At 41.9% G+C, this 57,267-nt stretch overlaps 1 protein-coding gene across 1 annotated transcript; it reads right to left on the bottom strand.

Annotated features, from left to right (window-relative positions):
• Positions 1-11,545: 11,545 nt before the first annotated feature.
• Positions 11,546-35,579, bottom strand: LOC308127776 (potassium voltage-gated channel subfamily B member 2-like; the record flags this gene model as incomplete). The annotated part of the gene is made up of 2 exons (XM_080493087.1): positions 34,595-35,579; positions 11,546-13,525 (listed from the first exon to the last, which is right to left on the bottom strand). The coding sequence occupies exons 1-2, from the start codon at positions 35,174-35,176 to the stop codon at positions 11,546-11,548; spliced, it is 2,562 nt and encodes an 853-aa protein (XP_080349213.1). The 5' UTR covers positions 35,177-35,579.
• Between the last annotated feature and the right edge of the window lie 21,688 nt (positions 35,580-57,267).

A 57,267-nucleotide genomic window follows, 5' to 3' on the forward strand; every position in this document is an offset into this window, starting at 1 on the left:
CACATTGATGTTGGACTTTCACATTGTGGATACCAGTGCCCCACCTGTTCTGGCGATGAAGTCTTGCCGTGACCTAAACCTAGTAAAGATCGTGATGGCTGTGACTGAGGAAATGGACAAAACGGACACTGACTCTCATAGCATTTTAGACGAATACGCTGATGTGTTCCAGGGCATAGGAGAATTTCAAGGTGAATGTAACTTCCATGTCAACCCAGACATAGCACCTACAGTCTGCCCACCACGCAGAATCCCTATTGCTCTACGAGACCGACTCAAAGATGAGCTCGACGACATGGAGAAAAACAATATCATCCGTAAGGTCACAGAACCCACGGATTGGGTGAATGCGCTTGTCATTGTAGAGAAGCCAAAGACAGGCAAGCTGAGAGTGTGTCTAGACCCCAGGCCCCTTAACAAGGCTATACAGAGGCCTCACTACCCCCTGCCCACTTTAGAGGATGTCACCACAAAGCTTGCTGGAGCAAGATACTTTAGCGTCCTAGACGCTAGGTCAGGCTATTGGGCCATTAAGCTGAGCCATGAGTCATCAATGCTAACAACATTTAATACAATGTTTGGCAGGTACCGCTTCCTCAGGCTGCCATTCGGCATAATCTCCGCACAAGACGAGTTCCAGCGACGTGTGGATGAGACCTATGAAGGCCTCAGTGGCGTGGCAGCCATCGTTGATGACATACTGGTTTTTGGAAGGACCAAACAGGACCACGACCGAAACCTGAGAGCCATGCTACAACGCAGCAGAGAGAGGGGCGTGAGGCTAAACCCTGACAAATGCACAATCTGTGTAACAGAGGTCAGTTATTTTGGTCACATACTGTCGCATGAAGGTTTGAAACCGGACCCAAACAAAGTGCAGGCAGTCCAAGAGATGCAGCCACCACAGAACAAGGCCGAGTTAGAAACCGTGCTAGGCATGATCAATTATTTGGCAAGGTTTGCTCCCCACCTGTCAGAGATCAATGCGCCACTGCGACAATTGCTGAAACAGGACAGTGAGTTTGTGTGGGATGCCAACCATGACAGATCCTACCAACAAATGAAAGAGCTGTTAACCCGGCAGCCAGGCCCAGTTCTCTCTTACTTTGACCCCCAGAAAGAGCTGCGGCTCCAAGTGGATGCTTCAAAAAGTGGCCTAGGTGCAGTCATGTTGCAAGACGGCAGGCCAGTTGCTTATGCGTCTAAGTCACTCACCAGCACCGAACAGAACTATGCTCAGATAGAGAATGAGCTCTATGCTGTACTCTTTGGTTGTAAGCGTTTCCATGAGTACATGTATGGGCGACAAGTAACTGTAGAATCAGACCACAAACCATTAGAAGCAATACTCAGAAAACCACTGGCGGTGGCACCACCACGATTGCAGAGGATGATATTACAGCTACAGAAGTACAATATCAACATCATCCACCGGCCAGGGAAAGACATCCCAGTGGCTGATACGCTATCACGGAAGTCCATAGAGTATTACGACAAAGCTCTGTGTGAAGGAATGGAGGCCCAGGTGCATACAGTCATCAGCAACATGCCTGTTAGCGATCAGAGACTGACAGAGATTAGGGATACAACCGCTCAGGATCTCCAACTCACAGCCCTGAGAACAGCCACACTTGATGGTTGGCCCAACACACGGTCCAAATGCCCACCCATCATCCAGGAGTTCTGGAATCATAGAGCTGAGATCTCGGATATCAGCGGCATCATGTTCAAAGGAGAGAAAATCATTGTTCCCCGCAAGCTCAGAGAGAACATGATAGAACGTATCCACTCCAGCCACATGGGTGTTGAAAAGAGTAAGAATAGAGCAAGAGACCTTCTGTTTTGGCCTGGTATGGGTAAGCAAATAGAGGCTGCAGTAGGAGCCTGCAACATATGTCAGGAGAGATGCAGCGCAAACCCTAAAGAGCCCCTGCTATCACACGCAATACCAGAAAGACCGTGGCAGGTGATAGGCACCGATCTATTCACTTGGAACTCCAGAGACTACATCATCATCGTAGATTACTACAGCAGGTTCTTTGAGCTGGAAAGACTATAGAGCTGTACTGCAGCAGCTGTGATCACCAAACTGAAGTCCATCATGGCCAGGCATGGAATTGCTGAGACGGTGATCAGCGACAACGGTCCGTGCTACAGCTCAAGTGAGTTCCAACGTTTTGCAGAGACATGGGGTTTCACCCACACCACAACTAGCCCCCATTACCCGCAGAGCAACGGCCTTGCAGAGAAGACTGTCCAGACAGCCAAGAGCATACTGGACAAAGCTAAAGCTGAACATAAAGACCCCTACCTAAGTCTACTAGAATATCGAAACACTCCTGTAGACAACCTGAAATCCCCCGCACAGCTGCTCATGAGCCGGAGGCTTCGTTCCATCCTCCCTGCAACAGCCAAACACCTGCAGCCACAAATTGCTTGCCAACAGACAGTGCGCGAGAGGAGAGAAGCCTGCCAGCAACGCCAGCAAACCTATTTCAACAGGACCGCCAGACCTCTACCTCAGCTACCCCCAGGTAGACCTATCCGGTTCCGCCAGCAGGATGGTTCCTGGAAACCAGCAAGTGTGACACGCCCTGCAAACGCTTACAGGAGCTACCTCATCACCACCAGCACAGGTCAGAGCTACCGACGCAACCGCCGACATCTCAGAGAGGACAGAGGTGATGTTGCAACAGAAGAGATCATCCAGTCACCGGAGCCCACCTTCATCAACATTCCAGTTTCCCAGCCTCAACCTGCGAAACCTCCAGACCTGAACATTAATCCATCTGGTTACATAACTCGATCAGGTCGTGTTGTCAAGCCAAGACAGCTCCTTGACCTGTAACCTTTGTAAGCTGCTGTTGTGATTTGACAGTGATTTGTTTCCCCCATTTACGTTGTTGAAAGGTGCACATACCTGTTCGAATTACCTGTGATCTATATTTTGACTATTTACATTGGTAGTAATATACTTACCTGTGCATGCTATTTTGGTTTTGGACCTGCCATCCCAGCTATTTGCTCAAGTTAGATTGTTTGTATACGCCATATTGTGTCATCTGGTGTGTTATTTGTGTTTCAGGGACACCCTGGGTCAGGTTTACATGTTTCTTTTGTGTAGAACAATCGTTTTTCTTTTAAGAAGGGAGATGTAACATATTGTGTTAAGTTCATTCTGCCCACTAGATGGTGCACTATGTACACGTTGTACTGTTGTTAAAATCCCGCGAGAGTTGATGACGAGTGCAGAGGCGTCACGGGATCCAAGATGGTGAATAAAGTAACGGAGTAAGGCAGACATCGTGGTGATTATTCTTAATTGAAATACATCTACTACAGGTAGAAAGACAAAACAATACAGCTGTGAGTCACTCTTTGTTACCATGTCCTACACATACATCTGTATACCACTCGAGGTCCCCATGTAAAGAGTTTAAGTTAATCCTGCAACAGACTTGGATTAACTTAAACCTGCAGGCTTAAGTCATTGTACCAAATTATTTACATGAAATTATTGAGTTCCACTGTTTTCTGAGAGTTGAATGGGTCAAACAAAACAAAGGTTAGAAAGGGTTAAAAAATTCTTGAAACATCTATGATCTAAACCAGGGGTGTCGAACTCCAGTCCTCGAGGGTCGGATACCTGAGACTTTTAGTTGTCTCTCTGCTCCAACACACCTGGATCAAACCAATGTGTTGTCATCAAGCTCTGCAGAAGCCTCACAATGAGCCATTCATTGGATTCAGGAGTGTTGGAGCAGGGAGACATCTAAAAGTCTGAGGAACCCGACCCTCCAGGACTGGAGTTCAACACCCCTGAAACAATAACCACAAGAAAAATCACCACCCTTAAATCTGTTTAGGTATGGTCTCATTGGAAAGCATTCGCTGATATTGCTTTTGATTAAAATTTTAAATCAGTGACATATGTAATTTCAGACTGCATTATTGGATAAACATGTGATGCACATTATATATTGGGGCAACTGGAAAAACATAGGTGCTGTGTATATGTCAATACCTGTTAATGCAGTTATTTCTATTGAAACTTACGCTGTCATTTCTTTCATCCATCAAGTCACTTGGTATCAGATCTGAACCGGAGGATCTGTCTGGCTGATCCACCTGTTCATCACTTGCAGGATTCCAGGTAGAGCATTTGGTTTTGGTCCTCAACGATCGTCTCCACTTCTTCCTGGCCTGTAAAGATATTAGCAGATCAGAAGATTATGGGCCTGTAGTGCTGCAAGAGGCAGTCAAACTATTCCAAACAAGAGTACTTGTACTTGTTTTTGAACATGCACAGTGGTCAAAAGAGAAGAATATTTACAAATTGTGTGAATTTTCAAGCCTGTGCAATTCTATCAATCACATTGATTGTTTGAAACAAAGTATGGGAATACAATCCACTTAACCATTTTCTCGAGTTATGATGTTAAAAATAATGTTTTATTAGATATGAGAGAGGAAAATTAATTACCTTCCCTGCCCTGTCCTCTGTGTGCTCGAAGTCCGAAGATGTGTCAGACACAACGATGGAGGCATCTAGAAGGGAAACCTCTTGTACTTTCTTGGAGCAGATGTAGAGGCGGAGCATTCTTAGATTAGTCTGCTGGTACAGCTGTTCCGCTGTGCTTCCAAGGGGCACTGTGTTCTGACTAAACACTCGAATATCAAAATTGTAGTCTTCTATTGCTCCTTTAGAAGAATCTCCATTTGGGAAAAAGAGACCTTGACCAATCTCCAGGAGCTCTCCAATAGTGACTGCCTTCTGGACAGGAAGATGCTGTGTTCTACCTCCACTTCTTGTTCGCACTTGATGATGATCACCTTCATCAAAGGGAAGCCATCCCATTTCAACCCGCCGGGTGTCTTTAGCTGCATATCTATTACCAACACCTTGACCTGCTGTGTCCTGGGCATCAGGACTTTTCTGTTTCCCCCGTAGTGTGTCTCTTATTTTCTGAATGAGAGCAGACTTAATGTTTTTACCTCACCCGTCCTTTCGTTTGTCACAGTTCTCTGCTGACAAAAGGCTCTGAGTGCAATCCGGTCCCCCTACCTGACAATATACTGTCCCAACTCCTCATCAGTCATGACATTTATAACGTTAATGTCAATCTGAAAAAATCTGAAAACATGTCAAAGGACGCTTGAAAAACAGCACATGGTACAATACCAATACCAGGTAGACCAAGTTACCAAAGGGGGCTAACGAAGCTCACGTTAGATCGTTGTATATTGGCTAGCATTATACCTTATGAACATGAAATTAGCTAACAGCGGTACCATGTAGGCCTACCTTATCATGAGTTAGCTGGTTTGAAGTACTTTCAGGTATATTTCGGCTTTTCAGGAAAGTACACAAATCCATCTCTGCTTCCATGCTGCTTCCCAGGTTAAGGTAAATGGTCTGTTACCAATCTGTGAGCTGGAACTGTCTGTAACAGATTCGTGTGTGCACGTGAAACTTTTGCGTGCGCACTTGAACAACATATTTTTATTTTTCCTTTAGGAGCTCTGTACTTATACTCTTATGGAATTGTTGGGTTTCTCTGTAAAAGTGCCTTGAAATGACTGTTGTATTTGGCGCTATGCAAATTGAATTGAATTGAATTGAATTGAATTGAATGGAATGGAATGGAATGGACTGCCTTTTCGTGGTGGGGGCGTTTGAGTACCCGAATGATCCTAGGAGCTACGTTGTCGGGGGGCTTCATGCCCCCCAGTAGGGTCTCCCAAAGCAAACTGGTCCTAGGTGACGAGTCAGACTAAAAGCAGTTCAACAAGCCCCCATGGAAACATCAAAGAGAAGAGTCATGTCGCCCGTTAATGCGCAGCCGGAGCCCCACCCTGGAGCCAGGCCTGAGGTTGGGGTCCACATGCTAGCGCCTGGTGGTCAGGCCTTTGCCCGCGGGGCCTGGCCGAGCACAGCCTGAAGGGACGGCGCGGGTCCCTCTTCCTCTTCCTCCTGTGAGCCCAACACCCACAGAGGCTACCGTAGGGGTCGGGTGCAAAGTGGATTGGGTGGCAGTCGATGGCAGGGGCCTCAACGACCTGATCCCCGGACACAGAATCTGGCTTTTGGGACATGGAACGTGACCTCGCTGGTGGGGAAGGAGCCTGAGCTTGTGCGGGAGGTTGAGAGATACCATCTAAATATAGTCGGGCACACCTCCACCCACAGCTTGGACTCTGGAACCCAGCTCCTCGACAGGGGCTGGACACTCCACTTTTCTGGAGTTGCCCGTGGTGAGAGGCGGCGGGCTGGCGTGGGCTTGCTTATTGCCCCACAGCTCACCCGCCATGTGTTGGATTTCACCCCAGTGAACGAGAGGGTCGCGTCCCTACGCCTTCGGGTAGGGGACAGGTTTCTGACTGTTGTCTCGGCCTACGGACCGAACAGCAGTACAGAGTACCCGACCTTCTTGGAGTCCCTGGGAGGGGTGCTGGATAGTGCTCCGACTGGAGACTCCTTTGAGGCCATGGTTCTCGACCGGAAAAAGATGGCTTGCCCCCTTCAGGTCGGTGGAGAGACCTTGTCCCAGGTGAAGGAGTTCAAGTATCTCGGAGTCTTGTTCACGAGTGGGGGGAAGATGGAGCGTGAGATCGACAGGCGGATCGGTGCAGCGTCTGCAGTTATGCGGTCGCTGTATCGGTCCGTCGTGGTGAAGAAGGAGCGAAGCCAAAAGACGAGGCTCTGGATTTACCGGTCAATCTTCGTTCCTCCCCTCACCTATGGTCATGAGCTTTGGGTCATGACCGAAAGAAGGAGATCCTGGATACAAGCGGCTGAAATGCGTTTCCCTTAGAGATAGGGTGAGGAGCTCAGTCACCAGGGAGGAGCTCGGAGTAGAGCCGCTGCTCCTCCACATCCAGAGGAGCCAGCTGAGGCTCGGGCATCTGTTTGGAATGCCCCCCGGATGCCCCCTATGTCCCTCCGGTAGGAAGCCTCGGGGGAGACCTAGGACACGCTGGAGAGACTACATCTCTCAGCTGGCCTGGGAACACCTTGGGGTCCCAACGGAAGAGCTGGAGGACGTGTCTGGGGCGAGAGAAGTGTGGACATCCCTGCTGAGACTAACTCGGCCCCGGATAAGAGGAGGACAATGGATGGATGAATTGAATTGAAATGAATTGAATTGAATTGAATTGAATTGAATTGAATGTCTCCCCAAACATACAGGTCCAAAGTTATGCCAAACATACGCTTCACAAACACCCTCACAGCAAAAGTAGGTCACATGAACACATTTATTTTTTTTTGCATTTCAATAACTGAATAAAACGTCCTTGTCATTCGCTATCATAATGTTGACTTACATAAAATGAAATCTGACTACTCATCACACAGGCTACTGTTCGACAAATAAAGTAGATGAGGATGAAGGAGTGGAACATTACAGAAACAATAAAAGAAGTCGAGCAGGCAGATAAAGAAGAAAACAGGCGTTTAGTGTCAAGTGCTTGCCTGTCATTATGTACAAAACTTACATGAATACAACAAATAGAAGTGATGTTTTGAGAAGTTGTTACGCAACTGTGACGCAGTCCATAGGAGACCAGGTCATATTTCTTGCACCAGTGAAAGACCACCTCTATAACAGCACATTTGATTTAAAAAAAAAACAAAGCAAAAAGATAACTGCAGAATTATCTTTCTCTCAGTGTGTGAAAGAAATTAACAGAAGGGCAATTAATCCTTCTCATTTGAACAGAGTACACATGGATTACCTGAAACAACCTGTACATATTCATGTTTCTGAGGTCTTTTGTTATTTGAAACTCACATTCTCTGCTATGCGCATTTTTTGTGTGCAGCATTTTCATAATTCTTGTCTGGTTTTGTCAGCCTGTGTCCATTTCCTGTGCTTGATCACATTACATTCTGCATTTTATGTTTAAAAACAAACAAAAGCACAACACACCTCTGTTTTTTGTTAAGATCAAACTACACAATATTTCCAGATTCAACCTCTGAGGTTTAAACAAATCACAAAGGAAACATTTTGAGCCCATTCTCTCAGGTTTAAGAGCTTGTGGCCATTTAGAATTGGGATATTTTAGGTCATTTTAGAGATTGGGGTTACATCAGAACAACTATTTCCCGGCCGATACCACACAGTTATGAAGTGAAAGCGCCACTGTTGAGTGCTAATGGTTTGATTATAGTCGTGGAGACTTTATTTGTGGAGTCTGCATGTTCTCCCTGTGTGCGTGGGTTTCCTCCATTTTCCTTCTATAGTCCTACAACATCCATTTCATTGTTATTGGTGTCTATAAACTTAATGTAGTGCAAATGTGACTGTGTGTTTCTATGTTAGAGGGGCAACCTGTCCAAGTGTATGATCTTCACCACAGTGATATTGCTTTATATAAATGCAAATCCTTGTTTGGCTGAAGCTTTGTAGAAAATGGATCGATTGAAATTTTAAGCATTAGTTTTAGTCATGATGACTCTATCCTTTTTTAAAAGAATATTCTGCTTCAGTACATGTGGTCTCAAGTTACCTGCATTCTATTAATTCCTCCAGATTGGTCACTTTGATTATAGTGCTGGAAACAACTATTCACTCTTCTCCCAAACAGAACTGAAGACTGCTACCATAAGTATGAATGAAAATTAAAGCTACTTATTTGTGAGATTTTAAAATTCATTGTTGAATTTATAACATCACCATAAAAACAATGATTTCTGAGAATGAGCTTGTGGGAAGGGGAACACATAGCCCCCAGTGTCCCAGGTCTGCACTAGTCATTTCTGATTAATACCAATAAGAAGTTGTTTTTTTTGTATCTCATGGTCGTGTACAAGAGAAGTCTGGTTTTTATATGCAGCTACATGATGTGAGGGTACCTTCAGGAGTTCAGTGCCATCCTGCAGCACCACAGAGACCCAAGCTAGACTCACTGCTGGAAATTCCTGACTCCACATAAACAAACAAACAAAAAATACCTGTGGCACAGTGGGGTTTGATCTTTGAGCTGAGGTTTACAAAAACTAACCTGGCAGATATTTACTAGATGGTATAATTCAAATGTCTTGAGAAATGTGTGAGGAATTGCATAGGACTGTATCTCCACTACACAAGAACAAGCAAATAATGACAATAACATGAAAAAAGAAACTACAAACAGAATCTGGCCATATTTTACAGTTCTTTTTCCACCTTCTCATAAATTGTCTATTTATGAAAAGGCACCATTTTTTTCAAGAGACAGGGACGGGGGTGTTCAAGAACAACACTTTGTGCCAAGTTCCACTGATAAAACTTCAAGAAATTAGAATGAATCAAAAACCAAAAATATAGTTCTAGAAGGAATGAGAACCTAAATATATGTACTACTATATATATATGGTCGTGATGAATATCCATCTTGTGGCCATTCTGTCTTTCTGACCAGTCCAGTGTTTCACGCACAATTAAATGTGGTTTGAGTTAGTCAGCGATTGTTCACAGCTGATCCTTAAAAAATAAAAATCAAGGGTAATGCAAAGTGCTACATGAGGCATGAAGTCATTTAAGTGCCTTAAGAATTCCTGTAGGGGGCACCATAATACCAGCAATACATGACAGTCAGTGTCCATGTAAAACATGTGACCCCTACACACTTCCTATTTGCCTGCTCATCATGTATGGACATGATCTGTTTTGTTTGTTTGTTTATTTGTTTGCTTTTTACAAACAGCCACTTGAAATCTGGAGAGTTTGATGAGCAAAACATGGTCTGGTAGACCGCTCCTCCTCCTCTACTGATTGTTCTAAAATGCTCTGTGAGTTGCAGGGATTTGGAGCATGGTGACCTTGCACTTAAAGGTTAGAACAATCAGTCACAGGATCAGATGAGAATTCAGAATGTAAGTTCATAGTTGATGAGTTTAGCTGAATCAACACAACATCCAGGCAGTTTTCTTTGTGTTCTAAATACTGCATGCTAGCAAATCAGCACATGTGGATTGTATAGATTAAGATGTCATATACAGCAAACTCTAATTGACCCTCAGCATAAAGCAGGGTTTGTACAATGATTATACACTTCAGCATTCACTGTAGAAAACAAACAGCCAACCTGTCTGAGTGTCTGATTGCTCACATGAAAGTCACCAAAGCTCCACAATCTCTGTCAACAAGTTGTTGAGTACAGTACAGATATGGCTACTGGAAATGATGGCCACAACTGGAAATAACCCTGAAGTTACAACAATCTGGAACAATCTTTTAATAAGACATTAGTCTCACAGAGACCAGAAAATGATGGTGTGCTCATCAATCACTGTAAAGGTTGGAGGGTTGCTTGAACACGTGGAAATTCATGTTCTTTATCATCCATAGACAAACTGTCTGATCATGATGCGAGTGGTGCAGCAGGAGGGGCTTCAAAACTAATATGTAATGTGTATAATGAGTGTAACCAGCAAAAGTACACGATCAGAGAACTTGTGCGTATTTCTTTCTGCAGTGCTGTCTACCTCTGATAACATCACATTTCTGTAACAGTGTAGTGTCATGTCCTAAGCTTTTGTTGTTGCAGTTTTCTTTAAAATTATGGCTTATTCTAGAAATGTGTGTAAACAGTGATCTAGCAGTTAAGTCAAAAACACGGATTTCTTCTCCCTTTTCAGATTCCAGACACTGATTTCCTCTCTGATATTCTAGAAAAAGCAGGGACAAATATTGAAAACCAGACATTAAGCAACAAGTTAAAAAAACTGAAATACCCCGAAAGTGGACAAATATTACTGAAATAAACATGAGTGCTCAGTATACAGTAGACATGTCTGTCCTTTAGGACCATGCAGTGCTATATTGTTGACTGACCGTAGACCAGAGCGATACTTTTCATCCGGTCTCGTGTGCTTGTGCTTGTCACAACAAAAATAATACTTGAACACAAATTACGAGTGAGCAAAATCCAAAATACGGAATAATTTCAAGTTAATCAAGTCTTGGAAAATATATATCTCCAAAGGTTACTTTGACAAATATAAAAAGGTTATCAAGCCCCTCTTGTTCCTTCCTCCGTTCTGTGTATTTAGTCAATCATATTAAATAGGCCTATGTAGCAACAAGAAACAGACAATTTACCCTTCTGGACAAAAAAACTGCTTCAGGCTCATCGTCAATGTTGTCATTCCACCAAGGCTTTGATTTTGCTTGAAAAAGATGAATGACTTGTTTTGCTTTGCAGCACAGCAGTGTCACTTCAAACTGAATATTATCCTCAACCAATGAGCATGTGCTTGTGAACCTCCTCCTGTCAGTCATAAAGTCACGTGACAACACTCCAACAATGTCAGAGGTAGGCCATTTGAGGTAGGCCATTCGCACTTTTCAAAAACGATGCAAGGGTCCAAACCGTAGTTGGGTATGATGACTGATGTGCTCCAGAAACATAATAACTTGTTTGTGTTTCCAGTGTCAGCATCCATAGAAGCAAAACTCACGCCAAAGAGAAGCCTGTCAAGTTTTAGTCTGGGGAGTTGGTGCCATTCGGCTCCTTGGCCTTTTCAAAGTCTTTGAGCATATCTTTACTTTTGTGCTCACATACTCGTTTCACAGGACGGTGTCAAATTTCCATCCAGATCAATGTGGTTCTCTTGTTTTTCTTGAGCCTGTTCTGCTCCCTCCCCTCCTGCTCCACCACTCACGCCTTCCAGTGTTGGCAGCTCCTGGGTGCAGTTAAGTGGGCTACTTTTGGTTGACAGTGGGTTCGCACCACTGCCTGAGGCAACAGCAGACTTCTCCATGTGATTCCTCCCCTGGAGGCTTAAGCCTGTGAGCTGTCCTTCACCTTCTAAGCCCCGAGCTGCTGAGCCTTCGCCTCCCCCCTGGGAGTTGCTGGGACTGACAGATTGCTGGACCAGGGACAGGGTTTGCAGGACTGCCAGTGGAGACTTAGCCTCATGTGTTGTAGAAAGAGGAGATGGAGTGTACTCGGAAGCCTTGTCATCAGGAAACAGATGAACAACCTTGGCCGAGCCACCCGAGGCGGGGGTTGCCACAGGTGTCATCACTGCCATGAGAACTTCATCTTGGGAACCAACATAGTCAACTTTGAGGGAACTCATATTTTTGGGGGTGTATTCTTTTAAGGAGCTACACACACTATCCACACTCATGTCATCAGTATTGCCATCAGCAGGGCTAGACACAAACTCATACAGTCCTTCTTTGATGATGGACATGGGCTTGATGGCGTCAGAGCCCCGACTCACCTCCAAGGCGCTGATCTGAGTTAGATCCAAGGGAGGGGGGATACGCTGCTGTTTAGTGCCGGTCTGACTTGCTTCAACACTGGGAAGCAGAAAATCTCTTTCCCCTCTTTCTGCTGCAACATCATCAGCAGCAGTTGATAATTTCCTGACCTTACTGACGTTTGGTGAAGTTTGCCGGGCCTGGGTAGTTTGGATTGCGTTCATCTCTATTTGCTCCTCTTTCACTTTTTGCTGTTGATCCTGGATTTCTGCTGCCTTGTTGTAAGCGTCCTCTAAGTGTTTTGCACTGAGGTGCTGAGGGGTAGTTTTGTTGGATGAGGCCTTGACTCGTTCAGGGGAACCCAGCTGAGCCACCTCTTGGTAATGTTGAGACTTCCCTGGGCTATCTGCCTCTGCATTGGAGTAGTGCTTGTGGTAGCTCCATCGACTAGGAGACAGGTGATTGTCCACTGGACATTTACTGTCCTCCTTTTTTTCCACCAGTACATCAGTGAGTTCCATACTACGGGCAAAAGCATCCTTTAGGTTAATCGAAATAATACTTCCACTTCGTTTGGCTCTTTCTAGGGCCTCCCTTCTCTTGATGGCCTTCTCTTGCCTCTTCTGCTCTCTGTAGAACTCAGAGAAGTTGTTTACAATAATTGGGATGGGTAAGGCAATGACTAACACACCTGCTATGCAGCAGAGCCCTCCCACAATTTTTCCCAGTAGAGTTTGTGGATAGATATCTCCATAACCAACAGTAGTCATAGTAATGGTGGCCCACCAGAAGGAGGCAGGAATACTGGTAAACTTGGTGGCATCCTCATCCTTCTCAGCAAAGAACACCAAGCTGGAGAAGATCATAATACCCATAGCCAAGAAGAGTATGAGCAGACCCAGCTCGTTGTAGCTCCTTCGCAAAGTGAAACCTAACGACTGGAGTCCAGTCGAGTGTCTTGCCAGCTTCAAGATCCTGAGGATCCTCATGATGCGAAAAATCTGGACGACACGCCGCACGTTCTGGAATTGCATAACGTTCTTGTTGGATTCAGTGAGACAGAGGGTCACATAGTAAGGCAATATAGCCAGCAAATCAATGATATTTAATGGTGCTTTGATGAAATTCCACTTGTTGGGGGCTGAGAGCAGGCGCAGCATGTACTCCATGGTGAACCAGGCTATACAGACTGCTTCCACGTGGGCTAGATTGGGGTTGTCATTGAATTGGCCAAATTCATCTACAACCTGCAGTTCTGGCAGGGTGTTGAGAGACAGTGAGATGGTGGAGATGACAATGAACAGGATGGAGATCATGGCCAGGACCTGGAAGACAAAAACAGGTTTAGTGCTCACTCTTCTATGCACAAATAACTCAATCAATGTTTATTGAAATAACATGATGCAGCTTTAGTTTCTCCAATTTGGTATGACATAAGTAATTTGTTCCTTTATTGATGGAAGTAATCCAAAGGCATGGCTTATTGGTGTCTACCTGGCTGAGACATAGTTTGCCTAAAAGCTTTCAAAATGAGTCCTAATGACTTGTGATTTGTTGAGTTTTACTCTAGTTAAATGTTGCAGGGACAACTAATGACATTTTCTTAACTTCTCGAATCTCTCAACTGCCAGCCATTGTGCTAAATAGTAGTTAAAGAATGCTGAAATACAAGACATACATGAAAACATCTAACCATTCCTCCTCTACCATTCTCATCATCATCATCATCATCATCATCATCATCATCATCATTGTACACTTGTAAAAAGCAGTGTGAAGTTTTTAGGCTAACAAATGAAACCAACACATTGGTAATAATTCAATTCAATTCAGTCCAACTTTATTTATAGAGCACCAAACACAACACAGTCATTTCCAGGAGCTTTTAACAGAGAAAAGAGAAAAACCCAACAAATCCACAGGAGCAGCAGATTGATTTGTGACTGTGGAAAGAAAAACTCCTCTAACAGGAAGAACCTTTGTAGAACCCAGAGTCAGAGGTGGAGGCTTTCTGAGGACTGGTTGGGGGGGGGGGGGGGGGTAGGATAGACAGAGAGATAGATTGAGGGGATAGAGGAGAGGAAAGAAGAATTGGCTTTTCTCATAGAGCGACGAACCATTACTGAGCTCAGAGTTGATTTCAGGAGGTTTACATTTTACAATACCGTATCATTTCTATTTGAAAATATTAGCCAACCACAATCTTTGTGGGAGTATCTACAAAAATTGTACTGCCTATGAACATAAGAAGGATCAGTCCTTTGTACTTTCAAGTCAGCTGAAAGTACTATTTACATGTCAAACATGTGAATGTAAGAAAATGGAACTCCATGTTTGTTTTAGTTTTAGTGACGTAGGTTGACCTGTTTAGTTTCAATTGGGGTTAAGTGATTTTACCTGAGTTCTTTAAATTTACATATTGTTTTCATTTTCTATTTCTCTTCTTGACATGGGACGAGTGTTTTTAGGTTGCCTATTCGTCAATTAATCTGAATCTGACTCAATTTAGAAAAAATAATCAGGGAGAAAAGTGGAGAAACTTAAGCTAATTCTGGCTCCTTCAAGACATTTTCTGATGCTGTATAAACATATATACAAATATACTTGTCCAATAATGAAATGAATACAATCAATAAATGATAATGCAATAGCAATGTGTGGACAACATGACTGTGGGAGTGTGTTACAGTGTTCTGATGAGGCAGCTGAAGCATATGTGGCCGGAGTTCTCTCCCCACAGCCCTTCTAGAACATTTCAGGATAATTGTAATAGGATTGTGTTGCTATCAATAGAAAGGATAGACAGAAGTTAGGAGTGGTTACTCATTCTTTCCTTCCACAGCAGGAAGAATCAAGCAGTGACTAGAATCAAGTAATGAAGCAGTATTTTAATCAAAGTAGACCAATAGAATCAACATCATCCTTCACTGTGGATCGAGGCTCCAACACACAAGCCAGTGAGTTTTCTGGAAGATCCAATCAGAGCAAACCATGCAGACACATTTCCAACCATTTACAAAGGTAATAATCCTATGGATGAAATGTTTCATCCATTTAGCTGCAATAATTCATTGATTTGGTGCTTCGCTTCCACCAATAGGTTTCATATTAGATGAAAATCATATTCATCAGAATCAGAATTACTATATACATAGAGAATTTCCCTCAAAGATAAATAGAGTCTGACTGGAAGAAATGCATTCTTTCATTCTTAATTCTATTAAATTCTTCTTCATTTAATATTCATTGACTGAGAAACATAATATTCATAGTAAAATTCAAAAAGATGTATATTGTAAATTGAATGTGTTTTATGTGGTGAGGCAACAGAATTTCACCAGTTATCTTTATACTGACAACATATAAACATACAAAGTTTCAAACATTGATTATGATAATTATGGATTTAAAAGATTTTATAACAGATATGCAAATGGTTTATTTGAAAAACCATGAAATATTGTAGGCTTATATATATATATATATATATCCTTGATTCAAAATATAATATATAATCTTTAGTTATATTTATCTTTTCCCTATGTTCAATTATGAATATGTTGTTTTGAATGTCTGAAAGTTATCAACAAATTTAAGTGTTGATCAGGAAATAATGTTCATCAATAACTTGCTTAAAAATTCATTTACAGCCAATTTTGATCTATGTAATTAGAATTATCCAGCACATGAATCAAATTGCATATTGAGCCATGTGCTAGTTGGTTAATTATGAGAAGGACACCCAGATAATGAAGCAGCGTGTGTGTTGGATGGACTGAGCTGTGTGCGGACAGCCGTGTGACTGATGAGCAGGATCAGTTATAAAGGGAAAGCTTTTATGAGCGTCATTAATCTCTCTATCTGCATCCTCTATTCTGCAGTGACAGCCATCTCTGCCATTGGAGATGGAAAGAGTTCCTGTCAAATCTCATGACGGATTGTGCCGGCCATTTCCGGTGAGGCCAACGTCTGGCCGATCGGCAGGCATTTACAGTGTAACTCAATGTCGGGTATCTGTGTAGGGATTTCACACAAAACTGAAGTGAAGGCAGGAGAGAAAGCACAAAAAAGAGAAAGAATGTGTAAAAAAGGGAATGAATGATCGTAGAAGGCTGCAGACAGGAAGTAGAGGGCAGGTGTATCACAGTGTGGCCAACCTGCTGCATCTTAATGGCTTAATGGCGGCCAAATGCTGTGACCTTGGCACCCAGGCTAGATTTTAAGCAGTACCAGGAACACACAAGCGGCTTTCGTTGCTGCACAGTGGAGGAAGAAATAAATGAGCCTCCACATTAGAGATTCAGCTGATTGGTCACACTATGTGTCTGTACCAGGGTGAGACCGTCAACCAAGAAATGAACTCAGTCCCACTGGAGCAGCAAAAGGAAGTGAACGCCATCTGGGCGCTTTGCAAATATCAACACCAGCTTTTCTTTAACTCCTCTGAAACAAGTAGTGGCTGTGCAGCACAGGTGGGCAATAATAATATAAACAATAATAATTAGTGCGGTCAAACATAATGCGTTCATTTAATTAACTGATTTGAAACGTTTAACTCGTTAACGCCATTAACAGAGTTTTGTTTACTTCCATTTTTTTGTCCTCCCTTACCGGAGCCCCATATGCAGCACTGTGACTCCAGAGCAGCACGATACCTAGTGGATTAATATTAAGGCAGAAAGTGTCAATTTCATGTTCCCTGAAGGCTGATTGAGAAGGTGAAAGTCATTATCACACTTTGTAAAGCTGAATTTAACGACCACAGAAGTAATTCTGCAGCCAAACAGCAGGTTGCCATGTTGGCTGACCAGGAGCCTCCAAACTGCTAAAGCTGGAGGAAATACTGCTAAAATATTAATTTATCCTCTTTCCCTGGCTCTCCTCTATACTGTGTGTGTGTGTGTGTGTGTGTGTGTGTGTGTGTGTGTGTGTGTGTGTGTGTGTGTGTGTGTGTGTATTATTGCCACTTAGTTCATGTAATAAGTTTACCACTTTGTTTCTAGAACCGTTAAATCCTCGTGTGTAAAGTGGTGGACCTGCATTCTAACAAAACCCAGACTTATGTTAGATGTTTATTAATTAATTACTTTATGTTTTATTATTTTGCTGATCTTAGAGAGAAACGGTTTCACCAAAGCTAAAATGAGGTTGAAAAAAGTCTTTAAATTGAAATATAGTCTCTGTGTGTTGAGTCGACATTAACTCTGGTTTTCCCTGAATAAATATCCATTACAAGCTTCAGTCTTTTGCAATTAATTACAGAAAATTGTGCAATTAATTGCGAAAAAATCTTTTTAATCGATTGACAACACGAATAATAATGCGTTTTATTTGTATTGGACTTTACATCTGTGAATCTCAAAGCGGTAAAAACAACAATTTCAGCTAAAGTTGGCTGAAGTTTGTTTTTCAGTTTAAAATGACAAAATTGGAGCAACAATTGGTGCATAGAGTTGCCACATGTCTTTGCATTATGAAAAGGAAACTGAACTGAAATGTGAAAGTAACATGACAGTCAGTCTAGGAGTACAATTATCATATCTTTAATTTCACTTAGATAATTCTGGTTTTACTGGACCAAAAGGAAATGAATGTTATTGTGATAACATTTAGAACAGTTGAAAATCAAAGTGTCTCCAGGAGGAGGAGGAAGAGGAGAAGGGGGAGGAGGAGGAGGAGGAGCAGCAGCAGCAGCAGGGGGAGGAGGAGGAGCAGCAGGAGGAGGAGGAGCAGGGGAAGGGAGAGGAGCAGGAGGAGGAGGAGCAGCAGGAGGAGGAGGAGCAGGGGAAGGGAGATGAGCAGGAGGAGGAGGAGGAGGAGGAGAAGGAGAAGGACAAGCTGCTGGAGGAGGAGGAGAAGGGGAAGGGAGAGGAGCAGGAGGAGGAGGAGCAGCAGGAGGAGGAGGACAAGCTGCTGGAGGATTTCTACTGCAGACCTTTTGGCTTTAGGAGACTGAGGCTGCTCAGATTAACTATGGAAGATTTTGATGTTGTACAAATGGAATTCGACTAAGAAAAGGTTGATCTCTGGAGTAATCTGTTCAGGAATCTAAAAGAGGGAGCGTCTAAAGCAAGCTAAAGAAAAGGTTCCTCCACCCTCCAGCTCAGCTAATTCCAGAGATAAATGTATAAAGAAAGAGTGATGTGCTGCAGAGAAACCAGACCCTGATCAATATCAGGAACCTTTATAAAGCTGCTGCTTCCACCACTCAGGACATTCCCATGCTCCTTCATTGATCTCAGTGTGCATCAGGTGCAAATTGTTTCTTCTATTAATATCTGAACAGTTTGAATTGAAGATGCTGACATGCATGAAGTCATCCCACCATCCATCACACCTCTTGTTCATCCAGACGGCATCTGGTGGGAAACAAACATTTCACCCAAACTTCTTTCTCTTGCTCCTAATTTAGCAGATCTGTGATGCGGTCATGGTTTTATTTTTGGGATACGGAAAATCCCTCAAAGTTTTTCATGGTGTTGCTCTGGGTGTTTTTCTTTCTTTGCAGTGATACATAAAATATATAACAACAACAACACAGCAGGAACAGCCCTGGTTTGATTCTGGGTTTGTTTTTTCTTCCCACAGTTTCAAGACCTCCATCCATCATCTATCCATCCTTGCATCATCTATTTAGCATCCATCCATCTATCCATCCATCTATCCATCCATCCATCCATCCATCCATCCATCCATCCATCCATCCATCCATCCATCCATCCATCCAGCCATCCATCCATCCAGCCATCCATCCATCCAGCCATCCATCTTCTATCCATCCTTTTATCATCCATTTAGCTTCAATCCAACCATCATTCATCCATCCATACATACATACATCATCTATCCATCTTTGCATCATCCATTTAGCATCCATCAATCCATCCATCCACCAATCATCCATCCATCCATCCATCCATCCATCCATCCATCCATCCATCCATCCATCCATCCATCCATCCATCCATCCATCCATCCATCCATCCATCCATCCATCCATCTAGCATTTCAATTTGATTGCAAGAACATCATCCAATCAAATTGGGGCCAACGTCATCTGTTTTATTTACCTGGTTTTGATTAGAGAGAACTGAGAAGAGAAAGAGAAAAGCTGTTCTATGATAGTTCGACCCTCTCCAAAGTGTTTTGAGTTGTTCTGCTGACATTATATTCTTATTAAGTACAGAGTTTTCTTTTCCAATTCTCTCTAAACCAGGCACCTTTGGAGTTGCACATCATTGCATTCTAATAAATTGCTTTATTGCACACCATATTCAATCTAGAATCTGATTGTTGGTTGAAACAAAGTAAAATACAGACTTTTCAGACATATTGAGACTTTTGACAACATTTTCCAAACACATTGGTCTCAAACTGATTCATGTGAATTCCATCCTTTCTTTTCCCATCAACATACACAAAAGGCCACAGAGAAAAAGAGAATTAGAGAGAATCAAGGCTGGGTGAGTCAGTGTCTGAGTATGATTGCTCACACCAAGCTGTAATGTTGTGTCACTAGGCAGTGAGATGCTCACGGCATCACCTGACACTGGACCACTGCAGAAGAGACTTTCTGGAAAGCTTGTACTTTTTTCCACACTTCAAAATGCTCTCCTGCATACAGCAATGGTTCAAAAATCATCAATACAAAAACCTACTCTTCAGATGAATGTAGACGAATCAGAAGTATCTACTGTGATACTCTAAATCTCATGGGTTAAATGTGGGTGAACCTCAGCATCAAATCATTTTGGATGACACTCAGATCTTTGTCTGTATGAGCCCAACTGAAGCTGCTGTTTCTGTCATGGTGACGAACCTGTCCTCATTCTGAGAATATCACTGCAAAAACCATCATATCACGATGTACAACGTGCACTGGAGGCACCAAATCTACTACGTCATTCCCAATAAATATGTCATCAGTTACTCCTAGACACATGCATGACATTGGTCCTCCAAGAAGAATGGGTGCTGGAAGTGTCTTTCTTCTAAACTTTTATATCATCTCGACCACACTCACAGTAAACAACTTTCACCTTCCACTTGTTTCTGTTGAGAGATGATATCTCTGAGGATGATTTCATGTAACAAATAAAATCCTGATCCCCAGAATGTTTCTGCTGATTCAGCACTCATCTGACCTCTGACCCCAGGGCAATCTGCATATTGAAAAACTACAGTAAAACATTCACCTGTGTTTTTGCAGTTTCAGACACGATTGGTGTGACTATAGAGAATAGTTTTTGTTACAAATATAATTTCTATAATCAGTCCTGAGCTCAGTCAGAAGCTCCACAAAATAATGCAAATCAACACAAATAAAGCTCCAAGCTCGAAATGTCACACATCAAGAGCATTACAACAATGTGGACATGCTTTGGAGGAAAACAAGCTGTGAAAAGTACATTAAAAAAATTACTCAGCAAAACCTGTTATTTTCCATCTACACTTCAGGATATACACCCATGTTACACCAGGATATGGCCCCTATGTAGGAGGAGGAGAGTCTGGTGTGTGTGTGTGTGTGTGTGTGTGTGTGTGTGTGTGTGTGTGTGTGTGTGTGTGTGTGTGTGTGTGTGTGTGTGTGTGTGTGTGTGTGTGTGTGTGTGTGTGTGTGTGTGTGTGCGCGCCCTCCCTGAGAGTTCACCTTTTGCGCTGTAAAAAACCGTCCATAACTCCACATTTAGTGTCAGATGGTTTCCGATCAGACAACATAAGCGGGTGTGGTTATATTTTCTTTTCATTGCTTTTTTTTCTTTCCTTTCTTTTCCCGAGCGTCATCCATCCCTCAAGGATTAAAAGGTAAAAACGAGTTTTGAACGCAGCCTCCGTGCCATGCAGCGCTGTGCACGGACACAAGACATCCGTGTCACTAAAAGTCCACATGAAGTAGCAGGAGCGAACAAAAACTGTTGAACAACCAATTAGAAATGATCTGTCAGTTTCAATGCCAAGAGAAGAAAACCAAAATTGTACATCCTTAAATTGTACTAGTATTTTGTTTAAACAAATATGGGAAATGGCAAGTCTTCTTTTACTGAAACTGTTCCATCTCCAGAAAACAGGTCACTTTATTGGCAAATTCCAGATGTGTAACATCTTTTCCCGTTCTTCTTGTACTATACACACTTACACACTGAGTTAATCTCAAACTTCTGCACTATTCTATTCTTCTTCTATTAAATTATTTTGCTTTATGAAATTGTTTTATATGTATGTGTATGGATATGTATGTATATGAGTATCTCAATCAATCAATCAATTAAAAAAACTTCTGGTCTAAAATAAGCAAAGTTCATGGCTGGGCATGTCTCTAATTTTCATTTCTATAATATTTTACAGACATGTAGGCTTCATACTCCTCTGGCTAAAATTAATAAACTCTCATTAAAATGCTCTTCTAATGCTATTTCTTAGTAAATATAAAAAAAGGACTTGACCTATGACCCGGTTAGGGTTACCTCTCCTAAAGCACTTTACAGTGATAAACACCAGCACAGCCACACATTAGTGGGAGCTGCTTAATCTACAATGGGGCACTTTGGAGTTCAGTCTTCCCCCAGAACATGAGCTAGAAAGAGAGTTCAAACTGCAGCATGACGACTGGGAGACCACCGAGCCACAGCTCGGTGGTCTCCCACTTGTTTGTGGCAAGTGTCACATTAGGTTAACTACATTAAAACACACACAATAAAAATAATAACAATAAAGTGGGATCAAGCGTGACTGATGCAGTAATAAGGCCAGGCTAATGAGGGAGTTCCACTCACGCCCACCATGTACTCGGATATTGAGACTTCGGCCGACCCGAGAGTCACGACTTTGTCATTCTACTTCAAGTTTCCAAAGTGAGGAGCTGCAAGGCACGAGTGCACACCAATCTGAAGGCACGTGGCCGCCCAACTACCAAACCTCTGAGTGGCCACTGCAGTCTGACATACATCCTGCTCAGGACGTTTCATTGTCCTGGACTTCACCCACTGGGAATATAAGGCCAAGTACTTACTAATGAATAATTCTGAAGTGATCTGAAGTCAGATTTTCTGTTTAATCTCACTGTAATAAAGCACACTAATCTCATAATTTAACCGTATTACATAAACTACTGTGGAGATCAAATGTGAACAAGCACAACATAAATGTTTGCTTAAATCAGACATTTTCATTTCCAAAAGCACAAGTCAAGAGGTGAAAGAGGAAGTAGCTTTCCAAAGTTTTAATGGACAGCCTTTTAGTTCATCACTGTAAAGTGAAAACAAAAGCTTCTGCACAATCAAATGCATCAGTAAAGCTGAGCTCAGCAGAAAGAACCTAAACACCACAATTCTGAAAGCAAAGGTCAGAATTCACTCTTCTTCACATCAACTTAAAGTGGTGCTGCTCTCCATTCTCAAACTGAGAGGAAGACCACTGCTCTCCATTCTCAAACTGAGAGGAAGACCACTGCTCTCCATTCTCAAACTGAGAGGAAGACCGCTGCTCTCCATTCTCAAACTGAGAGGAAGACTGCTGCTCTCCATTCTCAAACTGAGAGGAAGACTGCTGCTCTCCATTCTCAAACTGAGAGGATGACCGCTGCTCTCCATTCTCAAACTGAGAGGAAGAGCGCTGCTCTCCATTCTCAAACTGAGAGGGAGACCACTGCTCTCCATTCTCAAACTGAGAGGATGACCGCTGCTCTCCATTCTCAAACTGAGAGGAAGACTGCTGCTCTCCATTCTCAAACTGAGAGGAAGACCGCTGCTCTCCATTCTCAAACTGAGAGGAAGACTGCTGCTCTCCATTCTCAAACTGAGAGGAAGACTGCTGCTCTCCATTCTCAAACTGAGAGGATGACCGCTGCTCTCCATTCTCAAACTGAGAGGAAGAGCGCTGCTCTCCATTCTCAAACTGAGAGGGAGACCACTGCTCTCCATTCTCAAACTGAGAGGATGACCGCTGCTCTCCATTCTCAAACTGAGAGGAAGACTGCTGCTCTCCATTCTCAAACTGAGAGGAAGACCACTGCTCTCCATTCTCAAACTGAGAGGAAGACCGCTGCTCTCCATTCTCAAACTGAGAGGAAGACCACTGCTCTCCATTCTCAAACTGAGAGGAAGACCGCTGCTCTCCATTCTCAAACTGAGAGGAAGACCGCTGCTCTCCATTCTCAAACTGAGAGGAAGACTGCTGCTCTCCATTCTCAAACTGAGAGGAAGACCACTGCTCTCCATTCTCAAACTGAGAGGAAGACTGCTACCAAAAAACTCCAATTTATGGACCATTGTGCCACCCGTTAATACACTGGAGCTACTGGAGCTACTCAAACAAATCAGAATAGACATCAGAGCGTATCAGAGAGTATTGGAGTAGGAGAAAGTATCAGAGGGTATCATAGAGCAACAGAGAATATTAGAGATAATCAAAAAGCATCAGAAGAGACATCAGAGGGTTTTAGAGAGTATCAGAGAACGCCAGAGACTATCAGAGAGTATCAGAGAGCATCAGAGAGTATCAGAGAACGCCAGAGACTATCAGAGAGTATCAGAGAGCATCAGAGAGTATCTGAGAGCATCAGAGAGTATCAGAGAACGCCAGAGACTATCAGAGAGTATCAGAGAGCATCAGAGAGTATCTGAGAATATCAGAGTATCGGATAGTATCAGAGGAGAGATCAGAGAGTATCAGAGAGCATCATAGAGTGTCAGAGAGCATCAGAGAAGACATCGGGAAGTATCAGAGATATGTATTGACTCATTTATAAGGACAGGTGACGGTGGATAAAGGAGGCCATTGAGATCAGAAAGAGGGAGACCATAAACCGGGACGAGGGGGCCTACATCCTCCCACACATAGGGGACTCCATCCTCCAGAGACCACCAGATAGCAGGGGGCGTGGCCGGACGACAGGGGGCGTGGTCAGAATCTGACAGATCTGTCAGGCCAGTCACCTGATAAAGACCGAAACATCATCAAGCTCTGAGGAAGGCTGCAGTCGCAGCCCAAACATATCAGCAAGGTAAAAAAGGTTTCTTAAAAGAGTCTATACAGTGAAAACGATAAAATGAACAGAATTCAACTAGTATCACAGGAGACATCAGAAGAAGGCTGCAGCTTAGCCCATTAGGAGGCAAGACTTTAATCAATTCTTTTTTAGAGCTGCTTTAGTAAATCGAAGTAAAAAGCATGACTACCAGATTTATAATATTTTCAGACTATTTCAGATAATTCAAGAGAAAAGCATCTTTATATAAGACTCATTCTGCTATTTAATGCTTCTGGATCCCACAGGTCAGAATATCTTAAAAAGTGAAAAACATTAGGGAGTCCGACATTTAACGAAAAAGTATAACTACGCAGAAGGAACTTGATTCGACGAACAAATGAAAAGAGTCAAAGTGACTTTATTTGAAGAAAAATAAAAGAGCACAGTTTAAAATTCTCCCAGTTTTAGTGTTCTGCTATGAAAGCTTGTGATTAGTTCTGCTCCTCTTCCTCTCAGGATCTCTCCAGGTTTCGGTTTATCCAGTTCTATTACAAAATGTGAGCAGGAACTTTATTCAAGGTTCCTTAAAAACATTTTTCTCTTTGCTCCTGCTCCTCCTTCGGCTCCTCCTTTTGCTTCTGGTCCTCCTGGTCCTCCTGCTCCTCCTAATCCTCCTGCTCCTCTTAATGCTCCTGCTTCTCCTTCTGCTCCTCCTGCTCCTCCTACTCCTCCTTCTGCTCCTGCTCTTCCTCCTCCTCCTCCTCCTCCTGCTCCTTCTGCTCCTGCTCCTTCTGCTCCTGCTCTTCCTCCTCCTCCTCCTCCTCCTGCTCCTTCTGCTCCTGCTGCTCCTGCTCTTCCTCCTCCTCCTCCTACTCCTGCTCCTTCTGCTCCTGCTCCTTCTGCTCCTTCTCCTGCTCCTTCTGCTCCTGCTCTTCCTCCTCCTCCTCCTCCTCCTGCTCCTTCTGCTCCTGCTGCTCCTGCTCTTCCTCCTCCTCCTCCTACTCCTGCTCCTTCTGCTCCTTCTCCTGCTCCTTCTGCTCCTGCTCTTCCTCCTCCTCCTCCTAATCCTCCTGCTCCTCTTAATGCTCCTGCTCCTCTTAATGCTCCTGCTTCTCCTTCTGCTCCTCCTACTCCTCCTTCTGCTCCTGCTCTTCCTCCTCCTCCTCCTGCTCCTTCTGCTCCTGCTCCTTCTGCTCCTGCTCTTCCTCCTGCTCCTCCTCCTGCTCCTCTTAATGCTCCTGCTTCTCCTTCTGCTCCTCCTGCTCCCCCTACTCCTCCTGCTCCTGCTCCTTCTGCTCCTGCTCTTCCTCCTCCTCCTCCTCCTCCTACTCCTCCTTCTGCTCCTGCTCCTTCCCCTGTACAGGACAGTCTCTCCCACCTGCCAACATTGAGTCTATTTGCAGCAGCAGCAGTCCTGGTAAAAGCTGCAAAGGAGATTAGTTCATACTCCTAAATCATGCTCTGTCTGTGTGTGTGTGTGTGTGTGTGTGTGTGTGTGTGTGTGTGTGTGTGTGTGTGTGTGTGTGCGTGCGTGCGTGCGTGCGTGCGTGCGTGCGTGCGTGCGTGCGTGCGTGCGTGCGTGCGTGCGTGTGTGTGGACTCAGTGGTACACAAAGAGAAAGAGTGTGACGGATGAGAACAAAGCTGCAGCTTTTTTCTTCTGCTTAGAAAAGCTTGAACATCTCCAGATTAAATACTTGAGGAAGATTTGGCAGATAATTTGACGAGAATAGAGAGTGTATGAGCGTGCACACTTTGTGACTCACTACAAAAGACTCAGAGGGGTCATATCAAAAAAATATCATCAGAGCCAAAAATAAGGAGATTACACAGATTATGTTAAGTGAAGGAAACTAATCTCTATTATAGGAACATTTAATTCCTCTGTTATCCTACAACGTTGTCAGCAGTTGCTAACAGTCGTCCATCTGGATCATCAGGAAGCTTTTTTGTCCAAATGTCCAGGTAAAGCTTTCCTTTCTGTTTCCCCGGTGGTGTGGGCTGGACGAGGTGCTCCTGTACACATTGATCATGCGTTCTCATCAATGATATTTCCCCACAATGCGCGCAAAGCATTGTGGGGACTCAAGGCAAACCACACATAGAGCAGTGGCGAGGCGTCAGATTAGATTGAGTCCAGTCCAGACTGCCGAGTTACCTGTTATGTTGCTGAGTAACAGTAGAGCTGTATGGTAGAGCTGTATAAAGGTAGAACTGCATAACAGTAGAATTGTTTATTGATAGAACTGTGTAATGGTAGTGCACTGTGTAATGGTAGCGCTGTATATTGATAAAACTGTGTAATGGTAGAGCTGTATATTGATAAAACTGTGTAATGGTAGAGCTGTATATTGATAGAACTGTGTAATGGTAGAGCTGTATATTGATAAAACTGTGTAATGGTAGAGCTGTATATTGATAGAACTGTGTAATGGTAGAGCTGTATATTGATAGAACTGTGTAGTGGTAGAGCTGTATATTGATAAAACTGTGTAATGGTAGAGCTGTATATTGATAGAACTGTGTAGTGGTAGAGCTGTATATTGATAGAACTGTGTAATGGTAGAGCTGTATATTGATAGAACTGTGTAGTGGTAGAGCTGTATATTGATAAAACTGTGTAATGGTAGAGCTGTATATTGATAAAACTGTGTAATGGTAGAGCTGTATATTGATAGTCAGTGTTGGGAAAGTTCAGTTTCTATATGAACTAGTTCAAAGTTCAGTTCACAAATTTTAAAATGAACTAGTTCAGTTCATAGTTCATAATTCAACATTTTGAACTAAATTCACAGTTTCCAAAAATGAACTAGTTCATAGTTCTTTTTTTCCAATATGTTGCTGCGAGCTACTACCCTCAGAATACTGTCATTTCCTCATTGTTGCCACCCAGTCAGTCCTCACTAGTAGCAGCTGCAGCTTCACATCCTTACACTTTAAGTACGGTGATTTCAGGACTATTGAATATAAACCACCCACCAAATTTCAAAAGGAAAAAAAGAAAAAGAAATGTCGGAGTTACATGATGCACCTGAACGCATCACCCACGTATCAGCACCTCATTAACCCTTAAAAAGCCAAGTCGTCCACCGCAGTCGTTCAAAGCATGTAAAAAAAACCCAAGAAGTAGGGGCTTATCGTCCGGAAAGTACTGTAATCATACTAAGATGAAGTATTAATGGTGGAGGCAGAGTCTGAGGTAGAGCTGCTGTCTTCTGTTTGTTTTTGTCATGATGCTTCACATGTTGATGACGTAGGCGGTGGAGCCACTCTGGTGGCTGCTGTTGCCAGATTGGCTGTTTTCCCTCTGACATGTTAAGGCCCGTTGACGGTGAGCTTTAGCCGGGTTTCCACTGGAAGGATCAGAAATCTGGCAACTCTGTAAAACAACGTTGAACTGAGAGCGCCGTTCACTAACACCAGAATGAGCGCCGCTCACAGTGACGTCATCAGGCAGAAATACAGAACGTTCAGTTCACGTTCACCTAAAATATGAACGAGTTCATGAACAAACGTTCACTGAACGAGTTCAGGCACAACACTGTTGATTGATTGATAGAACTGTATAACGGGACATAACTGCAGCACACATAGAGTAGCAGCAGTAGCATTAGCATTATACTATTAACAAACCTTTGAACAAACAGTAATATTTAAACATCTGCAGAGGCCTGTACTAGGAACCTGATCAATATATCCTGAGGCCTGTACTAGGAACCTGATCAATATATCCTGAGGCCTGTACTAGGAACCTGATCAATATATCCTGAGGCCTGTACTAGGAACCTGATCAACATATCCTGAGGCCTGTACTAGGAACCTGATCAATATATCCTGAGGCCTGTACTAGAAACCTGATCAATATATCCTGAGGCCTGTACTAGGAACCTGATCAACATATCCTGAGGCCTGTACTAGGAACCTGATCAATATATCCTGAGGCCTGTACTAGGAATCTGATCAATATATCCTGAGGCCTGTACTAGGAACCTGATCAACATATCCTGAGGCCTGTACTAGGAACCTGATCAATATATCCTGAGGCCTGTACTAGGAACCTGATCAATATATCCTGAGGCCTGTACTAGGAATCTGATCAATATATCCTGAGGCCTGTACTAGGAACCTGATCAACATATCCTGAGGCCTGTACTAGGAACCTGATCAATATATCCTGAGGCCTGTACTAGGAACCTGATCAACATATCCAGAGGCCTGTACTAGGATCCTGATCAATATATCCAGAGGCCTGTACTAGGAACCTGATCAACATATCCTGAGGCCTGTACTAGGAACCTGATCAATATATCCCGAGGCCTGTACTAGGAACCTGATCAATATATCCCGAGGCCTGTACTAGGAATCTGATCAATATATCCCGAGGCCTGTACTAGGAACCTGATCAACATATCCTGAGGCCTGTACTAGGAACCTGATCAATATATCCTGAGGCCTGTACTAGGAACCTGATCAACATATCCAGAGGCCTGTACTAGGATCCTGATCAATATATCCAGAGGCCTGTACTAGGAACCTGATCAACATATCCTGAGGCCTGTACTAGGAACCTGATCAATATATCCCGAGGCCTGTACTAGGAACCTGATCAATATATCCCGAGGCCTGTACTAGGAACCTGATCAATATATCCCGAGGCCTGTACTAGGAACCTGATCAATATATCCCGAGGCCTGTACTAGGAACAAACCAAATGGCAAACAAATGGTAAACAAACCCTGTGTTGTCTGGTAAACAGACCCTGCATGGTAAACAAACCCTGTGTTGTATGGTAAACAAACCCTGTGTTGTCTGGTAAACAGACCCTGCATGGTAAACAAACCCTGTGTTGTATGGTAAACAGACCCTGCATGGTAAACAAACCCTGTGTTGTATGCTCGTACGGATCTGGTCCTTTAACTCCTCCGCCTTTATCCCCACCTGCTGCCTTTCCCTTCCTGTTCTGCTTTTCCCGCTATGAACCCACTCAGTTTTCTTCAAACCGTTCAGGGTTATTTGAACGTAGCAGTTAGCGCTGGATGACAGATAAAAGCCGGCTGGCTGACGGAGGTTTATTGACTGCATTTCCCAGAATGCTTTGCATGTTGCTGATGCGGGCCACTGTGTTGGCGACGCTCAGGCATCCCTGGAGGCTCTGCGTTGAGTGGCATTATGGCTATGGTGGAGTGACACGCTCGGCGTCGGTGCACGGCGCCTAAGCAGCTTCTGTCCTGCTGACACTACGAATCCACGGTCACGTGGCCTTAGTGACGGCCAGTGGGCCGGAGTTCTGGAGCCCAGAACCTGCTGTCCACTGGAACCAAACACTAACATTCAATATGAACAGTGGATCTTCTACAAATCAGCTGCTATCGACATTTCATTTCATTTAGTTCCAGACAGATCATTTACCACCATGGGTCTGTTTTCATTGCTGTTGGTTTGTTTGTCTGTTGATGGGATAACTCAAAACGTGTTGATAGATCTGGATCTAATTTGGCAGATTAATAGATAATAGCCTTCAATGTGGTTGAAATCTGGATCATAATCTGGATTCAGGCTCCAGAAGAAACTTTCTGTTTCAATATAATATGACAATGATGCAAGAATTTCTTTTCGAGTTTAATGGGCTGATGTGCTGCAGTAGAAGGACTCGGGATAAGAAAGTATTGATATATATATAATTATATCCAGATCTAAAAGTATACAGATGTATATTGATGAGGCAGCAGCAGTAGTGGAAACATCCTGCCAGCTGAAGCTATGAGCTCTCGAAGTGCCTCCTCCTTTAATGTATTGATATCTTATTGAATCAGTGTAAACACACACACACACACACACACACACACACACACACACACACACACACACACACACACACACACACACACACACACAGTACAATCCCACTATTTATACTGTATATCCCACTATATTTATGTTATAATACTGTTGGATAAAGCAGCTTATACTTCAGCTTGTTAAATCAACCTTTAGCTAAAAGAATAAAGAAAGAGGCAGTGTCACAACCTGGATCAACTTTATGAAAAACAACTCCAATGAACTCAATCTAAAGCTCTTATTTTTGAAGGACTTTTATTTTTTAAACAGTCTTAGCTTCCCAGCAGTATTGATGGAACTGGAGCACTCCTAAATTTAATTTGTCACTGCAGTATTGATAATCGTTATCGTCAGCTGCTTTGATTCTTTCAGTGTAAAAGCTTCAACCAAGTGCAGAGTTATAATTAACTAAACCAACATTGTTTTGATCATGTCTGACACATATCAACTTCTTGAAGGGTGGAGGAGCGCACACTTTACCGTCAAATGTTTATTTCACATAATAATTGAAATTGAATGTTTATCTATTTGTCACCACCTCTACTGATAAAACAAACAGGGTATTTGGACTGTTAGTTACTGTTAATTACTGTTAGTTACTCAGGTATTTTGACAGAAGCTGAGGAGGATGGAAATAGCTGGAAACTGCCACTCACACTGACATACTGATAAAAAGTCATTTTGAATTATGTAGAAGAGTCGTCGACTTTTCCTATCATGATTATTTTAAAATAAATCATGAGAATTAAACTTTGGGTTAAAATAACCCAAAGTTTATCAATACACATTTTGAGAGCTGAATTAGTTGTGAGTTTGTCAGTCGAGTTAAAATTGTTAAAACCTCATTATGACAGTTTCAGACTACATATAAAACTTACCAAATACTTCTGATGATAAGGATATTTTCACTCAATGTGAACTCCTCCAGCTGGTAACATTTTTGTCTTGCTGTGTGAACAAACACTAAAGTCTAACATTTCACTAAAAATGATTACTTGTACGGCAAATACTTGTACATGGTATAAGTAAAATAGTACCCATGTTGGAATCTTACCCGTGATGGTTTGATGTGGATTTGCTTGTTTGGCCTGAATTATAATTTTATTTCTGTAGCATCAAATACAGTCTGGAGGTATTTCAACATCATCAGGTAGAGGAGACTGTTTTAACGGGATGTAAACTGCAGAACCAGACTCACAGGAAGAGAAACCTGCAGAACCAGGCTCGAAGGAGGAGAAACCTGCAGAACCAGACCCAGAAAGGGAGAAACCTGCAGAACCAGACCCAGAAAAGGAGACACCTGTAGAACCAGACCCAGAGGAGGGGAAACCTGCAGAACCAGGCTTAGAGGAGGAGGAACCTGTAGAACCTCTTAGTCTGGTTCTGCAGGTTTCTTCTCTGAGTCTGGTTCTTCAGGTTTCACCTCCTCTGGGTCTGGTCCTGCAGGTTCCTCCTCCTTCGAGCCTGGTTCTGCAGGTTTCTCCTCTGAGTCTGGTCTGCAGATTTCTCCAAAACTATTTTCTCTCTTCAGTTGATCAGTGAACTTGTCTGAAATCTTCTATCTCTAGCTCTATATCCTAGATTCTTCACCTCAGCTGGTTCTGGTCACCAGAAGCTCCAGAGCCTCGTCATCCTGAACTGAATAAAATGGTCAAAAGATGGATGAATGTCATTTTGAAGAACTAACGCCTTCAAGTTCCAGCTATTGTTAAAACCTTGAAGTAGCATACAGTCAAGTGTAAATATCATGAGTGGAATGTTTATAGGGCCAATCACAAACCTAATGTGGACAGTGAACAGGACCTTGTGATCCTTACTGACCCAGTGTTCCAGTCTTCATGTTTCCAGGTTATTGGGGAGGATCAGGAATTCATCATGCATTGTTTTACAGTCAGTGTAGCACATTGCATGACTGTGGGAATGAGTAGCAGGGTGGAGGAGCAGTGCAGCAGACTGAAGTGATGAGCTTTGTGTTTGAGCAGAGAACCAGAGTGTGAACAGACGGGCAGGTATTATCCCTCCTGACAGGATTAAGGTCCTGCTGGTTCCTGATGGACCTGAGCCTCATCACTCCATACCATGACTCTCTATGTGCAGTCACAAATGCCTTAAAGAGCATTGAATCACAGCCCAAGCTCAAGTGTAGTTTCCCACTGATTCAGTGAAACAAATGAAGCCATGTTTTGTCATTTTAACTTAAAGATTATGCAATGAAAAAAAACATTTTCTCAAAGGTGTTCAGATTCTTTTCTGCTATAAGAACTACAATTGAAATTCTCAACATGCTTTAAGCTTTTAGTTTCTATGTTATAGGTATAGAAATTAATTTAAGCATTCAAGAGTACATATTTGTCCTTTTATGTGTCTTTTGTGATATTGGCTATAAAGTGTGGCTAATAATTTGGGCCCATGTTTCTGTGGTTTTCCTTGGTCTGGATATGAATGAGTCTCTTCAGCAGTGGTGGACTCAATCCACAGGACAGTGCTGTCCTATCACCAGGGCTTACATGGACAATCTGCAGGACTTTTACAGTCAAGCTGAGCTTTCCTCTTGTTTTCCAACTCAATTTGTTTTATTGTAAAATTGAATAAATCATCTTCTTTATAAATGCAATTTTCTGCTAACACAACAAATACTTGATTTGAAATGTCTCGCAGTGTGTTATAAGTTGGGACAGAGTGTGTACCACTGTGAAGTCACATAACAGGGACTCCTGCTTTTCTTCATTCTGCAGAAATATAATGCACATTTATTGTTTTCTGGAAAAAATCCTTCAACCCAAGGAGACAGGCAGCAAGCAGAGCTTTCTTCAGTATCACGGTAATCCCTGACAGCGGTCACCGCTGTGCCATCAGAGAATAATCCTCTCAAGATGGCCGCCATATCCCAGCATGCAACACTGCACACGTCTGATACATGCACTCCTCATTCAAGCCTCACATCTCCAGAAAGATGGTGAGATTTATAGGTTCAAACACTTGATGAAGGCACACACACTACAGTGAGAAGACAAACACTCACCACTTGTCTCTGGTAAATGTACACATACACACACACACACACACACACACACACACACACACACACACACACACACACACACACACACACACACACACACACACACACACACACACACACACACACACACACACACACACACACACACAAACACACACACTACAGGTCAGAGTGCTTCTTCTGCTTCATGTTCGAGGACATTAACAACAAGTCTAGAAGAAACCTCTCCCTCATATGAAATCACATTCAAAGTACATCTAGATTTTAAATCTACATCATGAATGTAGTGGAGAAAGTAACAAGCTAGAAATACTGGCATTACTAGAATTAAATAGTCTTTTTGGTACTTTTTTCAGTGTGTCACGAATACTCAAGAATAAGTTAGACCCAGTCATACTCATTGGTTATGGCTCTGTGTTCTGTAAGCAGTGAGATTAATGACTGAAAAATCCTCCTTAGTATACATAAATATAAATACATAATAAATGACACCAACGGAGCACAACTAGAAATAAAATCATGCTATTGACAATTAAGTTATGTTGAAATAAATGAGAAATAACCATAGTTGTACTCTTCTTCCCTCCTCTCCATGTGTTTGACTGACATCTCTCATGTGATCATCTGTCTTTATATATCATATGGGCTGTCATGCTTTTGTCCATGTCAGTCTCACTGAGTGGAGCCAGGTTTGGGTTGGGTCTTGCATGTTCTCCATGGGCCTATGTGGGGTTTTCCACAATCCAAACACTGGGAGGGGCTCCAACCCCTCATGGCTTCAGATTGGAAAAAAGTGAGTGAAGAAGATGAGTGGCTCATTAATCTGACTTCTGTGAGTAGGCAGTCAATGTGAATGGTGAAGCAGTGAATTATTGTGAATGGTGAAGCAGTGAATTATTGTGAATGGTGCTCTATAAAGCCGCCCTGTTAAAATTGAAATCCTGATGAGCTCCTGTAGAGCTGGGGTTCAAGGTAGGGTTAGAGGGTTAGAGTTGGGGTTAGAGGGTTAGGTTTAGAGATAGGGTTAGAGGATTAGAATTAGGGTTAGGGTTAGGGGGGTAGAATTAGGGTTAGGGTTAGGTTTAGAGGGTTAGGGTTATATGGTTAGAGGGTTAGAATTAGGGTTAGGTTTAGTTGGTTAGGGTTAGGGTTATATGGTTAGACGGTTAGGGTAAGAGATAGGGTTATAGGTTAGAGTTAGGGTTAGAGGGTTAGGGTTAGATTGCCACCCCGGCTAGCTCAGTTGGTAGAGCATGAGACTCTCAATCTCAAGGTAGAGGGTTCATGTCCCACGCTGTGCACCACCTTCCTGTGGGCTAGGGTTAGGGTCAGGATAGGTTAGGGTTAGGTTACCACGCGCAGAAAAGGTTCTTAATCTGTGCAGTGTGATCTGGATGACGGTGCTCAGACTGCCTCCCCCGCAACCCGGAAACGGATAAGCGGGAGAAAATGGATGGATGGATGGATGGATTAGAGTGGATTAGAGTTAGGGTTAGAGGGTTAGGGCTTGAGGGTTATGGTTAGGGACTCCTTTGTCACTGTGTACAGTGTGTGTGGTTGTTCTTACCTTTGCAGCAACAGAGGAGCCGGGTTTTTCCAGAAGGTCCCAGAGCTTCTGTCTCTTGTCAGGACAGCAGCCATGCTCCTCCTCGCCATCCTTCTCCTGCAGCGTCTCCGCCTCCCGGCGCAGCTCCTCGTTCATCTGCTCCTTCTTCTGGTGGTAGCGCGCCTGGCAGCAGGACTCCAGATAGATCTCGTCGATGCCCCAGTAGTCCAGCTCCTGACCAAAGGACAGGGCACACATCTCCTCCATCATGTGCAGCTTGCCTGTTCTGTAGAAGTTGAGGATGGAGGAGAAGGCCACCGGGTGGCGGTCGAAGAAGTATTCATTCTCCGCCAGGCTGTAGTCATCACAGATCTCCAGCAGCGACTCGTGGGTGTTGCAGTCTCGTAGGCGTCCCAGTCGGGTTCTGGGCAGGCGGTCCAGAGTTCTCCACAGGACCTCATGTGTGAGACCTCCCACATTGAGCCTGACACGCCGGGACCGGGCTTTGATGCGGATTATGTCAATAGGCTCCGGAGGGAGCACGGGTCCTGCAGCAGGCCGGGGGTTGACTTTGGGAGTGCTGAAGCTCACTCTGTCTGTCATGGTTCTGCTCTGCGGGGGGCTGGGGAGGGCTGATGAAGGCTCTGCTGCGGGGGTGATGGGGGCTCTGCTGTGGGCTTTGCTAGGGACTGGGGGGGGGGGTCTGCTGTGGGCTAGGGAGGTTTGCTGGGGGCTGTGGGCTCTGCTGGGGGCTGGGAGGTCTGCTGGGGGCCCAGGGCTGGAGAGGATACTGTGGTGGGCTGGACAGTCTGAAGCCTGGCAGGTTCAGTGAGATGACGGTGAAGGTGGTGGAGGTGATGATGGTGAAGGTGGTGGAGGTGATGATGGTGAAGGTGGTGGAGGTGATAATGGTGAAGGTGGTGGAGGTTTGCTGGGGTAGGCTGCCCAGACCCACCAAGCTCACCTGGCTGTGTTTAGATGACTAAAGCTCTGGTTGGATCCATGCCTGCACAAAGGACACATCCAATGTTACACAAGGAAGGTCTCAACATGAGAGACATGAAGAGACATGAGAGACATGAAGAGACATGAGAGACATGAAGAGACATGAGAAACATGAACGCCTGCAGGTTAACCTCAAAAGCTGCAGCTGACAATGTCATTGAAGTCAAGACTGCAACGTAGTAAAGCCAACAAAGCAACAACTTGCCAATAGTGTAATGAAATATCATTTCACATACTAACACTATAACATTTTATATATATATATATATACTGTATATATAATTGAAATGGTGTATTTTTGGTGCATAGAAAAGAAAAGATTCACAAGTAAGTTTTCAAGACAATGTTCCCATGCATTCTGTCACAGAGGGCTCAAACCACATAATGGGAAAAGGAAACAACCTGTAAACCGCAGCTCTTCCTGCTTTCTTCCTGCAGAGGTATTTAAAAGTTACAGTCTCACTAATTTAGGGTTTAGCTGAAATAAATCCCAACACATGCTGAAGTCTTCGCCTTGACGCGATACTTTGGTGACTCTCTGCTGGATAGGCCCCTTAGTCAGATTATAGAGCCAGGCCCGACTTAGAGCCCCGCTAACCTGTTGCTTTGGAACCGATCCGGCCTAAACACATTTTCTATCACAAAAACACGCAAAGTTACGGCTTCAAGTTCAGACACATCACATGATTATGTCAATCGCCACACAATTAAACATCACTTATGCTGTCACGAGTTCACACTGTTAATTCAGAGCAGTGGTGGCTGGCCACTAGAGGGCGTAAGGGCGGGTTATTGTTAGTTTGATTATTAACTCTGTCACTTCTCTTCTGATTCACTGTTTAAAATTAGAAATGTAGCTGAAAAGCTTCAGGTTCAACTTTCTCCATCAGAGATATTTTTATATTCACACAAACAGAAATGTGTTAAGAATTTGTCAAATGTGTTCAGGTTTTTGAATGTTTATAAATGTTTAGATATGATCATAAATATTAATGAATGAAAATATAAGAGCTTAAAAAAAGCTGTTTATTTTTCATGTCTTTTCTTTGACGTTACTTTCAAAGCATTCTAAAATACTTTGAAAGTTGAATTGACGTGTTGTTTGAAAATATAGCTGATATTGCCTTTATTTTCCCTAAACTCAGATGAACTGTCATTTCCAGTAAACCACCAACAAAACATACATTTTCTAAAAGGGACTAATGAAGTTTCTGCTTGTACTTGTTTACAAGTATGTGAATGCAAGAGTCTTAATAAGTGCTCCCTGTTTTATAAGAACTATAATGTTCACCACTAGGGGGCTCTCTGTTCACTAGCTGAAAAACAAAAAACAACTATAATGTTCACCACTAGGGGGCTCTCTGTTCACTAGCTGAAAAACAAAAAAACAACTATAATGTTCACCACTAGGGGGCTCTCTGTTCACTAGATGAAAAACAAAAAACAACTATAATGTTCACCACTAGGGGGCTCAATCTAAAAAAAAGTCCAGATTGTTGTAATGTGGTTTATAAATGCACTTTATTTAAATGAAGTTAACGTAGGCTGAAATTAATTAATAATGAAGAGCCAACCTAAGAACTTTACCACCAGTCGCCACTGACTCAGAGTGACGTTTTGCTGCAAGTGCAATGAATACATTAGTATTAGCAGTTTGTTCTTCCCTGTAGTGTTTTTTTTCTAATTAAATGATAAAAAAAAACAAAAAACGATTCAATATAGGCCCCGTTTACACGACAACGAATTCGAGTGTATCCGCAAAACATTCTTCACTTTTGGGGGGTCCGTTTACACGACACCAGTGTTCTGATCCACTGTGTCCATGAAGTTTTTAATCCGGCTCCCAAAGTGGAAAGATTCTTTCACCGGGCAAATCCCTCCTGCAGAGACTGATGGAGGCTACAGAGCCTGTTACTGCTCATCTCCCCCCCTCCTGTTCATCCAGTTGTAAACAAACATGGCGGCTGCCTAGTGGTACGACCCGTGGTGGTACGACCCGTGGTGGTACGACGCGTGGTGGTACGACCCGTAGTGGTACGACCCGTAGGGGTACGACCCGTAGTGGTACGACCCGTAGTGGTACGACCCGTAGTGGTACGACCCGTAGTGGTACGACCCGCGGTCCATATTCTAGTTTTATGGTCCAGATCAGTAGTTTAATAGTTGAGACTCTCCCTGATATCATCCGGTTCCTCATCAGTCCATACGGATGTCAGGTTCTCTCCATTTTCTTCACCTTTATAGTGTTCTGTTCTCTGCACACGTCTGTGTAGTTTCATTACAAAATCAAGCAACAGCGCCCTCCAGTGGCCCGGCAGACTAACTACATCTGTGTCCGCTGCTGTAGTGGAAACACTCTCCTTTTTTAGCGGATTGGGTGGTGTCACATGAAACATTGTCATGGAAACAGGGCCTCAATTTAGGTAACATTTACATAGTTTTGCACACAAAAGACTGCAAGTACCTGGAAGTATCAACTCAATTTTTTTCATCTGTGTATCTTGTGGCGTCACCAGAGGCTGTGTGGTGGAAGGGAGGTACATTCCCTTCCACAGAGAACCAGTAAAGGGCAAAATGGCAGCTAAAGGGGACTACAGCACCCAGAAGGCATTGCAGCCACACTGGAGGCTGTCAGGTGCCCATGATTGGGGTTGAGTGAAGAGGGAGTGTGGGAAGGAAGAAGAGGGAGAGCTGGGCTGGAGCTGAGAGAAGCAAGATCTCTGGACAACCAAGGAAGACGTTTTGGAAAGGACTATTTATGTTGGAGGCAAAGAAAGGACGCTGGAGTTTGAAAGCCTGGATTTGAGTTAAGACCTTTCTGTTTTTCTTTTGGATTAACTGGCCGGTACGGGAAGAAATAAAGCCTGAATTGTTTGTTTGAAAACCAGAACTGTCTTGGTGTCGTTGGTCTCACGTCCCTGTCATCTGCAGCTAGAGACGTCCCCTGGTGACGCTACAATCTGAAAATAAAATATAATATAGAAGTCACTTACAACATGTGAACTAATGAGTTTTCAGGTTTTTCTGAAACATGATTCTGATAGCTATGACCTCCAATTCTCTTGAAAGGAAAAAACCTCTTATCGCATTAATATTTCTAATAAATTGATAAACCCTATTTTAGATTCTCAAGATTTGTAAACTAAAATGATCCATAAAATGAAAAAAATTATGAAACTATTTAAGTTCATTTGAATACAATCTACAATTTATGAACATTTATAAGGCCCAAATATATGAAGCGGTTCATCTACAGAAACATGAGCCAAACAGGTGCAACTCAAAAAAACTAAAACATGATTGAAAGGTTTGCCAGTTTTTTTATTAACACACATACTGGAAGTTTTGAGGATCGTCTTCACTTTTATCATGACAATTATAGCAAAACCCCCAAAAAAGGAAAAGATCTGATTTCATGAATTAGTCCAATAATTACAATGTAGTATTTCATTATGTTTATGATTCAAAAGATTAAAAAAAATGAAAATGTATTTTCATCTATTTGTAGTTAATCAGAAAAAGTTTCTAATTTTACATAAAAATTTGGGAAAATGTATGATAATATTGTCAGATGCACCTGTACATGTATTTATTAAAGTAAAACTATACAGAAAACATATATTCATGCATATTTACAGTCAGTTAGGAGAAATGTGTTCCAACAAATAAAACAGGCATGTGTGAACGTCTGTTTGTGAGGAAGGTGTAATATTGTACAAGAGACTCATTAATACCCAGAAAATAAAGGCTTTTTGTTATTTGGAGATGATCTGGGAAGAAATATATCCCTAAATAATGAAACATCGTTCTGCATGGTTGTCTTATGTAATGAATAGCGTTGAATCCACCCTGAGGGAATGACGAGTCTAAACTGCAGGATGTCTTGTCAGCCTTTCTCCTGTTGGGCCATGAAGGCTTATGTTGCCATTAGAAGTCCTCTGACCGCAGGACGTTTACCTGATTGTGTAATGGAGTTCCACAAATCCCAGTCGTGGCATTAGGCATCGTCTCCCCTGGCTCAAGTCTGCCTGAGTTAATTATAGACCGTCTATCTTCTCCTGGGACACTCATAGGACACACACCACGTCAGGACTCTACTGTTCGTCACCACACACACAAAAAGTCGAGTTGGATCCAGCAGGCGTCCTCTCATCACTTCAGATCTCTGCCATAAGAGGCAGTTAAAAATGTTTTTAATCAGATAAGCCTTTGACTGGCAGCTGCTCCAATTTTACTTTTTGTTTTACTTTCTTGTTTAAGTATGTATGTTTTTTTTTATTACTCTGTATTTTTACTGACCTTATTTCTGTTTTTGTTTGTCAGATTTTAGTACTGTAAAGTACCTTGGAATCTTCATCTGTGAAAGGTTCTATATAAATCAATTTGACTTCATTTACAACCTTATTATTTCCCTGTGAAAATTCACATTTGTGATTATACATCCTGGATTTGATTAAACCACAGTCCCCTGAACTATTGCCCATATTTGTTCTGCTGATTTGTGTCCCATTAAATCGCCTCCTATCAGTTGCAGAATGAAGCAGGAGACAAAGTGAAGTTTTATTTCAGACAACAGATTCAAACTGCTGATTATCACCTGAATCCACCAACTTTAAAAGAACTGACAGAAACCGCATTCCGATGCACTAATCTGACCACATTTCTTTAAGGAATGAATGTGCATCCTACCTCTGTGGAAACCGCGGATATTGGAGTAAAGCCGAACTTTTTGCCTCCCGGGAGGTCCCACCATAGCAGCCTGCTGATGTCGCCTCCTAACCGGCAGACGATCCGTCAAGTCCGCCAAGAACCTGGCTGCCCGGAAGACGCATTTTACAGGCCGAATCAGTGCCGACGGAGCAGGAGAAGAGACGTCCAGTCCACGGGAGGAAGGGATGAGAGATAGAGGGAGGGAGGGAGGACGGGAGGGAGGGAGGGAGGGAGGGAGAGAGGATGGGAGGAATGGAGGGAGAGAGGAGAGAAATCCTGTCTGCGGGAGGGAGGGAGGGAGGGAGAGAGAGGGAGGGAGGAGAGAACCTGTCTGCGGGAGGAAGGGATGAGAGATGAAGGGAGGGAGGGAGGAGAGACGTCCGGTCCGTGGGAGGAAGGGATGAGCGAGGGAGTGAGAGAGAGAGAGAGAGAGAGGAGAGAGAGAGAGAGAGAGAGAGAGAGAGAGAGAGAGAGAGAGAGAGAGAGAGAGAGAGAGAGAGAGAGAGAGAGAGAGCGAGAGCGAGAGCGAGAGAGAGAGAGATAAAGAGAGAGAGATAAAAGAGAGAGAGGAAGGTGGGGGCTGAGAGAGAGAGAGAGAGAGAGAGAGAGAGGAGAGATGAGAGAGAGAGAGAGAGAGAGAGAGAGAGAGAGAGGGAAGGTGGGGGGCTGAGAGAGAGAGAGAGAGAGAGAGAGAGATAAAGAGAGAGAGGGAAGGTGGGGGCTGAGAAGAGACAGAGAGAGAGAGAGAGAGAGAGAGAGAGTGGAGAGAGAGAGAGAGAGAGAGAGAGAGAGACAGACACTCGGAGGTAATTGGATTGAAGGTTCAGCACCAGGGACAGCTCCTTCAGATCAACAGCTTGTTTCAGCTGAACTGTGCTCACGTCACAGCAACGCTGCAACATTACACACAACTGAGTGACCAGAGGTCTCGTCTATTCAACATTGTGTAGGATCCTCACTAAAACTGTGCATGCACCCAGAAGCACCAAAAAAATAAGTATTCTGATCAGTAAACCTGTGCGCATGCACACCTGCACACACTTTCCCTTTATAGAGCCCAATCCCTCTGGAAGGTTGAGAGTTCATAGAGGATGGAAAAATCTGATCTGAAGGTGGAGTCTGAGGAGAGTGACATCATGGAAGAGTGCGTCATGGGGTCAGAGGAGAGTGACACCTTGGAGAAGAGTGACATCATAGAGGAGAGTGACATCATGGAAGAAGAGTGACAACATGTAGGAGAGTGACATCATGGGGGTCAGAGGAGAGTGACACCATGGAGAAGAGTGACGTCATGGAGGAGTGACGTCATGGAGGAGTGACGTCATGGAGAGTGACACCATGGAGAAGAGTGACATCACGGAGGAGTCACGTCATGAAGGAGAAAGAGACCATGGAGGAGAGTTAGACCATGGAGAAGAGTGATATCATGGAGGAGTGACGAACAAAGGAGAGTGACATCATGGAGGAGAGTTACACCTTGAAGAAAAGTGACATCATGGAGGAGTGACGTAGAAAGGAGAGTGATATCATGGAGGAGAGTTACACCTTGGAGAAGAGTGACATAATTTATGAGTGACGCCTTGGAGGAGAGTGACACCATGGAGGAGTGACGTCATGGAAAAGAGTGACATTATGGAGGCCAGAGAAGAGTGACATCATGAAGGAGAGTGACATCATGGAGGTCAGAGGAGAGTGACATCATGGAGGAGAGTGATGTCATGGAGGAGAGTGACATCATGGAGGAGAGTGATGTCATGGAGGAGAGTGATGTCATGGAGGAGAGTGACATTATGGAGGCCAGTGAAGAGTGACATCATGAAGGAGAGTGACATCATGGAGGTCAGAGGAGAGTGACATCATGGAGGAGAGTGACATCATGGAGGAGAGTGATGTCATGGAGAAGAGTGACATCATGGAGGAGGGTGACATCATGGAGGAGAGTGATGTCATGGAGGAGAGTGACTTCATGGAGGAGAGTTACCCCAGGCAAAAAAAGAATACACTTTAATATACTAAAAATGTACTCAATTTCTCGAAAGTACATTTCAAGCACATTATGATTTTGTGTGTTAAAATTAAGTAAACCAATAATGTATTATAAATGTACTAATTACAAGTATATTATTCCCTCAGTAGTACTTCAGTTTACTTAGATGAAGTACACTACTTAGTACTAATACTTAAATTTATATTAAGTATATTCATATAAAATATACTACAACTACCTAATACATAAGTGTTTGATTAGTACATTTATTTATACAGTACTTTGAATGATTCTAATCTAAGTTTAATTTTAGTGCATTTGCATCTACTTTTAATCAAGTAAATTTTTGGCATCCTTTTAAGAAGTATAGTTTCAAATGATCATTTGTTTTTATATAATGCAGCACACTCATCAGTATTTCCAATAAAACAACAGTATAACCTTGATTTTTTTTGTTTTTATTTCTTGTCATCACATGGAAAGTACATATTCCAAAGCTTCAATTGTTTCACTTACATTTGGCAGTAAACAAAAAAACACATTATCCCTTCAGAACATGTTTACCTGTGTCAATAACAGGAGATTTGCTTTGCAGCTTGACTGAAAGATTCATCTTTTGAAAGTCTTTGATTTTGTTGGAAAGCAGTCTGTTTAATCACAACATATTAAGGCCTTGCAAAAGTATTCACCCTTATGATTTTGTTTGTCTTTTGCTTTACCACAACAGTTATACTATTACAGCATGACTTTAAGAAAACATGGACAAGCACACAAAGAACACATTTTTACAGGAGATATAATACACTGAAGTTGCTGTTTTTGGAGGTAGTCCAGTAGTTTTAAGGCACACTGATATTTAATCCCTATTTAAATGTGTTTCTAGCAATTTTTCTCAAACGTTTTCAGTAACTATTTAATCTCTCTCTACATTATTCGGTAGAGGAATAACATAAACTTTGTCTCTTGATTGGATCAAAACACATTTTCTGTGAAACTGGTCCGGGAGCACCGCATGAACATCCCTGGATTCTGACACCTCAGATATAAAAGTCGAAGCAATGTTCAGTTGACTGTCTTTGCAGAGCTGTCCACCAGTCTTCACAAGCTCCTTTACCAATACACAATGCAATGATAAATCGCCTGCTCGGAATACTACCATGCAAATAATTCTACATAATTTTCCATCCTGTAATTCCACTGTTGAGTTGATCCTTTTTTTTAGACTTCTGTTACTACTGGAATGATACAGTATGCCTTTTATAATGAAACGATAATAACAAACACAGTGTTTGACTGTAACACCTAATAAGTCTTTGATAGCAAGTTTGTCTAATGCTGACAGTTTGCTAGGACAGAGATTGCCAAAAACCCTGACATTTCCATTAAGGCTAGCTGAATTAGTACTCGATACATTGCTGTTTAGGAGATGTGAAAAAATGTGTTTAACCCCTTCATTAGCATCTACCATGTACTTTTCTGCTTTTTGTGTTATATTCCTGCCGCAAAGAAATCTTTTAACTATTTGCTCTGGAACATGTGTTGTCCCACGGAAGTACTGCAACAGAGTGCCATTAAACGATTCAAAGGAAAAGGTTGATGTGGCCCACAGAGGTCCCCAGTTCCTAACACTTGCTGCAAGGTGTGTCAGAAGATGGACATTAAATGTCATATTTGATACACCATATAACTTCTCAAACTGCAGTGAGAACTTTTGGAGAGCTCTTTCAGGTACTTCAATATCACACCGTTTCACCATTTCTCCCAAAAGAATGTGCATTGCAAACACAAACAAAAAAAGGTGGCTCCAGAACTTCTTTAATAAGACCCCATTCAGTAAAGGCAGGGCAGAGAATAACAGGAATGACCTCCACTCTGATGCTTTCCAATATTTTCTGTCTGCTACAGATCGTGGTACTCTTGTTATCTCAACAGGAGGTTGAATTGCAATGAGCTCTTTGTCAATGTGGTCTGATTTTCCTCCTATGTACCATGCTTTGTCATGATTTCTTGAGTCAAACCACAGTTTTGCTAGTTGTCTTGTCACACCAAGGCAGACACAGTGCTGATACTCTGGAATAAATCCATTTATCATTTGAAATTTTGTGAGTTTCATTAATGGGGAAGGTCCTTTTACTCCCATTACAGGACTGTCTGCTGTTGCAGCCATTGCGTGATCAAAATGCTCAGCTTCAGTTCTAAGATGTGGTTTTGGGCCTTTGTTTGTGTAAGGACCACCACCAACATGGTAACAAAAATCACATCCATAAAAGCCATTAAACTGTTTGGTGTTTCTTAGAAGTGGGCGAGCAACTGAATCTGAACTGCATATCAGCGCATACACTTTGGAGACATGTTGTACATTTGCTGAGTCCTTCCATTTAATGCCATTTTTTTCTAGCATTAGTAGTTCATCAACAAATGGCTTAAAAAATGTTAAGATGTTTGGCTTCTTCTCGCCAAACCAGAGACAAGGAAGACAGATATTTGCCTTGCGTTCTTTAGGTTCAAGTTCTATAACCTGGCACTGAATTGGCCCAATTTGATACTTTGAACTCCTGAAAACTGGAATTCCATCACAGTTCCAAATTAAAGATACGTCATCCTCACCTAATTCACCTGATTCTTTTAGTTTCTGGTATTCTTCTCCACACTGAATATCTGAAATGACATCTGCAATTTGCCAGTCTTTTTTTAAACTTTGGTTTTGTTCAAGCAATGTTTTGATCTGTGAAGCCAAACGAAGCACTCGAAAGAAACACCCACTTTTGAGACAGCTCTCTGAATCAGTTACTGCATTACAAGCACCACACTGTAGTTCACTGGTATTATTTACCCCTAAGTAGTTTTCACATGCTGGACAGTAAAAATGGGGGACATCATTTCCATATTGTCCATAAGCTTTGTGAAAAAGGTATGCGGTTACTGGTACCATTCCAGGGAAATGTTCATTGAAAATCTTCAGTAGATGTTCCAGTGACACACCTGTCAGATTGTATCTTAGTACATAAGACATCAGTAAGATTAAACTTTGTCCCTTTGTCAGTGGAGCTCCGGGATACACTGGATCATCTCCATCCAACAAAAAAGTATCTACCTGTGACGATATAAAATGGAACAGAAAGAAACTTGTTGAATTCATTTGCACTGAACACGAGAAAACATACTGTACAATAATAAATGCTAATAACCTGTGGGTTTGGCGTCTCTTGCTGATCAGGTGGAGTAGCAGACACATTGGATTCTGGTTGCTTCTCTAACATGCCCTGACAAGATATATACAGTATATAAGCATAAATCATTGTATTTCCTTTTTTGACATACAAAACAATACTAGTGCTTCAAAAGGCAAGTGGTATAATACTACAAGCCTTCTGGTAGTTTTTACATTTAGAAAGTGTACTATGTTGCCTTATGGGGTAGTTAGCAGGGAGAGTTATGCAAATGGGATACACCCTAGCTTTAAGTAAAATTGTAGCAGTAAGGGAGTGCCTATATTCAGTTACTCTACAAAATGTTTATCTCCTTACTCAAACCAAGAAAACAAAGGAACTCTACAAACAAATCAGACACAAGGCTACTGAAAAGCTCTAATCCTTGGGTGGATACAAGACAGGACATCTGTTTCTACCAAAACAGTGAGTTCAAACATTGAACCAAAACTGAATAATAATGCTTCATAAATACTAAATTGTTGGATTGGCGGAATAAAACACCAGATTTAAGTCAAATCTAACAAATTAATCCAAATCTGCAGAATCTTTGCACTGAACATCCAACATATGGATAATATCCAGGAAAATGGTGACTACAATTTCACATACTGAAGACCCGTATTAATTAAGGGAAGGTATATGTCACAGCCAACAAGTGTCAATGTAGGCCATAAGTCTGCGACCTATTAGAAACGTTGTTAGCCTCATGGGGGACTCCAAATGTGCTTGAATTACAATGTAAACTAAACATGAATGAATAATGCAATCATACTTTGAAATAGTTATAATTCTGTGATCAAATGATACCTTGCTGGTGTTCACTTCCAATACATTTTTATTAACAGATGGCATATTACTATTTTAAGATGTCTGCTTAACCCTCTGATGCATGAATTAATAAAACCCTGGTCAAGATTTTTTTCTCAAATGTTATTATCCTTCTCAGGACATGAATAAATATGTTCAACTTTTTTTTTAGTAGCTGTCCACTGGAGTGACCGCTATGCACCAGAGGGTTAAAAAAATAAAAACTACTATATTAACATTTTCTGTATTGGTTAAAATGATTATTTTAAGCATAAAAAAGGAAACTAGTAACTTGTATCTCCAGTACCTGTGCTTTTGTTGTTCCAACTTGCATATCTTGTTGATCCCCACTTGTGTGAGAAGTGCATTGTGAATATGTGGAGGGGGGCAATTCTAGCACTGGGGGGGGACTGTCTGCATGCTCCCTCGCTGGCAGGCTGCACAATAATGAAGATATAATATACATGGAAATTCACAAGGTAAGGATTAATGACAACAATGTATTTTTGTGTCTCATTTTAAGAAAAAACCCCTACCTCTGATGACTCTCTGTTTGGTCTGTCCTGATGCAGATGCTCTCTTATTGGACCAACAAGACGGTTTCCTCCTGAACACTCTTCTGATGACTGACTGCTTGCTCCTTCTGTAAGAAGGCCCACTTCTGGATCATTCTGCTCATGAACAAGCACATATGTATTAAACTATCGTACTGTAAACATTTAGGATAAAATAAACATTACCAATACAATTCTGAATGAATGAAAACTTTTAAGGAAAGTAATAGGTAATTTGCGAACCCCTTATGTGTATTTCAGAATGGAAGCATTAAAGGGGACATATCATGCTAAATCCACTTTTTTAGCCCTTAAATGCATGTTGTTGTATATTTAGAGTGTTTAGAAGTACAGAAAAGTTCAAAGTAGTCTCTTCAGGTGCTCCGTTGATATCTTTATATTCTGTTTTGGTCATATTTTGCGATCCGTTTCGATTTTTCTATTCTCTATTACGTTTTTTGAACTATTACGTCACAGTATTCGCAGTGGAACTGCCAAATTAGGACATCGACATTTCGAGCAATCCGCCATTTTTGTTTCTCGCTGCGATTTTGTAGTCCAACCGAAGTTACGAGAGGATAAGTCGAAATGTTCGGTTGTTGGATGGAGTAACCCACAAGCTTCGTTACACCGTCTCCCAGCATCAGAACCTTTTCGAAGTGCCTGGTTGAGTTTTATTTTTCACAGAAATGTACCCACATCTGTGGGGAAGGTCATTTTTGTGTGCGCGAATCACTTCAAGAATGGCTGCTTCAGCAACCTCCGCCAGTATAAAGAAGGATTTGCCGAAAGACTTGGTCTGATTGAGCGGTCAGTTCCTTCTATCTATGGAGACGACGAACAGAGCACTTCGGTAAGCTGTATATAACGCTACAAAGTGTGATGATAAGACGTCCCTGTCATTGTTTTGTTAGCATTAGCAGTTGCACTGTCTTCATATGTTAGCGCTGTGTGCTCGTTTTAGATTATAATGTAACTTCTGTGTTAAATAGTCGTTGTAATACAGGCAGTATTGTAGTAGTGGGCATGGATGGAGAAGTTAGTGTAAATATAGTAACACACCATTGCGTTACATCCATATGAAGACGTTGTTCTTCAGGTGCATCATCGTCATTTTCATCTCGCTCCGCCGGGTCCGACTCTGGCTCCAACATGTATGGCTGGATGGACAAATCTTCCGTTGTTGACATTTTGTAAATAATGTGTGAATATAAAGTTTCTGCGCCGCTAGATAATTGTATCTGTTCTATCAAACTACAAAGATGGCCGAACAGGGTGACGTTGAACCGAGTGTCACCTCTGCAACCTGGAGAGGAGGCGGGGTATGAAGAGACCGCCCCAAAACGAGTTGCTCTCAGAAGCACATCAGAAAAGGGGCAGAAAAGGGGCCTGTGGAGCTCTAATAATGAGGAATTCAGACCCAAGCATTGCAGTTCCGCTTTGTATAGACCACAACTGTATGATTTATATGTAAAAAGGAAGGATTTAAAAGCATGATATGTCTCCTTTAAACAAAATAATCACGGTTTTTACTTAATACTTACAGTCTATTTTTTATTATTTATTTTATGTTTTTTTTTTACCTGTTGGTTAGTTGTGGGAATGTCTCCTGTGTATCCCTCCAGAGAGGATGTTGGTTCACCGTTATTTGAAAGTGGAATCTAGAGAGTGCAGTTGCAATGTCAACTTGCATGTAACACGATCTACAATTCATTGTGTCAACGAAAAAAAGTGGTCTACCTTTTTCAAGCCCTCTCTGTTGTTGCAGGATGCATAACTGAGGTATTTCTTATAATTTCCTCTGCAGTTTAAAATATTCTGCAATGGACAAAACAATCATTGTGTTTAAAGTTAAAAACTAGTAATCTTCTTCTGTAATCATGCACATATAATCACTGCTGTTGATAATAAAATGAATGTGAAAGATTAAATACCTCTTTTTCCATTGCTATCCGTCTGTATTTGCTTGCTTTTGAAGGTTGGCTTGATTCATCAGCAGATATTCTTTGTAATGTCTTTTGGGTGCCATGTCTGCGGCGGTTTTACTGTTTACCCGTTTGTCTCTAACCCGGTAAATAGCAGAAGGCGCGAGCGGCGAGTGGTGTCCTGGATAAAACGTCATGTTTGAAATTGATAGAGCCTATCACAATACAGTATGTGCGCATGCGTGCATGGACATCTACAATGTTCACAAATACTTCTTTCATTAATTACTCTTGTAAATTTTTGGAAAGAATGTACAGTCTTTGTCTGGCAGACTATTAATATTTTCACAGTCAAATATTTAGAAAATTTGCATGTGGATATTTTTCAAATTGACCTCGAAGTACTCGTCGCGCACGCGCAGTGCTGCCACTGATTGGCCACACCAACCTGAATGATGCCGAAAGAAACGTCGTCCTGGAGTCATAGTACAATCATGGCACAGTTCAAGTTTGCGATGTTTTATTTTAGGGACAACACAATTCACGTGGAAAGTATTGACATTGTGTCACGTCAGTACAGACAGCAGCTGGTTCAGGTTTTAAAACGGCCGGACCTCTCGAGTGAAGACGGCTGGATGGAAGTGTGCTGGTCCACGAGGAAAGCGCCTCAAAACAAGGTGGCCGCCAAACTGCTTCTGCTCGGAGGTTTGTATTGTTGAATATTTCGTTTAAAGAATGTTTAGCAGACGTTTTTTGTGGTGCTAACCATAAATACACACTTGTACAATTTTAAGAAAAGAAGAACCAAAAAAAAACGTTTGTACACATGTGTTATGCAGCACTTGCCAGTGGTTACGTGTTAGTGATGATAAAGAGCTCATGCTAATATTTTTGGGTTAACCTTGTATGTAATGTAACTATGTTTATAAGAAGACTTCCAGTTACCTTTTCTGAGTAAATATTTTATTAGCCGCTGTGCATTTGTTGTACATGTAACAATGTACAGCCAATGACGGAAAAAAAATGGTCTTGAAATTTTTTTCTGATATGGTTGATGTTACAGACAACTACAAAGAGTTGATGGGAAGAAAAGCAGCCTTTCTGAAGAACGAGGACGTCTGGCGCGTGGCCAATGCAAGGAGAAGGACCTCACCTTGTACCACAACACATGGTGGAAATAAATCAAAGGTGGTTTTGCTTGTGTTGGTAGTTTATATAGAAAATACACTTTAATTACTAGTTACATTGTCTTTCAACTAGGGACACCACAATACCAGATATTTTGTAGATAGTTATAACATTCAAATATGTCTATAACAAAGGTGATACTACTGCAAAAACACCCTCATCATCCTATTAATATGAAAATAAAATATATCAACTTTGTGGTAAAACTCACAATATGTTGCTAACACGCACATGTGCATATTCAGTGTATGTAATATACTGAGTAGTAATGCAGATTGCTGATTAATATTGCGAACAGCTCTCAGCTGCTGTCTGTTACACTCATACACAGCAGTGGCAGCAGTGAGAAGATAGTTTCAGTTTCATCACTTGTCACTACATGTTTGTTAATGACATGTTGCTGCTCTAGCACTTGCCACATGTTGCTGCTCTAGCACTTGCCACAGCGATTGTTTTTTGCTTTTGTCCTCCTTCCTCTCTTTGCATTTCATATCAGATTATATAACCTGTAGGATTAAATTGCTGCTCCATTTCTTATCATAGTTACCAAATTCTTGATTCACTTGAAATCCCTATTTGCAGGTTTGTTATGCTTTTAATATCTTGTCCACCATCTTGTTTATGACAAATAAGAATATGAAGTGAATGTCACCCACTGAATTATTTGTTTCTGAAACTATAGGACCTTGAGTGATGAAAATGTATTTGTATCTATTTGAATATTCCAAAATGCACTTCAGTAGCTAGTAAAACATTTAGTTTCTCTTGCTGACTGCAAAGATGAAAGAGAAGAAGAGGTTCATGTCACACACACAAACTCTGTAAAGAATTTATGGCACTGTAAAACTATGATGTTTTATAGTTTAAATGTTTTTTCTAAAAAGAAATGTGTTCATCAGAAAGCATCTGTGGTATAGTTCAGATACTGTTGTCATGTAATACATCCTTTCTTTTGGGTGCAGAGAAAAACAGCGACTACAACTTCCAGTTTCTCTTCAGATGAAGATGAAACACAGATTGACCCACAAGTTCTTCAAACAAATGTGAGTATTTAAAGAAATAATGGAATATTGTGGCTGGATATGACATCTATTAAAATATTACAGCTTTAGGTTTGATAGCAGTGGATGTTGGCACTCCAGCTGTGTTAGTTTAGAAGTATTGTACACTGTCTAATAATTACAAAAACTACAAAGCATGACACTTTGTAGGATAAGAAAAGATAAAATTAATGAAATTGAACTTGAAGGTGTATTGCAAAGCTACATTTTAGCCTAACAATATGTGAGTATTGTTCCACTGGTGAAATCTAGTCTCACACTACCTAATATCCTGTACAGTAGTTGATCGATTCTACAAACATCTAAAGATGAACATTTACCCCTCTCTTGCATTTTCAGTTTAAACATTCACTTTTTCTGCCCTTTGTTTTAGAAACCAAAGCTGGCAAAGGCTGCAGGAGACAGAGTCCTTTCCCAACTGAAATCCTCACTGCTGAGAAGAACTCCAACAACCTCCACCCCATTGACAAGTGAAGACGATGAAACACACATAGACACCAATGTGGATTTATTTGACCCACCTCAGGCTACAGGATCAACTGTAAGTACATACAAAATGTAAGAAAGGAAACTAGAACTACTCCTATGTGGTTGTTTGCCTAAACAAACCTGTCTAGTGTGAGTTTACCTCCATGTTTATTTAGAGTCATACAGCACTTCTATCTCACTGCACTGCTTCTGTGTGGAAGGTTTCAACTCCACAGGGATCTCTCTCTGTCCCTCAAAGCCACATGTTAGGCTACCATTTAATAATCTTTGTCCAGAGTTATTTCAGAGGCGCAGCTTTTTTTTAAACTTACCAATAAGCCAAATTGTTTATCAGTTATAGAGTTAATGTGAATCTGTTGTGTTGAATGGAGATTTTATTGGCGCTTTTGAATTTCATGCTGCCGATGCTTTTTTTCTGTTAGGCCCTCAAGTGGTCCTGGTTTGAAACAAGTTAGCTTGGAGAGCATCCAAAAATATCTCTCCTGCTTTCTCTCACAGAGATGATTGCACATTTCCCTTTGGAACAGCAATAGAATGCTGAGGTATTTCTGTTCTTATGTTGGGACAAGGTGGGGATTACTGTCTATGTTAATCTGGGCTCTTTTTTGAAAACCAGTTAGGCCACTGTGACCTCACAAAATCTGTTTTTGTTTATACTTCAAGAATTCATATTCAAGTGGTAACAACATTTCACAGTTGTCTAATAAGATGAAATTGTTCTTAGATGAAAGTATTATTATTGATTATTTAGGAACATGGATGGTAACTGGACATGTAATGGTTCATGGAAGCAAACTCCTCCATGATAGTAATTCCAGTTTTGGTTCCTAGTGAGTCACATTAACATAGCATTGCTGATATTTTTATTAATGCAGGACCTCTGCCAAGGGCCAAGTGAAGAAGAGGAGAGTGTCCTGATGGATCAATCAACATCCAATGTTGACATGCAACAGGAAGTGATGGATGCTCTCAAAGGTATTCACACAAAGAATGATTTTTTCTTTTTTTTTATGCCAGTAATTGTATCGATAGGAGTCTAATCCCTCATATACTTGTGACTTGTGTTTTTCCCCTAATGCAGAAATACCAGCCTTAGTCAAGTGTGTCAAAGATCTTATAGCAACCATGAAGAGAATGCCACCCATAGACACTGACAGTATGAGTTCTGGTTCTTCCAGTCCTGCTACAGAAATGGTAGGTTTTCCATTTACACTAAAATATGCCTTTTATTACAGAAAACATTTTATTGAATAAATACATTTAGATACTTTGTAATGAAAGTTTATTTCAGTAAATAGCGTAGGATTACATTTTAATGCTTTACGGAAAAGGTTTTCACATTCCTTTAGTTGTGTCCTTTAAAATTGTTGTAAACTACTTGACTATTAGCAGTTTTTTTTTCTGTAGTCTATAGTCTCGACCTAACTGTATTTGATAGAAACTATATTTTCCATTTCATCATGTAGGTGTTCAGAAATGATATTTTAAGTCATTTAAGAAATGCAGGAATTCAAACTTTATCTTTATGTGGCATTCAGTAGTTCTGCTTAGTCTTGCATTCCAGAAACATATTCCCAGGGCCATTTGTAATAACTGGATTTTTTTTATTTCCTGGACACAGATTTTCCTGGGCAACATAGGGGCGCAGGTCAGCAAAAGCAGTTTCCAAAGACTAAACCGAACAAGAATGTCCCTGTTCACACAGGATTTAGCCATGCTCATCTTTGGTCGGGATGTGTTGGCATCCTCATCTCTGACAGGAAAATCATTGCATGGTGGAACAGCGAAGGAGCAGCTCCATCCAGAAAAGCTGAGTGCCCTTATTGGTAAGTATTGGTTAAATCTATTTTCCTTGATAACATTTTGTTCTTATGCCGCCACCCATTACACGCCACTTAAGTATGACTTTTAAAAAAAACTTTTTGATTAACATATTTTAAATGCAATGGCAACACATTTTTATTATATTAGAAATACATTTCAAGTATATTTAAAATTTACTCACAGTAATCTTAAAAGTGGTTTAAAGTATACTTTCAGTTCAATTAAAGAACATTTTAAATAAGTACAGCATTAGTACAGAAAGTTGTACTTTAGTTTATTTAAGTTGATCTTAATGGTGTCTCAAAATAGTACACTTAAGTACACTAAGATCTATTTTAGTACGTCTTAAGTAGCACTAATGATATATCATTAGTATGCTAAGTACATTTTTAAAATGCTCGAAAACAACACACTTGAGTACACTAATAATATATACTTGTGAAGTATACTAAGTGTATTTAAATTTAGTGCGCTAAAGTATACTTTTTTTTCGCCTGGGACACCATGGAGGAGAATGACACCAAGGAGAAGAGTGACATCATGGAGAAAAGTGACTTCATGGAGGAGAGTTACAACATCGAGGAGAGTTACACCATGTAGAAGAGTGACATCATGGAGGAGAGTTACAACATCGAGGAGAGTTACACCATGTAGAAGAGTGACATCATGGAGGAGAGTTACACCAAGGAGAAGAGTGACATCATGGAGAAAAGTGACTTCATGGAGGAGAGTTACAACATGGAGGAGAGTTACACCATGGAGGAGAGTGGCACCATGGAGGAGAGTGACACCATGTAGAAGAGTGACATCATGGAGGAGAGTTACACCATGGAGGAGAGTGGCACCATGGAGAAGAGTTACAACATGGAGGAGAGTGGCACCATGGAGGAGAGTGACACCATGTAGAAGAGTGACATCATGGACGAGAGTTACACCATGGAGGAGAGTGACATCATGGAGGAGAGTTACACCATGGAGGAGAGTGACATCATGGAGGAGAGTTACAACATGGAGGAGAGTGGCATCATGGAGGAGAGTGACACCATGTAGAAGAGTGACATCATGGAGGAGAGTTACACCATGGAGGAGAGTGACATCATGGAGGAGAGTTACAACATGGAGGAGAGTGGCACCATGGAGGAGAGTGACACCATGGAGGAGAGTGACACCCTGTAGAAGAGTGACATCATGGAGGAGAGTTACACCATGGACAAGAATGACATCATGGAGGAGAGTTACAACATGGAGGAGAGTGGCACCATGGAGGAGAGTGACACCATGTAGAAGAGTGACATCATGGAAGAGAGTTACACCATGGAGGAGAGTGACTTATTGGAGGAGAGTTACACCGTGGAGAAGAGTGATGTCATGGAGAGTGACTTCATGGAGGAAAGTTAGACCATGGAGGAGAGTGACTTCATGGAGGAGAGTTACACTATGGAGAAGAATGATGTCATGGAGGAGAGTGACTTCATGGAGGAGAGTTAGACCATGGAGGAGAGTGACACCAAGGAGAAGAGTGACATCATGGAGGACAGTGACTTCATGGAGGAGAGTTACACCATGTATAAGAATGACATGATGGAGGAGAGTTACACCATGGCGAAGAGTGATGTCATGGAGGAGAGTGACATCATGGAGAACAATGACCTCATGTATGAGAGTTACACCATGGAGGAGAGTGGCACCATGGAGGAGAGTGACACCATGTAGAAGAATGACATCATGGAGGAGAGTTAGACCATGGAGGACAGTGACTTCATGGAGGAGAGTTACACTATGGAGAAGAGTGATGTCATGGAGGAGAGTGACTTCATGGAGGAGAGTTAGACCATGGAGGTGAGTGACACCAAGGAGAAGAGTGACATCATGGAGGACAGTGACTTCATGGAGGAGAGTTACACCATGTATAAGAATGACATGATGGAGGAGAGTTATACCATGGTGAAGAGTGATGTCATGGAGGAGAGTGACTTCATGGAGGAGAGTTAGACCATGGAGGAGAGTTACACCATGGAGAAGAGTGATGTCATGGAGGAGAGTGACTTCATGGAGGAGAGTTAGACCATGGAGGAGAGTGACACGAAGGAGAAGAGTGACATCATGGAGGACAGTGACTTCATGGAGGAGAGTTACACCATGTATAAGAATGACATGATGGAGGAGAGTGACTTCATGGAGGACAATGACCTCATGTATGAGAGTTACACCATGGAGGACAATGACCTCATGTATGAGAGTTACACCATGGTGAAGAGTGATGTCATGGAGGAGAGTGACTTCATGGAGGAAAGTTACACCATGGAGGAGAGTGACATCATGGACCAGAGTGACACCATGGAAAAGAATAACATCATGGTGGAGAGTTACAGCATGGAGACTTGTGTCTCCCTCGATGATCAGATTGAGAAGCCGAGAGTGTTGGTAGAAAGCGAGTCTCACCAACTTGAGTTTTGGACCCCTGTGGTGTTCAGGTCGGATTCGAGCATACTCATTGGCCACTTCCGGGGTCTGGCTTGCTCCCCTGCTGTCTTATGGCCCGTTCATTGTTCCTGTTGTTTCTCCTTCGGGGGAAAACTTTGGGAAACAGTTCATTGGAATCTTAAGCCCAACACCAGTGTCCACTTGTGTCACTTGTGTTGTTTATTATTTTACCCGGAAATCTGTTGAGAAGAATCATCACTCCAGCTGAATGTGAAGAAAAAGACAGAGTCCCCCATTGCTGTTTCCAGAATTTAACATCTGATTCCACTGAATGAGTCTCTTGCAAAAAATAAAATGCACTTTTGGCTCCTTGCCAAAAAGAAAAGTTGCCTTACGTTTCACATTGTTTTTCAACCCCCGAGTGTTCAAAGAAATGAAAGATAACATTAACTATCTAAGTTTGTTGTACAAAAAAGTGAAAAGAATATGATGTGCAGGAAAGAGTAGCTTGTCTATAAAAAGTACATAGAACTCTAACGTTTGTGCAACAACATTAAACGAACATTGAAACCATCGAAAAAAATGCCTATTTGACCAACATGCTCATTGGAAAACCTTATTAATCAGGATCCACTCGTTTGTTGTCGATCAGCACGTATCCCTCTTTCAGAAACGCACGTTTTCCTTTTTTCCCCCAAGAGTGTCTGGCTGCAGGACCTCCACTCTCAGGCTCCCTCCACTGTCAGACAGGAAGTGCTCATTCAAAATAAAATGCGACAGAATGAAATGCCGCAATGCTCATGGAAATATCAGAAAGCATTAATTAGTCAACAACGCAACATTAAAAACTACTTTCTTGAAATTTTTAACTATATAGCACAAGTAGCCTGTGTATTTATGCCAATAAATTATCATATATAATACTATTCTGAATGTGTAATATACAATCATTTGTGGCCACAAATGATAATATAATTGTTGGGATTCATGGTTGGTTATTAGCATTAAATTACTGTAAGTAATAGATTACTGAAAGTAATAAATCACTGGAAGTAATTTATAAAAATTATTAATGGAAATAAACAGTCATTTACTCATTAACAACTCCTAAAGTAATTGAGTAATTACTTAAAAGTTAATAAATTATCAAAACTAATTTATTAATGAAAAATTATTAATTTGCATAAATTTGTTATTTATTAATAATAAATCGGGGCACCACCACATAAACTGGAAATAGCTAATACCAAAATATCAGTCTCGTAAAAAGTCTATTTAAGTTAGTTAATATTTCTGTGTAAAATATAACAATCTTAAATAAAAGGGAAGGTGTGAGATTTGAGCACAGACTGTTACAAACCAGTGAACTGTCAACAATAAATACACAATAATCACCAAGAAGCATTCAATTCAGCTAACAGGCGTTTATTAACAAAATGTATTGTATGTATTAATTCATAAATAATTCTGAAATCATCTCGTAAATCAACACATTCAAGTAGCAAACG

This window comes from Lipophrys pholis (assembly GCF_963383615.2).
Source record: "Lipophrys pholis genome assembly, chromosome: 1".
Classification (NCBI taxonomy): Eukaryota; Metazoa; Chordata; class Actinopteri; order Blenniiformes; family Blenniidae; genus Lipophrys; species Lipophrys pholis.